The sequence below is a fragment of the Haliotis cracherodii genome, unplaced genomic scaffold, assembly GCF_022045235.1.
Source record: "Haliotis cracherodii isolate W230 unplaced genomic scaffold, xgHalCrac1.p SCAF_6, whole genome shotgun sequence".
Classification (NCBI taxonomy): domain Eukaryota; kingdom Metazoa; phylum Mollusca; class Gastropoda; order Lepetellida; family Haliotidae; genus Haliotis; species Haliotis cracherodii.
The window spans coordinates 8355307-8427395 of record NW_027266319.1 but is presented as its reverse complement, the minus strand read 5'-3'; the positions used below and the strand labels follow the sequence as shown (position 1 = coordinate 8427395).

General features: G+C 40.8%; 2 protein-coding genes across 4 annotated transcripts; one reads left to right on the top strand and one right to left on the bottom strand.

The window, feature by feature from the left end:
• Positions 1-8285: 8285 nt before the first annotated feature.
• Positions 8286-19124, top strand: LOC139445615 (uncharacterized). Of its 2 annotated transcripts, none has more exons than XM_071226781.1 (6): positions 8286-8597; positions 11825-12220; positions 13478-13575; positions 14878-15068; positions 17167-17284; positions 18210-19124. In XM_071226781.1, exons 1-6 carry the CDS (start codon positions 8483-8485, stop codon positions 18351-18353), a joined length of 1062 nt encoding a protein of 353 aa, XP_071082882.1. In that variant the 5' UTR covers positions 8286-8482; the 3' UTR covers positions 18354-19124. The 2 variants fall into 2 exon arrangements, with proteins under 2 accessions (XP_071082882.1, XP_071082880.1); XM_071226779.1 differs by having other exon boundaries at positions 8287-8597; positions 11822-12220.
• Positions 19125-23976: 4852 nt separating this feature from the next.
• LOC139445171 (elastase-1-like) lies at positions 23977-58957 on the bottom strand. Of its 2 annotated transcripts, none has more exons than XM_071226290.1 (8): positions 58796-58957; positions 39654-39806; positions 34227-34376; positions 32745-32922; positions 31332-31431; positions 29377-29656; positions 27952-28085; positions 23977-25997 (listed from the first exon to the last, which is right to left on the bottom strand). In XM_071226290.1, the coding sequence occupies exons 1-8, from the start codon at positions 58872-58874 to the stop codon at positions 25827-25829; spliced, it is 1245 nt and encodes a 414-aa protein (XP_071082391.1). In that variant the 5' UTR covers positions 58875-58957; the 3' UTR covers positions 23977-25826. The 2 variants fall into 2 exon arrangements, with proteins under 2 accessions (XP_071082391.1, XP_071082392.1); XM_071226291.1 differs by lacking the exon at positions 58796-58957 and adding an exon at positions 54577-54665.
• Positions 58958-72089: the final 13132 nt, after the last annotated feature.

The following is a 72089-nucleotide window of genomic DNA, read 5'->3' as shown; positions in this document are numbered from 1 at the left end:
GTTACGGAGCGGGCAATTATTTTACATATAACTATATGATATAGACCGCTGAGAAATCAATCGGAGCAAATGTAAGGTGACTTGCTTATCTCTCATAAGTATTGTCGAGTTTCCGAAATGAACCGATGTTTATCCAAATGCACTGAGAAAAGGAAATAAACTTGGTTCGTTTGTGTCGCCTGCCACGATGTTTTGCTAACTGGGTGTAACTGCGGACTCATATTTAGGACTAGAACATTAGAACTCGTCAACCGATACCTCGGGGCATATGGTGTGATGTACCCTGGCATATGGTGTGATGTACCCTGGCATATGGTATGTTTACTCTGGCATATGGTGTGACGTACCATGGCATATGGTGTGATGTACCCTGGCATGTGGTGTGATGTACCCTGGCATATGGTGTGTTGTACCCTGACATTTGGTATGATGTACCCTTGCATATGGTGTGATGTACCCTGGCAATGGTGTAATGTACCCTGGCATATGGTGTGATGTACCCTGGCATATGGTGTGATGTGCCCTGGCATACGGTGTGATGTACCCTGGCATATGGTGTGATGTACCCTGACATATGGTGTGATGTACCCTGCGTATGGTGTGATGTACCCTGGCATATGGTGTGATGTACCCTGGCATATGGTGTGACGTACCCTTGCATTTGGTTTGATGTACCCTGGCATATGGTGTGATGTACCCTTGCATATGGTTTGACGTACCCGGACATATGGTGTGATGTACCCTGGCATATGGTGTGATGTACCCTGGCATATGGTGTGACGTACCCTTGCATTTGGTTTGATGTACCCTGGCATATGGTGTGATGTACCCTTGCATATGGTTTGACGTACCCGGACATATGGTGTGATGAACCCTGGCATATGGTGTGATGTACCCTGGCATTTGGTGTGATGTACCCTGGCATATGGTGTGATGTACCCTGGCATATGGTGTGATGTACCCTGGCATATGGTGTGATGTACCCTGGCATATAGTGTGACGTACCGTGGCATATGGTGTGATGTACCCTGACATATGGTGTGATGTACCCTGACATATGGTGTGACGTACCCGGATATTTGGTTGTGTGCTGGTCATCATCTGCTGGGTAGACGATTGTTTTGTTTTGTTCTTTTAAGATATTCTTTGTAGGTTCGCAGCCATATGTTTCTTTGGTTTTCATATTTCGATACATCTTCTGCAACATGTGGAAGTGTGGTGTTGTTTCTGTGTTTTGATGTTCATGTGGGGGATGTTAGAGGCAGATGCTTAAAGGCCAGGACGGAGGATGAAGCCACAAAAGCCGGAAACTGACAATGCGGGTATGTACAAATAAAACTGAACAACTACTTTAAAGGATGAGTTTGGCTAAAAAGTAAAAGAAGAATGTTTCTCGGGCCACTGTGCTTCACTTCTTAACCTGCGCTACGGCAAATTTCATTCCCCTTTAAAAACGTATTTCAAAATCCCTGCGTCATTTGAAGCATATATGTGTTATCCATAGAATGACATGCTTGACAATTGACATCGATTGACAATAAAAACACCGATTTCAATGTTTGCCCAGTTGTGTTTGTTTATAGTCTTGGTGGAAAAACACACACACACACAAAACTTTTGTTTTCAATAAAAAAAATAGTAGTAGGTATGAAATCACAGGAAGAACTTGAGTAGCGCCAAATGTAAAGCTTTTAGCAACGATTTCTTGTGCCAATGGAGTGATTTATCACATGTGTTTACTGAATTGTCTACTACACTCCATTAATCGTTGTTCGTCTCGTTTTCTGTCTAAAATTTAAGCAACAATAACTTATAAAATTCGAGGACCCACAATAAAGACATTAAAGTCGGGTTTGTAAAAAAAGTTGAATTCAAAATAATTCGGATGAAATTCCAATGATTAAAGAATATCCTTGATTGTGAGGTTTTCCTTTTTCCTAGATCGTAGTAAATATGAGATACATATAAAGCATATTTACCACTTAAAAAAACCACTTATAAAAACCACTTATAAAAACAGTGAAACTCTGTAACTTTTCTTGTCATATTTCCGTACAAATTCAATATATATATTCACAAAATACATTTCATGAAAATAAACAAACTAAAGTCAAATATGACTGAAAACAGTTTGTCCAACAACGAGGACGACTGTGACGAAGAGTATCACGATGGTAGCCACGAGAGTCATGAAGAAAGTGACGAAGGTCTTGGTGATCATGACAGCCACGAAGGTCAAGATCAGCGTACATATCACGGGAACAAAAGATGTAGGGGGAGAAAACACCGCCAGCACCTTGCATCGGGGTGGAATTCTATGCTATTACCTTTTCACACTTAGCAGTTTTGTTCCGGTTTATGAGCTGGGCCATTCTGAAGCATCTAAAATGAATGTATCGGAGAGGGGCCAGGATATCCAAGAGTTAAATCAGCGTTACTACTACTACTACTACTACTACTACTACTACTACTACTACTACTTTGGTACAAACACAGTATCTTAAGCATGACAGAGTGGCGCGATTCTTTTTTTTTTACCGCCTTCGTCATATTTGTGGTTTTCACACAGAGGTCCATCCACGGTACGAACCAGAATATGAAGAAGGACCATGTGGAATTTGATAAAACCCAAATTTCTATCGAATAGGCCTGATCGTATCCTTTTTGAGAAATCCAATGAATGCATTTATATCATTGAATGCTCTGTCCCTTGTGACACAAATGTGATTGACAAGATTTAAAAAAACCCATGACAAATATGCTAACCTCGCTTTCGAAATGTCACACTTGCATCCCACGTACCAAGTTGCCCGACTCCCCATTGTTCTCGGTCTCAGGTTTCGTACATGTACCTCCCCAATGCAATCTGTTGACTGATAATGGGAGAGTACCCGGGTTTGCTGTCAGGAATACAATCTGACAATCTGGGTAATGCAGAAGGTTGCAGGATTCGACTTGGCAACGATACCTGGGAGAAGTCGCAATCGCTGTCTAGGCTTCGTGTAGAGGGGTCAAGGGCCCTGAGCTGATGATGAGCCTAACCAGCCTGATTATGCCAGGATCACCCCAACTGCTGCATTTATGTATTTTAATCTGTAAAATCTACTACTACTACTACTACTACTACTACTACTACTACTGCTACTACTGCTGCTGCTGCTGCTACTACTACAACTACTACTACTGCTGCTGCTGCTACTAGTATAATTATTGCTGCTGCAGCTACTACTACTTCTACAACTACAACTACAACTACTACTAATGCTGCTGCTACTACTACTACTACTATTACTATTACTACTACTGCTGCTGCTGCTACTACTACTACAACTACTACTACTACTACTGCTGCTGCTGCTGCTGCTACTACTACTACTGTCATTACTACTACTACTGCTGCTGATACTACTAATACTACTACAACTACTACTACTACTACTACAACTACTACTGCTGCTACTACTACTAATACTATTACAATGTACTACTACTGCTGCTGCTGCTACTACTACAAATACTACTACTACTACTACAACTACTACTGCTGCTGCCACTACTACTACTATCATTACTACTACTACTGCTGATACTACTACTACTACTACTACTACTACTACAACAACTACTACTACTACAACTACTGCTGCTACTACTACTACTACTATTACTACTACTACTACTGCTACTACTATTACTGCTACTGCCTTGTTCTGTGTTTGTATAACTCCTAGTTCTGTGTTTCTATATCTCCTCAATGCGGGTTAAACTTCATTCACTCAGTAAGACACTGATGCGCAGATTCAGATTCAGAGGGAGTTTTTACTTAACAATACTAGCTTTCATTTGTTTATTAGAAGTTGTGAAAAGAAAAACAAAACGAGTCGGTTGCTGTTATTTTTTAACGCACACAGCCACGTGTGTGAAATAACGAATCGTTTTCTGGATCAACCTTTCACAAAGTGTATAGTCAATTGTAAAAGTATGTGTACGAATATGTAAAACGTTTTGGAACTAGATGGTATAACAAGTTTAACATTTCCGTATCTGTCTAGAATGGATTGTACATGGAATCTTCGTGCGAAGTGTCTTCCGCGAAAAGACCCTGTATCTCCATGTATTCCACGTGCACGAATTTGGTGACAGCAACAACTGCATAGCAGTCAGCGGCCACTTCAACCCCGACGGTGTTGATCACGGGGGTCCCTATCAAGAAATAAGGTAGGTGACCGTCCTCCGTCCCCAGTGTGCCATCCTTGTAAAAAGAAACTGAAAAAGTGACAGTGCCCCGATTCCGTGTCATTATGTTCCGATTCCGTGTCACAGTGCCCCGATTCAGTATCACAGTGCCCCTTGCCACAGTGCCCCCAATTTCGTGTCACAGTGCCCCTTGTCACAGTTCCCCGATTCCGTGTCACAGTGCCCCTAGTCACAGTTCCCCGATTCCGTTTCACAATGCCCCTTGTCACAGTGCCCCTTGTCACAGTACCCCGATTCCGTGTCACACTGCCCCTAGTCACTGTTCCCCGATTCCGTTTCACACTGCCCCTAGTCACAGTGCCTCTTGTCACAGTTCCCCGATTCCGTGTCACATTGCCCCTAGTCACAGTGCCCCGATTCCGTTTCACATTGCCCCTTGTCACAGTGCCTCTTGTCACAGTTCCCCGATTCCGTGTCACATTGCCCCTAGTCACAGTTCCCCGATTCCGTGTCACAATGCCCTTTGTCACAGTGCCTCTTGTCACAGTTCCCCGATTCCGTGTCACACTGCCCCTTGTCACAGTGCCCCGATTCCGTGTCACAGTGCCCCTTGTCACAGTGCCCCGATTCCGTGTCACGGTGCCCCTTGTCACAGTGCCCCGATTCCGTGTCACAGTGCCCCGATTCTCTGTCACAGTGTCCTGACTTATTCGCATTTTCTACAATTTTTAACAAACGTGTTTGGACGTTGTGTTTTGCATTGATATCGTTTGAACTTGTGATTTAAAATTTTAGCAACTTCATTTTTAAAGTGGTAAAGTGTCTTTTGGCCGTAAGTTTACTATTATTATGCCTCAAACGGTATACGGCAACTAAAGACACCATAACTAATATTATTAACGTGTCCGCGGGCTAGTATGGAATATTGCAGACAGCATTCACTCTCATTTCTATTGAACACTTGTCCAGACGGTGCACGGGCGGCCCACTTGTCTAAGACGCAGCAATTCAATGTACAGTGTTGCGTCCCTGTGCGTGCAGGCACGTATGATGGGTGGTTCGAATCCCAGATTCGCCCTGGTTGTCAGCAACATAATCGTGCATGTGGGTTTCACCAAAGTGGACCGCCTCTGTGGTCTAGTGGTAGAGCGTCCGCCTGGAGAGCGGAAGGTCCGGGGTTCGATCCCCGGCCGCGTCATACAATAAAAGACGATAAAAGATAGTACTTGTTGTTATCCTGTCTGGCGCTCGGCATTAAAGGGCTAAAACGAGGACTGGTCGGCTCGGAGTCACTATACTGTGTCTGAGTGGGGTATCCATGTTAAACTGCGGCGTGATATTTCAGTGTGCTAGCATTATAAATCGGCATCAGTCCGGACTAGTACAAGCAGCCACACACACACATGCACGTCGCTATATAAGTGCAATAATCTTGGACGCGACGTTAAACCCAATTTCACCTTCAACAAAGTGGAAAAATCTGAAACTTACACCACTTCGGGCTTTCCTCCAAGGTAAAGCTGACACGCTGTGATATACCTGAAATAATGTTAAACCAACTTCAGGCATCAACGACAGTTTTGTTTGGTCCAGACTCGATTATTTGACATCCGTGAATATCTAGATCATTGAAGATTTGCGTTACACAACGTTAACTCACTCACTCACTCATTCACTTCTATTGGATGCTTCTACAGACATGCCGGTGATTGGGGAAACATTTCTTGTGATGACTCAGGGGAGGTACACATGAACATGACAGATAAGTACTGCGACCTCCACGGGCCTCGCTCCATCATCGGCAGAGGTCTTGTGGTAGGTATAGGTCTCCGGTGCATAAAATACCTTTCCTAGAGGCAGCGTTGGTCCCCGTCCCCAGAAAATCATACTTGGCGTAAGAAACACGTGAGGATCTGGTGGTCACAACATGTGACCTGTTAGACAGCATCATCGTGTGGCGATGGCCTGGAGCGTTGCTCATGCTATCTTCCATTGGTTTACTTTCTTCAGACTTTGGTAGTAACAGCACTTTGTGACATAGACGTAAGATATCTGATGAGGGTGCTTAATGATTTTGATGTATAATAGTACTTATACTTGCGTGTGTGTGTGTGTGTGTGTGTCAGCTTGTACTAGCGCGGACTAATGCCGATTTGATAGTGCGATACCACTGAGATACCATGCCACAATGTATATGTATATGTATATGTATACAGAGAGAGAGAGAGAGAGAGAGAGAGAGAGAGAGAGAGAGAGAGAGAGAGAGAGAGAGAGAGAGAGAGAGAGAGAGAGAGTCGTGTTACCGTTCTTGCAGCGCAACCGCGGGATCTTGTTTCATCGGGACACTGTGCTGTGTGGGATATGTAGTGGCGACACATGATGGTCAATAGTGTGTTTATCAGAGTTTAAAACACGTCATTTGATTATAATAAACATTATGACCTGTATTGCCTTAAAAGGTTTATGTAAGGTCTGGGTTGAAAATAATACTAGAATTTGTTGTCGGTGAATTAACTTGGGACGTACAACTTAAAATAACCAAGAGAAGCATCTATTAGTGGCCTGTCTTTATTCGGTGTATCTGATCAGTGATATTTCACCACCCCTGAAAATTGCGACTTAAAAAGTAGTTCCGCGTTTGCAAAATCTTAAAAAATAAAAAGCACTAAAATAATTTGAGGTCACTTAATTATTTTATCATACATATGATAATATACAAACTTAACTTAAAAAAAGATATTCTTGAAAGCTACGAGACCGCTGTTGGAAGCTAAGGAATACACGCTGGTCAAGTAACCAAAATGGCGCTTTGCGAAACGACCAGTCTCGATTGACGTGTTAAATGAGAAATTTACAGTTTATAACGAAACATTTTCAAGAGAATAACAAACGGTAAGAAGCGATATTAACTCCAAATATAACCATCATTTTGCCCTGTCAGTGTGAAACTAACGTAAAAAGGAAGTCAACAGTTTGTGTACATTATGATATGGTCGCATGTTCAATTGTCACTTATTTAAACAATGATTACCATGTTGCTAATTCACCGTGCTAACTATCTGAATTTAGAGATTACAGCTCAGTTTTGAAAGACATGAGTATGGAGAAATGATTAAGATTACATAACAGTTTTCTCGGAGAGCTTGTTATCATAGAGTAATATTTACTTGCCCCTCTGGACATGTTGTCTAAACGATTAGCAAATAACGCTTATCAAGTAAGACTTGGGAATGAAGACAGGCGTATATCAACACTGACTAACATAGACTTCGGACGGAAGATGCATGTAGTCTTAACGCTTAACACTTAGCGCTTATCAACATAAAACCTGGGAATGAATGCAGGCGACTGAGATATACTTTTAGTTCACAAATTATTAAGTAATATTCACAAAATAAGTTATTTGGCACTATCATCTAAAGTCAAAATTATTAAAATAAATAGAATAAAATGATGAGGTATTTTGGAACGATGATATAATTATACTATCGTAATACCAGACTTCAATGAACATGTGCTTTTTTATTAATATGAAAAACTGCTCGGTATATTTTTTTTATGATCTTCAGTATATTTAAAAATATAAATTTAAAAATAAATGAGCACCTTTCTATTTTGGAAAATAATAACTCATCTCCAAAACACTAAAGAACGATGCTGACATCAAACTTCAATTTAAAGATGCATGTGCTTTTAAACTCGATGAATTGTTATTAAGCTGAGTTGGTGTTGGGAACTTAAACGGCAGAAAAAAGCAGATATTAGAAGACGGGAAAAAAATATTCTTCGATATGAAGCATACTGCGAGGACATTTCTAGAAATTCGTTCATTTTTATCAAAGAGATTATATATACATTCAGCTGGGCGAGTTGTTGGCTATAAAAGGACATTTAAAAAAGACAATCTGCACGGGACGGTAACGATAAACACACACAATTATACAGATGACCATATTAGTTCAAAACAACAAGCGCAGTACATTACGAACAATGTCAAAACCATTTTATAATTTCTAATTGGCAGTAATCAATAGGGGCTTTATCTTAACAGCTGATAACAAGTATATAGGCATGGTATATTAGTTACAGTCACCAGACTCGGTGGTGGACGTTTGCTGACACGGGGTCTTTTGTTCTTCGTTTGACCTGACCATAAAGGCTAGCTAGTCAGTGTTATAGGTCAGTGTCGTGTGCTGACCAACGCATCTGGCACATAAACAGCTGTTTGGAGACATTCTTGATCGAGTTTTGGGTTTTGATTTTGGAAAATATTGTCTTGTGCAATATGTGGAAGTTGTGTGTTATTCTCGGTGTAGTGGTGTTCCTAGGGGTGATGATGGAGACTGATGCAAAGAAACCAAAAAGAAGGAAGACCCAGAAACCGGAATCTGGTGATGCAGGTATGTACAAGTGAAACTGAACAAGCATATTTAGGATGGATCATGACGGGGAGGTACACGTACTGTTTGTTTCAATGTAGAACTAGAACTAGAACTCTGGTGTGTCATGTTTTACACACATTATATCATTGTTCGGAAACGTTAAATCTCTATTCATACCCCGAAGACTCTAAATTGATCCCACAGTGGGTTTTTTCCATTCAACCCTGACAAAATGAGAAAAATTGTGTTATAACGGAAATGATGAGTAAATTGCATCGATTGAGGCATATGAATTTAGGGATCAATGATGATCGGTTTTATTCAGCATAGTTTCGCTTTCATATTCTCAAACCATGATGGGGGCGGTGGGGTAGCCTAGTTGTTAAAGCGTTCGCTCGTCACGCCGAGACCCGGGTTCGATTCCCCACATTGGTACAATGTGTGAAGCCCATTTCTGGTGTCCCCAGCCGCGATATTGCTGGAATATTGGTAAAAGCGGCGTGAAAACATACTCACTCAGTCACACAAACCATTATGACATTTTTTTTTACCAAAATACTTATCTTTGGTTTATGTGGGGCCATACAATTCCCCAGCGCGGATAACCTGTAAGCATTTTTCAAATGGTACTCCCAAGAGAATAAAACGCCCCCCTTGCAAATTTTTGTTCAAAAGTATGCTTAACTGTTACAAGAAAATTTTGATGCGAGGCACTAACACGGCGGCAAACTCTTTGTTCAAATTAAATTTACAATAAAATAAGGCATTTTAAAAACAATATGAACAATATTCATTTGTTTTTTATCATTTCACTGTTTTAATCTTACGCCATGTTTTGTCTACTAAGCGATTACTTCCCTCATATATATGTACCGAATTTGATTAACAATGGCTTTCAGCGGTAAATGATCGCAGTGTAGATTATTCAGGCTGCAACCAGTTCAAGCCGCATTCCGCTTGTGATGAACCGGCGCGTTGGCACTGATCATGACTCCCTCTATACCGTGTAAAATATGTGCAGGCGTTTTGAACAATAGAATCAGAAACTGGCTTGAGAAGAACAATATATTGTCTCAGGAACAAAATGGTTTCCGTTCTGACAGAAACTGTATCGACCATTTGTATACTTTATATAATGTGATAAATAATAGGAAATCTGCTGGACTATCAACCAATGTGTGTTTTATAGACTTAAAGAAAGTATTTGACCCTCTAGACCGCAATTGTCTATGGTATAAACTGTTGGAGTACAAGGGGAGATGTTGAAAGCTGTTCAAGCCCTATATCAAGATGTGAGATGTGCAGTGCGCGTGAATGACTATATCACAGATTCTTTAATGTTTCCAAGGGTGTTAGGCAAGGTTGCAAATTGTCACCAACTCTATTTTCTGTATCTGATCTAGCCACGGAGATAACGAACCTCAAATGGGGTGTAACACTGGATAACGAAATGTTATCCATTTTGTTATACGCTGATGATATTGCGTTGTTAGCTCCAAATGAAACATATCTCCAAACTATGTTAGATATTGTAAGTACAATGTACTTGGTGTTTAAAATGGCGTATTAGCATTAATGATGACAAAACCAAAATTGTCCATTTTCGAAAGAAATCTGTTGTAAGATTTTGTTATCAGTTTTCGTGTGGCAATATTCACATTTCTTATGACAGGGCTTACCGTTATCTAGGGTTGTGTTTAAACGAATATTTAGACATGCACAAGACCGTGAAAGAGCTCTTTGTAAGTCCGCTTGTAGAACGTTATCTGCTCTGTACACTAAGTATATTTATGCTGGTGGAATGTCATATGATGTTTTTACGAAGTCGTATAAATCGCTGGTTGAACCAGTTTTGTTTTATGGTGCCAGTATATGGGGCTTACATAGTGTTAAAGAAGTTGAGGTTGTGCAAAATAAGGCTGCCAGGATGTTTCTTGGTTTAAATAAATATGCTCCTGTTCTTGCAAGTAGAGGGGATATGGACTGGTGCTCAGTTTTGGTAACTCAGAAAATAGAATGTTTCAGATATATTTTCAGACTTAAATCTGTGCAGCAAGAGCGCCTGCCTAATATTATTCACCGATGGTCTGGATGTTTTACCACATCTTGGGATAGTAAAATAATGTTCAGAACCTTTTGAACAAGTATAATTGTACTCACTTACTGGAAATTTCTATGTTAAAAATATTTTGTATAGAGACCACCGCCGTATTTTAACCAAGTTAAGATGTGGAATTTTACCTTTGTTTGTTGAGACAGGCAGATATTCCAGGCCTCCTATACCACTATCGGAGAGGTTATGTAAATATTGGAATTGTGATTTGGTGGAAGACGAATGTCATTTTTTACTACAATGCAGTTTTTATGAAGATTAACGGCATGATTTATATTCTGCAGCTGAAGAAAACAACCGAAATTGTTATGTGATATGGGGAGAATTTACTCAATGAATTCAAACGATTTACAAAAATTGCTTGCCGCAACGATTTTTAAAAAAAAATGTTTAAGAGACGACAGTCGTCGCTATGATTATTAAGTTACCTCTCTCTCCACCTATCCTTTCTTTTTCTTTCGTTGTTGAGTCGAGGAGTTTGTTATTGTTTCCCGTGAGTCTTCTGATTCGTAGCTAAATTTCCCACCTCTCACATTATATATATTTATTATGTATATACTTTGTTTACATTGTATATAGTGTCTCATAAGCCAATCCATGCACCTTTTATCTTATGTGCATCGATTTTATATTGTACATGTTGTGCGTGTGACACTTTAATAAACATTTTACTACTACCACTACCACTACTACTACTACTACTACTACTACTACTACTTCTCCTACTACTACTCATTGACCACGACTGCCGTGGAATGACGTCATAAGTTTCTTCAGGCAAAAATGTCAATCATTGTGACGCAGTAGATATGACCTAACAGTTCGTGATCGAGCAAAGCCAAACAGAAATTTGTATTCCTGCTATCTCTTTGAAATCAATTCTTTTACTCCGATGCGAAAACTCTCTGCGCAACATCTTGCGACACCTCTGTAGAAGGATGGCCTATCTGAATGAATATGCGTGGGTATTTCAGTCAATCAGTTGTCATTTCTGTACCACCTTGATCCGACAATTTTCATCCCAACAAAAGAACAAATATGTCCTCGATATGCTAGTACACCATGCTATGGCGCTCAGAAACGAGAGGGTGTGTAAAATATAATTAAAAATATGCATTTGTAATTTTAGCAGCACTTCAGTCACTAAAGAAGAACATCTCCAGTCTGTGGACGGAAATGCACAAGAAACTGGAATCACGTGTCATGGTCCACGTGCACGGAATGGGGGATGACCATGCGGAAACTCATGCAGGTCAGGATGGGACGCACGTGCATATACACCTGCATATGGACGACCATCATGGTGGTCATGACGACCATTACGAGGACGACTGTGACGAGGAGTATCACCATGGTAGCCACGAAAGTCATGAAGAAAGCGACGAAAGTCATGTTCATAACGACAGCCACGAAGGTCATGGTAGCCATGAAGGTCATGAAGGTCATGAAGGTCATGGTCATCATGGTAGCCACGAAGGTCATGGTCATCGTGACCATCACAGGAGATGTCGGGGAAGAAAACGAGACGGTAAGTTTTTATCATTTTGAATGGTTCATCTATAGCCATACTACTATACGCCATCAGGTCTCGACAATGTAATACGTTAGAGTGTACCTTTTGTGTATCCTAACAATATGTTATGGTTTGGGGGTCGCCTCCGTGTTCTAATGGCAGAGCATCTACTCGGGGAGCGGAAGGTCTTGGGTTCAATTCCAGGCCGCGTCATAGGACTTTAAGGATGGTACTTGTTGTTACCCTGTCTGGTGCTCGGCTATAAGGGTCTAAAACAATGACTGGTCGGCTCGGAGTCACTATACTGTGTCTGAGTGGGGTATTCATGTTAAACTGCGGCATAGTATCTCAGTGGGCTAGCACTACAAATCGGCATCAGTCCGGACTAGTACAAGCAGCCACACACACAGGTGTTCATGCACGTCGCTATATAAGTGCAATAATCTTGGACGCGACGTTAAACCCCATCTCACCTCACCTAAACTTTGGGGTCATGGAATATTAGTTTTAAATCAATGATACTTAAAACGTTCGTAAAATCCCGATAACTAACACGCTGAACGACGATCGGACATAGGAAAAGAGACCTCTGAGGTGACTCGAAGCCGTCAGTCAACCGGGACATTCGTTACCACTCGCCTCGTTCCGTTACCTGCCGGAATATCACGAGTTGGTGTGTATGTAAACCGGGATTATATTTGACCCGTTGACATCAGAGTGACGTGATGTAAACATCCGAACTTGCAGCCGACAGCTATGAACAATTTTTGAGACGAAAATGCCGCATAAAAAAACTATTCTGGAAGTGGTAATTGATACGAATAGCAATATATCGCTACATTGCATGGTGTAAGTATGTGACAAAAGCGGCTGTTTGCATAAATAAGAGATCACACAAGTACAGGTACCCACAGTCATTTTGTCGGAACTATATTTTCAAAACATTGTTGTTTTATACAACTTGAAATATATTTTGATTAGATTTAGGATAAAAAAACCCCTTTTAAATAAGTAACCATCATTTTATAAAACAGATGAAAATTGAACACAGTTTACATGCAACAAAAGTGGATTCTCACTTGTTTAGGCGGAGGCCTCTTTTCTGTTTGGGAACAAGTTGCCATTTCGCAGCCGAATCATCCTTGCAGTTCTTTTCGGGGCGAGATGGCCGATTGACAAACTAACCGTTGACAATCATGACTGATATCTTCATTAACATATTTATCTGTAGGAAGTCCTACACGTGTGTCTTATGACGCCTTTGTATTTCAGCCTATATCTATGGTCGATGTAACATGGCTATGGACAATGAACCTTCTAAATCCGGGCCACGCAACAATATTACTGGCGCAATCTACTTAAGACAAAAGGTAAGTTAACTTTATTATTCGGAGTATGATATAACAGACACTTCAAGGTCGTAGACAATTGATGCTATTGCTCTATTATGACAGCCTGGGAAATAAATTGAGCTATTTTTACTATTTTGTAAGTAAGCGCGTAAGTGAATATTGTTAAACGCCGCATCAGCAACCTTCGAGGTATTCGTGGCTTTTTTGTTTCGAAAACAACCACGTGTGATAAATTTTGACTTAGTCGTGTTTTCAGGTTCATAACGTTTATGAAAATGTATTTTCAATGGGCGTAGCTGTAGGTAAATGGTTTGACATTAAGGGTGTAAAAACATTTATTAATTTACACTCTTGGTGGGACTTGTAAAGGCCTGTACAAAAATCAGCATCTGTCTCTGTCGGATCGTTACTGTGGGAGTGAGTGAGTTGGACTTATTGCCGCTTTAGACAGTTTACCAATTATATCACGTCGTGTCAGCTTAATGTGAAACGAAATCCCAAAGTGATGCAGGCCTCAGACGTTTACCGCATTGATGAAGACCGTAGCTGTATGAAGGATACGAGTTATGTATCACATAGCATTAGATTGTAAAAGCGACCATGTCGCGTGCTTGTCGTACGAACCAGTTGGTTACAGTTTGTTTTGTTGTTTAACGCACTTAACAATATTCTAGCTCTATGACAGTATCTGTAAATAATCCTGCTTGACCAGACAATCTAGTGATTGACATCATAAGCATCGATCCACGCATTAGGGATAGGATGACATGCATCAACCAAGTCAGCGAGCCTGACCACCCGATCCCCTTAGTCGCCTCTTACGACAGCATAGTCGCCTTTTACGGTAAGCATGATTGCTGAAGACCTATTCTAACCCGAATCTTCATGGGTAAGCTGGTTACAGTGCGTGATCTGTCTGTCTATATGTCTTCGTTGTCATGCTGTCAACCACTGGTTTGGCTGTCACAATTAGAAAAGATAATAAGTCGTATAACTGAAACACTTATCAATGCGGCGTTAAACTTCATCAAATCGATAAGACTCTGAAGCACACGGTTGGAGGACATTTCTCATATATAACAACTCAAGTTGTGAACCGGAAAACACGATCGTCTCTTACTATTTTAAGAACGTGTTAGAAATCGATCGAGTTTTCTGGTTTACAACTTTTGACAAAATGCATTTTCACCCATAATACTTATAGGTAAATAGTTTGGGCCCTCGGTGTTACAAATATGTTTATTGTGTCCATATAATGTGTTTATCAGTCTAGCTTATATTGTTGCAATGCTGCCAACCACTATTTGTTTTCTCCTGCAGGTTCGCGGGCCACTGGAGATACTGCTTGAACTGCGGGGATTCTACGTACCAAGCGGCCATTCTGACCATTCTGTTCATATGCATGGATTCCACGTGCATGAATTTGGCGACTTTAGCGCCGGCTGTACGTCATCCGGCGGCCACTACAACCCCGACGGTGGCGTTCACGGGGGTCACGATTCAGAAAAAAGGTAGGTGGCCGTTCTGCAGAATCTGCAGAAGAGGGTGACCCTAGGTTTAGAACATTTTACAGGAAACTTTGGGCATATACAATAACGAACACACCATTTTCAAGAATGTTCATGCAGTAATGTGCCTTAGTTAGCTTTGTGTTAGGGCAATGTTTTGTGAAAGCGATCTTGTTTAAATTCGAATTCATTATTCACCTCCTGTGGTCACAGGACAACCGAACTATTAATAATGTTGTTATACGGATCCGCCCATTCAGTATGTCACAAATGTGGAGTGAAAATGAAACGTTATGTATCAAAGAAGCTACGAGTATGGATCGAAAACGAGAAATACTCAAATATATACTGAAACGCAAAAGAAACGTCACCCCAAGTAACATTGCATGAAAGGTTGTCATTTAAATATCTAGGTAATTTTTGTCAAAGTTTCTAAAATTTAACTTTACCTTGTCCGGAACAATGAAATTTGATGATAAAAAACAAAGTAAATGATAATAAAACCGATCGCCCAAACGCATTTCTGCAATGGCCTTGGTAACCCGATGCACGTGAGGTCCGTGCATATTGAAATGCACATGCGTTCCCAATTTCTTGTCCTATAAAATCCACCCAGATCGGATAACATTCATTCGTTATTGAATTGCTATCACATGCCAAGATTGACAAGAACTCTGCGACACCAAACCCTAGGGCGATTGCAAGCTGGACAAACCGCCCGGCAAGTAGCCAAATCATTTCAAGTCCACGTAAGGACCATATACAGGTTCCAGCAATGGTACCAGACCACCAACATTACAGATGACCGACCACGTAGTAGAAGACCAAGGGTCACCACCCGACGTCAGGATCGTGAGATTATGCGACAGCATCTTCAAGATCGCTTTGTTACGCCTGCGGAAACTGCCCGACAGACCATGGGGACACACCAGCGACACATTAGTGCGGACACCATGCGTCGATGATTGACGATCAGACACCTCCACTGTCACGGGGCGCAGCGAGTACCCACTCTGACACCATGTCATCGCCGGGACTGTCTTCATTGGGCAACACAGCACCACCATTGGCGCCACATGCAGTGGAGAAGAGTCCTCTTCTCAGACGAGAGCCGTTACTGTATCTCAACAGCAGATGGCAGAGGGAGAGTCTGGCGACGCCGTGGGAAACGTTATTCGGATGCTTGTGTTGTTGACTCGTGGGGTGGTCCGAGCATCATGGTGTGGGGTGGAATTGGTCTTGCACAGGGGGTCAGCCCTGTGGTCTTCCAGAACATCGGTCCAGGGAGAGGCAATGGCGTTACAGCAGATCGGTACATTGATCAAGTCTTGAGACCACACGCCATACCTCATTTGGCACGTCGCCGCAACCACGAATTTCAGCATGATAACGCCCGTGTCCACACTGCGAGAGCAACAAGAGACTTCCCCCAGCAGAATGGCATCAGAACCATGCAGTGGCCTGCCCTCACTCCCGATTTAAATGCCATTAAGCACCTGCAGGACGAGATTCAAAGACGGCTGAATGACGTCCGACCAAGGCCGACAACTGCAGCTGAACTGCGTCCGGCGTTCCTCAGAGTGTGGGCTCAAGTCATCAATGCACATGGTGGACATACGAGATACTGACTTGTGATGCTATTTTCTCAGAGACTAATGTTGTGTTTCACTTTAAGAACATTTGACACTTTAATTTCAACCTATAAGATCAGTTTTGCCAAGTTTCATCTTTTTTAATATGTCTCAAAGTATGTTTACAGTGTTTGGACAAATATGTTTTCTCATATATCTATCCATGGTGACGTTTCTTTTGCGGTTCAGTATATTCTTGAAATTAAGTTTAGCACCGTCCCTTCTTTGTTGTCAACATTTGCGACCAACCATAAGATAAAGGACCTTGATGGTGAAAAATCACATTTTGACTTATTATATTTTAAAGCTACAGTATCTTAGGACCTCAAAAACATATTTTTTACGACTGGTTTGCCTGTTTGTCAGGCTCGATTATTTGACATCTGTGATTAACTAGGTTATTGGAAATTGGCGTTACCCAACGTTAACTGACTGACTGACTCACTCACTTCTATTGGATGCTTCTACAGACATGCCGGTGATTGGGGAAACATTTCTTGTGATGACGCAGGGGAGGTACACGTGAACATGACAGATAAGTACTGCGACCTCTACGGACCCCACTCCATCATCGGCAGAGGCCTTGTGGTAGGTATAGCTCTCTGGTTAGAATGTCATTGAATAATAATCAATAGGTGTAATTCCTAGGTAGAAATATCGCCAGTACCCTATCCTCAGTGTAAAAAATCGGGTGATGGACTGCATCATCGTTTCCCGAAAGCGTGGGTCGTTGCTCATGCTATCCTCCATTGGTTTACCTGTTCCAGATTTGAGCTTGATCACTTTTATCTGTATAATATTGATGTAGAGGGAGTAAAACATTATTTCCTCACCACGCCTTAAATAATGGCTCGTGATGTGCATGTTTAACATTATCTCACGTTTCATGCATAGAGTGAGTGAGTATGGTTTTACGCCGCTTTTAGCAATATTCCAGCAATATCATGGCGGGGGACACCAGACATGGGCTTCACACATTGTACACATGTCGGGAATCGAACCCGGGTCTTCGGCTTGACGAGCGAACGCTTTAACCACTAGGCTACCCGACCGCCCCTTCATGGATAGAAACACACCATACGTGCCCCATGTTTATATTTTTGCTCGGAGGCGCGAGTGGCCCAGTCGTCTAAGGTTCTACAATTCGCTCTGCATAGTGGCGTCCCTTAGGCCTGCCAGAATCTAATGATCCTGGTTCGAATTCCGCCTTGATAATGGTCCTTGTTTTATTACCAAAGTGGTAACGTTCCATTTGAAGCTGAAAAGTCGTGATATAACTTATTTTAATTATATACAGTATATACAGTAAACTACGGTTATAACGAACTTAAAGGGGCTGCTTATTTTAGTTCGTTATAACCGTAGTTCGTTATAAGCATATATACAGCATAACTACAGCAAATAGTTGGGACCAAAAAAGTAAGTTAGTTATATCCGTCAGGTCGTTATAAGCGTGTTCGTTATAACCGTAGTTAACTGTAATTGAATTTCAACTGATTCACCTGTCTCTCAGATCCATGAGACCGCTGACCACCTTGGGCGAGCACCAATGGGCACCAAAAAGATGAGCGGACACACTGGATATGGAAACGCATGCTGTACAATCGCGAGGACTGGCACGTTGGACTGGGAAATGCTGCTTAAACATAAGCACTAGGAGTAGAAGACCAAGGTCCATGTTTGACAGGCCTTGGACCTAGAATGACATCCCTGAAGACATATTTGCAGCGTCATTTTCGTTTATTAACTTGTAACCCTAATCCTGTTCTATACCATCTATTGAATAAATAGCTCGCTTTCCAAACATTTTCAAACTTTGCAAATAAGCCTTTTCAAAATTTAAATACCATATTTCAAAACCTTGGAATGACGATATTACCAAGTATTGAATTGTTTGGAAAGTTATTGAATTGTCTGAAGGGTTGTGGAAAGGCTTGAAGAGGCGAGCTATTTCTTGGGACACAGAGCGTAAAGGATTTCAGACCTCTACGTTCTGGACAGTTTTTCCACGTTCCCTCTAAGCTTGGAAATGTTGTTTTTCTTTCCAGGGTCTTGTGAATGTATGCCTGTTTACCTTATATACTAGTAAGTAGCATGACCAACTGCGATGACCTCTGTCATATTCCCTTCTTCCCGAGGCAAGGGAGTGAACTGACAATAAAAGTCCAGTTGCAACGTGGAAACTGTTCAGTTAACGCCCTTGCCTCGGGACGATGTCAAATTCCTTGGCTTGTGTTCATTACATTCATTACCAGTCGTACACTCGTGAATGGTTACAATGAACACACGAGGTGTTAGAGCTCTCCATACTTGTTTCCAGTGCATTTCGCGAAGGTTACGGCCTAGGTCAGAGACATTCTTTATTTCGCTTTCCATATAGTGTGCGCTTGTATGAAATCTATGAATAAAATTGTTTTGAAGAGCGGAAGATATTTTTAACTGTCAGACAACTCTCAAGACCTATGTGGCAGGGCGAGGAGTCATCGTATCCCAATTGCGTTGATCGATGCACATGATGTCAATCACTGGATTTTCTGGTCCAGACTCGATTATTTACAGACCGCCGCCATATAGCTGGGATATTGCGCTGTGTGCAACAACCAAACAACAATTGTGAATAATTGCTGGTCCAACTGATAATTACATTCAGAAGTAAGTCAATGGGGATTATTCTTGAGCTGTGGATAAATGAAACAGGCTCAACGAACAATCACAGTTACAGTTGAGAGCATCTTCCCGAAGCAACAGGAATTAACTGAATGGAAAATGGGCTTTTACAGTCAGTTAACTCCCTTGCCCCGGGAAGATGCCTTAAGAGAATGGTATTCACTAATATTCCCGCAATATCACGGCAGGCGACACCAGACACTACAGTCACAGGTTGATCCACTTTATTGTAATTGATAAAAAAATGTTTTTCTATCGAAGCCATTAATCTAATTATCATGGTAAGACATTATATACAATTACTACAAATATTTCTGAACTACATATTATTTTGAATAAACAATGCCTGGACAGCCATTAATCGAAACCAAACCAATCATTTTCATTACCTCGCACCATCTCGACTTTAACCTCAACTTAAGAAATGATAATATTCAACGTTATTTACCAGCTTAATAAAATGAAATTGAATTTCTCAAATAAGAAATACATTAAAGAATAAAAATAACTTCTGTTGCCATTAAACGATATAGTAAAGGATATGGTACTTTGATCGTGGTATTACTGGCGTGTCTGATCTAGACTTATGTTCTTTCGGACCACCTTGTGGCGAGGACATTGCTGACTGCGGCGTTTAACAACATTCACTCACTGTGATTCGTTCATGGTCCAGTTCACAAAAAAGGTCACATGACTTTTTTGGATTGAAACTTGGAGTACATATTAGAACGAGTAACCAAGCTGTTGTACACTATCTGACTTTATCTACAATTGGTTGACGTTAAAACACACAACTGGAAATCTCGACGAATACCAATATCATATCGATTTAGTAAAGATAACGTGTCTTGTCGATGACGTGTAACAATGTCCTGCTTACTCCCACTACACGCATCTAGGGTCTGTTACAGGAGCAACATCTCCAGTTAATGGAATTGAATGGTTTTTGACACTTCCGTTTATTGTTTTCACAAGACTGACATTTGTCTCGAAATCTTTGACAGTGTTCGGCAGCAAATGGGTTGATCTGAACTGGTCTCTTCGATTTTGTGGAATATGTTTACAAAGATAAACTTCACTGACGTATTGCGCCCGTAGGTTCGAATCCCAGATTCGCCCTGTAACCATTGTTACGTTCCGTGGATTGTCACTGTTAGCCCTTTTGTCCGAGTTTCGCCACGATTATGATCCTCGGATCCTCCTTGCTTTCATCAGAATGGTCAACATCTGCGACCTGCCACAAGTCAGACATTTCTCCTGCTGCCAAAAATAATCGAGTGTGGACCAGACAATGCAGTGATTGACGTCATGAGCGTCTACGCAATTGGGATAAGATGACATGCATCAACCAAGTCATCGAGCCTGAGCACCCGATCTCGTTAGTCGCCTCTTTAGAAGAAGAAGGTGAAATATATTCAGGTAGAATACTGTAAAGACGATTCTCGCGTTCTCGCATTCTCTCGCGATCCCCATCTTTGGAAATAAGCTAAATATGACAAAAATGCGAGAATGCAAGATCACGAAAAGGCATGGTTTGGCCCAAATCCTGCATTCGCGAACTGCTTATACGCGGTAACGATCGACGTCACTTCGCGCTTTCCTTCCACATTATGCTGACATGCCGGGGTATAACAGGAGAACTGTTCTGGCGTTAAACACAACTCACAACCTACTCACTCATCACACAGTAACAGATTTCTGATATGAAATGGGATGAAAGTGAAAGACATATTCTGTTCAACATAACTTAAAGCAATATGTCTCCAACAGTGTCTTTTTGATTAATACCCGCGCAACAAATTCTTCCGCAAACGCGATATATCAAATATGTTATGAACATCAATCATAATTACTTTAAAACCCAATTCCTTATGGACGGTAATATGCTGTCTTCATTCGGATCTCTTACACGTGACGTCACGTCGTCTTCTTATTGGCCTAGTTACATACACACCTCTTGCCTCCTGTCACTGATGAGATGGAGTGTGGTTCTCATTGTCGCGGATTTTGACGAATATAGCTTTATCCGACAATCTTTACCTGATGAAGGTTGTGTAACTGATAATTATAAGTGACTTATGGGGCCCATGCATTGTCACATCAGCGTTGATGGTAATAGCAACATACCTATTAGAATAAACATACCTCAGATATTGTTGTGCTACATCGATAGTCGTTGCATAGCTGGTTAATTTGCTCGTCAAATTTTGTTAGGCGGTTATATAATTGGTTGGAAATAAGACAATTATGGTTTTGTATCTTTGACGGAAATGACGTTTGTGTTGCGGGTGTGTCAAGGTCAAATTAGCCGTGACAATCTTTCTAGTTTAGTGAGTGAGTTGGGTTTAACGCCGCTTTGTACAGAAATACTGCTGGAATATTGCGGCGTAAAACAACAAACACTCATTGCAGATGACATGTGTCAGAAATCTGACAATGGTTTCTGTGGTTTCATGGAATCGATTCCATCGTTTCAAAGGAAACTACGTATTTGACCTTGACGTTTCAGAAAGTTCTTACGTCGGATGGCGGAAATTATATCGTGTCCCAATCGATGCTAACGATGTCAAGCACTGGATTGTCTGGTCTGGCCCTTAGTCGGGCTCAAAACCTTTGATCGAGGATTATGTGGACTTATTTACAAACCGCTTTCATATAGTTGGAATTCTTGAGTGTGCTTCGTAAAACAACAAACCAAACACAAACAAACATAATATTATATAAAAAAAGAAATCCAATCCTTCTGTGTCATTTCTAACGTTACCGGTTCACAGGGCCGGTTGGGTAGCCAAGTGGTTAAAGCGTTCGCTCGTCACGCCAAAGACCCGGATTCAAATCCCCATATGGGTCCAATGTGTGAAGCCTATTTCTGGTGTCCAAAGCCGTAATATGCTCTCGCTCATTCACTCCCGGCTCACGTGGATCTTAAGAACAGACATAATTATTTCTCCGCGTTATACCTTGATGCCTCTCTCTATTACAGGCTGGGCCAGGTGAGTCCTTTCACGTTTTGTTTGGGAAATATTAAACGTCATCGCCAGAGAATAGTCGGCTACGATTATCTGCCGAAACGGATTCCATTGGGAGTGAAAATAGTAGTTAAAGTTATATGAATGGATCACTGAAAGACAGGGTTGACACCGAGTGTTCGCGAAAGGGGTAAGCATGTCCTGCTGTACCGGTAGCACCCTCCACTCACAGCATTTACATTGAAAAGTACAGTACACTACGGTTATAACGAACTCAAAGGGACTACTAATTTTAGTTCGTTATAACCGTAGTTCGTTGTAAGTACATATACAGCATGACTACGGCAAGTAGTCGGGACCAAAAAGTCAGTTCGTTATATCCGTCAGTTCGTTATAAGCGTGTTCGTTATAACCGTAGTTTACTGTGTTTGTTTGTTGCCTGACAGCGGTACCCCTGCCATAAGTGAGTGAGTGAGTATGGTTTTACGCCGCTTTTAGCAATATTCCAGCAATATCACGGAGGGGGACACCAGAAATAGGCTTCACACAGTGTACACATGCCGGGAATCGAACCTGGGTCTTCGGCGCGACGAGCCAACGCTTTAACCACTAGGCTACCCGACCGCCCCTCCCTGCAATAAGACCGCAGTCTGTGAACCATGCCTACCAAAACCGGATAGGTCTTGCACTCGTCCTGCATCTTACCCACAACCGGTGAATAACAGATTGGAACTTCTGCAGCCGTCTTGCAACTAAGTCGTTTTGCAAGCAGCGAAAGCCTGAATCAACCTTTTATAGCCATGTGTATTGATTCACGGAAATCAAGAAAAGTGTGTTTTGTTGCATTGGGTGAACAATACTTTGCATATCGGCAACCAATTTATTCATATGTCCCCGTTTTAATTGAACAATTGACTTGCCTTTGCATGTGCTTGTGACGGGTGCAACCGATGGAATACTATTTTCGACATAGCACATTTCGTCTTGTCGGGAATGAACTTGAACTGCATGTACAGAAAGTGCCGGGCAAAAGAAGGTAATTACGTTTGTAATCTTTTACTCTTTTAGTCAAATCCATTTTTCAAGTGTATACTTTCTTTTGCCCAGTTTACATATCAATCCACTTTTCTCAATCGTCTTCGTCTCCTGAAGCAGAAGTAAGGATTTTCTGTAAATCATTCATATGACTTTCACCATTAATTTGTATTTTAGCCCAATGGAATCTGTTTCGGCGGAAAATTGAGACTTGTTATTCTCTGGCGTTGACGTTAAAAAATAATATATAACATTCAACGAACAAAAAACATTATTTTGGGAACAACATTGATATGTTAGGAATGCTTGCATTTGAGGCCACCCAAATCAATTTCTTGTGACACCGGTGAGGCAGGATACGGTTACTTTTTCGTGAACACCTGGTGTCATCACTATTTTATAATGAGTCATAAACACATGCTTTTAATTATGATATTGCTTATGGTTATGAAAAGGGTTTTGTCGCTGTTATATTTTCACTTGAATATCTTTTTAAATCTATTAGAATAAATAAAAACAAAACAAACTTGCAATGAGCATCGTTTTAATATATCTGGCGATATGATATTCTGTTTGTATTTTTGAAATATTAAAGTAAGGTACAGACAATTACATGCTTTCATTTTCATTTAATTTCTTATCAATATGCACCGGAAGTCTAGCCACGAACATGTACGTTACGTCCGTCCAATAAATAATTGCTAAATACCACAAGGTTTCACCCGTCTTTGCCTATTGGTAGAATACTGGAATGTTCACAAATACCACATCGTATTCTGGCTCTTGACGGCGTTCGTAGCCGCTGGGTCAATAAATTATCTCCTTCTTTAAAACTATATACACCATTGCAGAAAATGCATACCACCATTGTCACGAATCTGTAACGACGGGTGTGTATGTAAGTAATCTTCCATAAGGAATACATATCTCACGCTAATCAGCCACTTTCATACTCAGCGAGAGTTATATTTTAGGCCGCATGAAACATTATTTCAGTTACATCACGGCGTGTCAGCTTAATGTGTGAGGAAAGCCCGAGGTGATGCAGGTCTGAAACGTTTACCACTTCGGTGAAACGGGTATGGTGCTGACAAACCTAGAAACATAATCAGGGCGAACCGGGACTAGAACCCACGATCATAGGTTGCTGGCGTGCCTAAGGGACGCAACTGTACACAGCGGTCCCCGTGCCCCATTCAAATTTACAATGTTTCATAGAATAACTCCGAAAATGACAAACAAGATAACCTCGGTTTATATTTGTGTATACACAATCTTGAACATAATAACATAATCTAAATATGTATAATTTCCTTGCTCATCAAATGCTACATTATCCCCTTGTTAGCATGACGCGATTTTCGAGTGAGCCCAGTTGATTTTTGAACAGGAACCAAAAATATATACAAAATTATCATTTGTAAAACCGTTTATATACCCTAATAAAAAACATACTTCGGGAAGAGGAGAAAAACATACTTCAAGTAGAGGGTAAATTTATGTTTATCAAATTTACTTTTTTAAAAATACATTGTTTATTTTATACTGCTCCATTTGATGATGAATGTCTTAATCAGAATAAACCGACGTTTCGTGAATAATGTTTATTTGAAAGCGAATCATCGGTTATTGTGATGAATACATGGTGAGCTGGCAAAAGGCATATACCTCATACCTAAGATATCGTAGCATAAAGAAAACCATATAAAGCTATCTATGAGATCTTATACAAATCATTTTAAAGATTTTAACGTCTTTAAAATTGTCGTAGAAACAGTTGTATCCTTCGCATATATACTGAACAATAAGTTGGGGAACATAAATCTTTTTAAGGATATGTTCATGAAATTTTATGATCAGTCTTCACCACTGATATTTCCCAAAATAATTCATAATCCCTAACAGTTTTTGTTCTGTATATATCACAAAGATAACGAACATATTACATGAATATATCGCCCATGCATTATCAGCTTTGAAGCATTGTCAGGTACAGTTCCAACTCAGTCATATGCGAATATCGTACATGGGTATGCATTTCTCATGTTTTTTAATATTATACGATAACGAAAACAGTTAACACAAAGTATAGTTTTATACTTATAGACGTGTTGAACTTAAGCAAACATGTATTTTGCCCATGCAACTTAAAAATAATTAAAAATTTAAAATATAACGGCATTGCCAAATTAAACTCTCCCATCTGGCACTGAACTCAAGTATTCTGTCAAGTGATTTCCACGACAGTCCTACGTTTATATAATATATTTTTCGTTTGTAAAAATATTTTAACCCTGTGATGTTATTTTGCTGTAATGTGACTTTGTGTCCCATAGATGCCAATGAATCATTTGTAGAATATCCCAAACTCAAGCCGGTCTGAATTCTTCACGGAGACTTTCTTCATTATCTATGGTCGTGGTCTTCATGAACGCTGACACCGATGGCATTGGTGTCTTTCACCCACTGTTTTCTTCCATGACATTCTGGATCCAGTCGTGGTAGGCGTTGATACGCGTGAAGACGCTGGGGTAGCCGCTGACGTCACAGTTCTGCGTCCCCCAGGAGACGACCCCGGTCAGGTAGAACTTGCCATGGTACCGACAGGACAGAGGACCGCCAGAATCACCCTGTAAAACGGACATAATTCTAAACTGATATCGCCCTCGCATAAATCGATATGATTTGAGTATATGTTTTATTCCCCTTCAAAAGATCTTTGAGACCAAAATAAAGGCATTATCTTTCGGCATAATCGTACTGCCAACATTCACAACGTTTGTTGATGTTTGCGATCATTCCCAATGGCTTAAAGAAAAGAGTAGCATAAACTGTTAAGACATTTTATCCTTTAATCATTAAAGTGATTCATTTTTGCTTCATCACTTTGATTTCTATAAATATAATTTTCTTTTCATGGGATTCATACACTCCGGCGAAGTGGTTTAACAAAGACACAAAGGGCAGAGAAATAATTCTCTATTTTGGAAAGTAAAGGCGTTTGAAACGAACGTTTGCAATATAAATGACATGAATGGATGGAGAAGCGGTTAAGGTGAGAAGCAGTAGTCTTGTAAGTGTCTCAGAGGAACGCTGCAGCTTATTTCCAGATCCAGCGATATGGTCTAAACGGCCCCAAAAGATCATCTATCAGGAACAGCTTCATGTTGAAATACTGAAAACTGCTACCAACGAGTACGCGACACGATCAATAAACGGCTCACTTTCATTGAGAGCCGCTTAAAGGTCATCATTCATTTCCTAAGCCTACAGGGCAGTTTTAACGCTTCCTTCACAATAGAGTTGGAAATATTTCTAAGATCTCAGAGTATTTTTTCATCCCATTGAATAATTGAGTTATAAACTTCAATCACATGTTCTTCATGACAACAACAACCGAGATATTTACCACTCAGAGAGAGAGAGAGAGAGAGGTAGGGAAGGAGAGGGAATGTTGACTGCTGAGACCCCTAAGTGGGAATACCTGGTTGGGTGCAGATCCTACCAGAGAGAGAGAGAGAGAGAGAGAGAGAGAGAGAGAGAGAGAGAGAGAGGGGCGACAGGGAAGGACACAGTACTTATCTAAAACAGTCATAATTTAACACATTCGTTCTCTTGTTCCCAAAGCGTTTATGAATACTATACATGATAATACAATGGCTAATATCAAAATGTAATACTTATATTCTTATATATATTGAGACAGTACCAGAAACCCGATTTATAGAAGAAACATTTATGTACTTATGACATCATATGATAAATGGAGATTACTACACAGTGTCAGATACCATAATATGATTTATCTTTCAGCGAGTTGATTCCAAAAGGTACATGTATCTAACGAACGAAAGCGAGATGGATACCTTTTGAAACAACGATTTGTAAGATAAATGGTGTCTGACAGGCACGAATGCAGTAATCTGTTCCCTATACATCCTAAAATCGCACCTTTTTAGCATCGAATCGATACATATTTTGTCTGTTCTCGTGATCACTGTGGCTCATTAATACATAACACAACGGTCATTTGTGACGGCATCCGGCATTGCTTACTACCCCTACCTTGTGTGACCCTCCACAATAAAGGTTTCCGCCATATCTGTGGATTATCAAGGCGATGGTGATAATGCAAACTTAACAAGACCAAAGAACATTTATTAACACTCTAAAACATTTTCGACACAGACATAGGTGAATTCGACCGGAGCACCAGCAACTTGTCAATGAATTACGATCAGAAAAGTAGTCCCTCATAATTTGACCTTAGGTCATCACCATAGAGTAGCCAATCATGGACCTGGAATGCGATCTCACACAAAGGTTTCACACCGGTATGTGAGTGAGTGAGTTGTGTTAAACGCTGCTTTTAACACTATTCCAGTTATAATACGGCTTGTCAGCTTTATGTGGGAGGAAACTCTGAAGTGATGCAGGTCTCAGAAGTTTACCACTTCGGTGAAACCCACGAGCACGGGTATTCTGCTGACAAACCTAGAAACACAATCCGGGCAAGCCGGGATTCGAACCCCCGACCATAGGTATGTAAGAAGATTGTTCCTGTGTAATGTGTATGCGTCGTACCTGGCATGGACCGTGCACACCGTCTCCAAAACAGATCATATCATCATCCAGCTGTGTGTGCCACATCTCGCCACAATCTCGATGTCCAACGAGATCTGCATGGACCTGTCTCATCACCATGTCTCTGGATTCATCTGGGCATGGACAAAAATTACGTGTCAACACTTCTGAAGGTTCTGCAAGATCGATGAAACACACACATCTTAATTCACACGTACATGTTGAAATGTAATCTAACTTTCAGCACTGAAGCCTTTTCGAGAAAGCGATGCTAGCGCCAGGGTTGTCGTTTACTTTAACATACAGGTTGTGACGGGGTTCCAGTCGTCTGAAGCACCGCAATTCGTTGTGCAGAGTTGCGACCCTTGGACACGCCAGATCGTGGCCTCGTGTGTTAGCCCCGATGATGTTTCTAGGTTTGTCAGCACCATACCCTTGCTCGTGGGTTTCACCAAAGTGGTAAACGTCTGATACCTGCATTACTTCGGGCTTTCCTCCCACATTAATCTGACACGACGAGATGTAACTATAATACTGTTCAAACCGCGTTAAACCCAACTCACTCACTCACTTAAGGCACGGGAGTGCATTGTCGAACGACTTTCTGGTTGCAAAATGGCTATCGGTTCACGAGAATATACAAGTAAATATGTGACACTATTCCTAGTTGAGTGCATATTAGTTGATATGTGGGTTCATTATATGTAGGGATAACTGACAACCAATTGTTTATTTGTGAAAGAATAATGGATACTTGAGACGTGGGATTCTTATTTTGTGACGTGTTGGTTTTGTTGGTGTCGTCCTTCAAGACCCAATTACTCACTTTGAAGACGCACCTGATGACTATAACTATGGCATTTTCTGGGAAAACAATGAATGTTTTGTAAGAACCTAGAGTATCCTGACTACTTAAGATTCAGTTTAAAGCTCACGAGGCCACGAATAGTATCCATTAGGTAGACCAGCTGGTTCTAACTATATGAAGTGCTTTAAGGCACAAACGTTGTTTGGTGCATAAGGAAGGCAATGACTGTTGAGTGAGATATGGTGAACGCCACTTTGAACAGTATTCCAGTTATATCGCTTCGTGTCAGCATGAAGTGTGAAGAAAGCCCAAAGTGATGCAGGTCTCAGCAGTTTACCATTATGTTGAAACCCATGAGTGCGTGTATGGTACTGACAAACCTAGAAACATAATCGGGGCGAACCGGGATTCGAACCATCGTTTATAGGTTTCTGGCGTGCCTAAGAAACGCAACACTGCACAGGGAATTGCGACGCTTTAGTCGACTAGACCATCCGTGTCCCCTACAGTATGTGTGGAAAGCTTATTAGAACAGATAGCATCCTGACACAAAATCAACCATAAAGAACAAGCAATGCCGATATACAAAAGATAAATAAAATCCTCCTGTGCCGTACCATTTGTATATCCCCACCCGGTGACCCAACAATCGCCTCTCCTCTCAATTCTCCCCATAGTCAGGTACGGGTCAGCACCGGAACCAGCACTCGGACCGGAACCGGAATGGTTCTCATCCGGGTCCCCAACATCCGGTTGCGCGAGACATATGGGCATGGTATCGGTAATGTCGCTGAGCTTTACCAAGGCGATGTCGTGCTTGTAACGGACGTACTGGTTGGTGCTGTTGTCGTCGGTAGAGTTACTGCTGCGACTGCTGTTAAACTGATATTGTGGGTACTGGAAAAAAAACATGTGTTACGTTTTTAGTTGACGCTATATCACAAGACATGTTCCACAACAAGGGATCATGCCATCGGTATGACAGGACATGCTTACACCTAGTATCATTACTGATTTTCAGTCATCCAGTTTTATATTTTGCATCGTTATTTTGTCTTTTACGCCCAGTGGAATCTGTTTTGGCGCACATCGAATCTGGTTATTATCCGTTGTTGATGTTAAATTTAGCTGACATCGATCTATTATGTCCGATAATTAAGAAGGGTATTAAGTTTTTTAAAGGCATTTAGAAGTTATAGAAATAAGGAAACGAATTTATGGATGTCAACTTCTTTATTATTAGGAACACAAAGTTTCGGAATATATATTTACTCCTTCATCAGGTCCATCGTCACCTGATGAAGGAGTAAGCATATACTCCGAAACGTTGTGTTCCTCAAAAAAAAAGAAGTTGACTTGCATAACTTCTCTTCCTTCAGAAGGAAATTGCTTCAGTAAAGGTAAACTATTCAATCCAGTGATTGAGCATCGATCCACGCAATTAGGATCGATGACATCCCGAACCCGTTAGTCGCCTCTTACCACAAGCATGGGTTGCTGAAGACCAATTCTAACCCAGACAATAAAACTACAATATAGGGTTCGAATCGCCCTAAAAACGTTTCGTGGTTTGTCAGCATCATGTTCGTGGGTTTCTGCGTGACTTGGGGATTTCCTCCCACACACGGTGATGTAACTGATCATGAAATATTGTGCAACGCGGCGTTACACCCACATCATAATATATTACATTATGTGCAGAGTAATCGGATTATGGTAACGCATCTGAACGCTCTTACACAAATATCACTCACTTCAGTGTTAAATATATAATATAGGGTGACGTAAAACACCGGAACTACCGCTTTCTTGAAATTTCGGTGTGGAACGTCTACATTGATACAAAGAACGTTTCCTTAAACACTACATTGTTCATTCTGACAATTTCAATGGGAAGAAGAGCGCTCTGAATAACGGGATTTGACCTGTATTATTTTACCATTGCATCTTATAGACTGGGGAGGGCCTATAAGAGGTGGGTTCGTGTTGGGAGCCTATGTAACGTGTTGTGCGTTATTGTGATCAGTATGTGGAGAAATGTATTGCCTACAAAAGACAAAAAGTCACTCCAAGGTGCACAATTTTGGAACCGAATCCTGATTCCTTCGTGACAAAAAACTCATGAGTGAGTACCGTTTTACTCCGCTATTAGCAATATTCCAGCAATATAAATAGCATCGGAAACCAGAAAAGGGCTTCACTGTGTATACCTATGTTTGGAATCGGACCCGGGTCTTCGGCGTGAAGAGCGAACTGCTTAACCTCTAGGCCACCCCATCGCACTGATGAACGCATTTCCCATGCAATTACACAGTGCTAGTTGCAATGTATGTCTCTGTCTTGTGTCTTATATCCACTGTGAAAACATGAAAAACCCGTTTTGACATCACTGGCTGTTCAGTATGGAGATCACTCAGTGTTGCCATTCTTGTAACACTGATTATATAGTCGTGGGATGAAACAACACAGAGCACTGTGGCAGTTATCCCCTAGCCTGCTGAGAGTATGTTAAATCATCCGACTGACGGAAAATCAATACGATGCCAAATCAGAACTTAACATCGTTGCTTACCACAAAAATGTTGGCAATAGGAAGATCTGCCTCGCCTTCATCTATGCGTAACAGATGATATTCTCCAATTCTAACACGCCACATGTTTGGGGACAAAAATCTGAAACCATGAAATATATAGTTAATTGCGCGTTGTTTTCGGTTTAACTAAACTGCCGGGCAAAAGAAATTATATATTTGAAAATTAGACTTGCGGAATAATTTACACACGTTATCGAAACGTTACTTGGCTCAAAATACCGACTACAAACACAACTATGATACTCGTACCAGTTACATGGCCATCGATTGCCCACTTGATGCCTGAAAATGTTTTCATTTTGAAACCTGCGATTAAACTGTAGGTTCTAAATTATATTAATCTGAGAATGCTGATTTTTGTTATCCAACCGCCCTTAGTTTCACCATCTTCCCGAGACAAGAGAGTAAACTGACTATAAAAGTCCAGTTTCCACCCTTGCCGAACTAAGCTGGTATTATGGAGTTACATTCTGGCTGAACTAACGAGTCTGCGCATAGTCCAATCAAAATCGCGCAACGGAATCGAAATACGGTTCGTAAACTGTCGTGCAGATTTCGGTCGATTGCAGGATTTGTAAAGCATATGCACCGCCAACTCGTTGTCAACAGATATTTTCCAAAATTGAATCTTTTCATGTTTTTAATCAAGGTGCTCACGTGATTTGATGCACTTCGCGATGTAAGACCCGTTTTAACACAATATAGATACTGATTATCGATCAGATCGTCTTGACTGGGCGCCGCCATTTTGTTTGAAGCAAATGCAAGTGATACGAGGGGTGGCATCTAATTGGTCCATAGGAGAGGCTTTGAGGGGACATAAGTCGAAATAGGCCACAGGTCGAGACCAGGAATTCCAGCCTAGTTCGGTAAGGGTGGAAACTGGACTTTTATAGTCAGTTAACTCTCTTGCCTCGGGAAGATGTAGTTTCCCCAACGCATGAATGATCCAAAGTCAACTACAAAAGAAATGTTTGGGTCGGGACATTAACCCCTTACCCCACCCCACCCCTTCCTTCACCCCTCCCCACACCCCACCTCACTGTGTTGCAAAACGAACGTATTTCTTAAACGTCCTTCTTATAAGTAGCAGAATCTCTGCACTTGTACGTAATCAATACTAACATGTCATGGTGTTTTATCTCTAGGTTTATTGACACTCATGGGCATCCTTCTCGCGATCACCTTGTGTCGTTATTGTCGTTCTTTTTAGCTTTCGGATGGTTGTTTGTTTATTGTTTAACGCCGCACTCAGCAATATTTCAGCTATGTTTTAGCTTTTGGACATCCATACATTTAACATGACAAAATATCGTAAACTTTCTTCCACCGGGTGCACAAAATACATTCACATGTTTACTTTGAGAAATAAGTATATACATTGTCACTCACTGTCTGAAGCAGTGAGCAGCTGTGACAACCCATTGTTGACCAATCAGAGCACCGCCACACACGTGACCTCCCAGCGCAGACCTCAAGGCCACCAGCCAAGGCCACGCTCCCGGCTCGGCGACACTTCCGCCAACGATCCTCTTCCGGCGATGCATCGGGTTTGTCCGGCCGCATTCCGCTGTAAACATCAAATATTAGCAAATGACCTTCAATATTTTGTGTAATATTTCGCGAAAATTTAAATTGAATTTCGATTAAATCATGTCGATGCAAATTCGGTGCTTTTATCATATTGTGAGTAACCAACCTGTCAATGCGGACAAACGGAGTATGGTCTGATAACAGCGTCCATTATTACAGTGTAAGGAGCGCTTCCGTTCTGGCTGGGATAGAATGGGTTTGTTCCAATTCTGTTTCTACTGTTTCAGCAACAGCAACACCATGCCATGCACTAACGTAACCAACTCTGAAATACATTCAACAGGTTCGTCTTCTCGTTGGCCAATGTTCGACAACAGTCATTGTATGCATCCTTGTGACCGGGCGCCAGTGCCGTTATTTGTCCAATATTCACTTATTCTCTCAGTCATCCCACACATAATCTCTCTGTATATCACACTAATTCTCTCTGTTTATCACACTTATTCACTCCATATGTCACAATTATTTTCTCTGTAAATTACACTTTTTCTCTCTGTAAAATAAACTTATTTGATCTGGTTGTCCCACGCATTCACTGTGTACACCACACTTTTTCTTTCTATGTCTTAATTTTATTCACTCTGTATCTTAATTATTTTCTCAGTAAATTGCATTTATTATCTTTTATTTATCACACCTTTTCCCTCTGTATCTCACACTTATTCACTCTGTATCTCACACTTATTCACTCTGTATCTAACAATTATTCACTCTGTATCTCACACTTATTCACTCTGTATCTAACAATTTTTCACTCTGTATCTCAATGATTTTCTCTGTAAATTGCACTTATTCTCTTTGTTTATCACACTTTTCCCCTCTGCACCTCACACTTATTCAATCTGTATCTCACAATTATTCTCTCTGTACATCACGCTTATTCTCTCTGTAATGCAATTTGCAATTGTTCTCTCTGTATATCACACCTATTCTTTCTGTATATCACACTTATTCTCTTTCTATATCACACTTATTCACTCTGTATAACGCGATTATTTATTCTCTCTGCATATCACACTAATTTTCTCTGCATCCCACCCTTTTCTCTTTTTATATCACAATTATTTTCTCTTCATGTCACACTAATTCACTCTGTATAACACGATTATTTATTCTCCCTGCATCTCACACTAATTCTCTCCGTATGTCACAATTATTCTCTCTTCATGTCACACTTATATCACAATTATTCTCTCTGTGCACTATACTTATTCTGTGTAATTCACTCTTATTCCACCAGTACACCACACGCATTCTCTCAGTAAATCACCCTGCTCTTACCATTCTGCCCAGTGTTCAGCACAAATCCTCCAGTAGACTCCCCAGTGTCTAGCGACATCATTTTCGCTGTCGTTGTCGTTGTTGTAGGAACTGTTGTTGTCATTACTGTCGTTGATGTTGGCGTAGTGGTGTCATTGCTTGAATCGGCAACTGAAGAAACATCACAAATGTGATCACTTTCGTGACGATGATCAAAGTTATAGCGCGGATTACACAAGGATTAGATCTAATCCATCAAAATGAAACGTGAGCAGGCAAAGGTAAAAACTAAATAACTTTGGTATTTCTTGTTTTAAGGAAGATAAGTGGTCCTTTGTCAACCTGTCTTAACGTTTAATGTTGACTGTTCTGTTATGTCGTTGTTTTATAAAAGTGGCTTTCAGTCCGTGTTAATCTTCAGTATTCAGTACTGGTGTTGGCCGCTCTCACTACAGAACAACTAAAAAAAAGCCTAATTTGGAAGACAGATATAATAACCAAGTTTCAAGTTTAGCTGGCAGAATTTTAGATGATCCTTCTTCCTTTTCGTCGTGCGGACGTCGTTTACTTGTTCCCAGATCTAAAATGGCTCTCATTCCCGATAGGATTTCGTTGAAGAAACCGTTTTATGTTGTACAGCATCCGTTTTTAAAATTCCTATTTTTAACGTGTGCTGCTAAACTTAACTTTCATCTGTCACCTTGTCTTTATAACGAGTTTTTGTCCTTATTTACAATCTATTTGTACATCACTGATGTAAAAAGAATTCCCTAACGGGCAGTAAATCATTTAAAAAAGAAAATAAATGAGAGTTAACGGTTAGTACTATACGTGTATGTCACTATATACTAGTATTAGAGGTCATTGAGCACCATACCCAGCTTCATTTAAACATACAGTCAAATCTGGATATAACGCCAGGAAGATTTGGGCGTTATAACAAGGGAAACCATTCCAGATAGGATGTTGGTGTGATTCCAGTAATTGACAATGTTAGCAGGGGTGACACGATCCCCGCGTTTATTCACGTAGAGGATGACATCACTCAGCAGGGGCGATCGAGTAGCCTAGTGGTTAAAGCGCTCGCGCATCATGCCGAAGATCCAGTTTCGATTCCCCACATGGGTACAATGTGTGAAGCCCATTTCTCGTGTCCCCCGCCGTGATATTGCGGGAATATTGCTAAAAGCTGCGTAAAACCATACCCACTCACTATCACTCAGCAGAACAACGGGAGCTTGTTGATTGGCAATACACTCATCCTTTGTTTGAAGGACTGGATCATGGAGAGAGAAATTATTTATTTAAGTTTCACTTTCTGTACAGTAGCACGTGATCCCGCACGATCGTACTTAGACCTGTTCTCTCACTAACCCACGCACACACGCACATTTACGTATACAGTTTAAACTTATTTTACTCAAATTATCTTGAAAAAGATTGGTAAACAGACCTAACTGGTTTATGTAAATACCGCTCCCTGTTACATAATTATATTTATGTTAACATCAAAACTTAAAGGTCAAGAAACAATACATCTTATATAATAAGAAGGCACACATGTTGCCAAGACTACAGTGAGTGAGTGAGGTTCAAGCAATATCGCGGCGGGGGACACCAGAAATGGGCTTCGCACATTGTACCAATGTCGGGAATCGAACCCGGGTCTTCGGCGTGACGAGCGAACGCTTTAACAACTAGGCTACCAGATCGCCCCGCCAGCACTATGTGTGTAAGCTTAACATACATTTATACTTAAAGTGCAAAACTTGCACTTTTTTCTATAAAATCATGGACAGACATAAGTATATATATATGTCGATACATAGTTAAAGCGGTATTTCAAAGTTATTGATTTCATAGGTATTGCCTTGCGTATTTAAGAGGTGCATGAACGTTTCGACTGATGAAGAGTTGTTCAAAGATGGGATCATGTCATTCGACTTCATTTCAGTGAACAGTCTACAGCGTAAGTAACGCATTCTTTGAGGAAATGTATTTCATTTTCTACTCTGGCCAGAAAGGGCACATCCTCTATCCGGAGTCTGAAGATGGCTGGTTGTCGGCAGGACATGGACCTTGACATACGACACCTCCTTGGCCGATGGCTGACTTTTTATCATATGATGTTTTTGTTGTTGTTGCTTTAAGTGTTTAAGAGGTCGCTTTCTGCCTTAGCAATTCGGCACTCATGTGTGTGAGTAGGGTACACATATGCATTGGGAGCGTTTACACTCATTAAATTTCTGTTTTTTGCATTGACAATTAAATAAGATTTATATTGTCGTAAAAAAGATACGATTTCATTGTTTTAACTTTGGCTGCTCGGTTTATATGTGTTGTGGCTGTCAGTCCATCTGTTAATTTATAGAAGGCAATGCGTTTCCACTCAGTTTGAGGCACGCCAGTCAACTTGCAGTGATATGTCAAAAATCCTCAGTTTATAGAAGGCAATGAGTTTCCACTCAGTTTGAGGCACGCCAGTCATATGCAGTGATATGTCAAAAATCCTCTGTTTATAGAAGGCAATGAGTTTCCACTCAGTTTGAGGCATGCCAGTCATTTGCAGTGATATGTCAAAAATCCTCAGTTTATAAAAGGCAATGAGTTTCCACTCAGTTTGAGGCATGCCAGTCATATGCAGTGCTATCTCAGAAAACCTCGGTTTATGGAGAGCAGTGAATTTCCTTGTTTTAGTCAGGCAAATCATTTGTAAAAACATCACAAGTGAAACATGTAAAAATGATTAACTCTAAACCAGTTTAAGGAAGTAAGGATAAGATATATGGATGAACAACTTCTTTATTACAATTAGGAGCGACGTTTCGGTTGAGGACGAAATGGTAATTGTTTTCAAATGGGTAATTCAGTACACGGCTGTACCGCATCCATCAAACTTCCCACTTAAACCCGACACACCTTGATGTGAATAAAATTATGTTCACAGCAGCGTTAAACCCAACTCACTCACTCACGCACTATATCCACTAAAATGTAATACCAGGTCTGAATGGCACCGGGCGCACGTGTGGCCCAGTCGTCTGAGGAGTTACAACCTCTGTACAGATTCCTTTAGGCGTGCAAGAAACTTACGATGGTTGGATTGAATCCAATATTCGCCCCGATTATGTTTCTGCGTTTGACAGCACCAAACCTACATGTGCTCGTGGATTTCACCAAAGTGGTTAACGTCTGAGACACCCATCTCTTCTGGCGCAATGCATTATGCAGAGATGCATCTCTTCGGTACGTCAGGAATTTATGATTGTGGGTTCGATTCCCGATTCACCCTGACGCTGGTTCTGGGTTTGTCAGCACCAAAGCTGCATGTGGTCGTGGGTTTCACTAAAGTAGGACTTACGATCTCCTACGTAGGACTTACTATCTTCTACGTAGGACTTACTATCTTCTACGTAGGACTTACTATCTTATACGTAGGACTTACTATCGTCTACGTAGGACTTAGTATATTCTACGTAGGACTTACTATCTTCTACGAAGGACTTAGTATCTCCTACGTAGGAGATAGGAAGTCCTACGTAGGAGATACTAAGTCCTACGTAGGAGATACTTAGACAAAATAAATTTCACCGATGCCCTACTACGCTTCCGTATCATGGGACATCGTGTGAGTTATCGTCAGTAATTGTCTCAACGAATGACGCCTACTCAACCTCATAACACACATGATGTCATACTGGCCATGGGTGCCACCCATCATAGATTTACTCCATTTACGTGGACAAGTAAATCAGTTATTGTCCTGATCAATTGTACACAGTATATTAAATTTGTATGTGGAAATATAGCAGCTAACCCGATCTCCTTCTTTGTCAGAATGATCAATTAAACAGGTTACTTAACGTCCACTTGCACTGGAAACACTAATTAGGGACCAAGGTGAGAAAACCCCGTTAAAGCAATCGGAATTTTCGCCCAAGGTAACAATCTTGTAATCCAATTTGAAATGAATCATTTTCAATTATAGTCATATTTTTGACAGCTATCATCATTATCAGTTACATGGAGTTGGAAAAGGTTTCAATTGGACAAACGTTTTATCATTAAGCCGATGACGTCATCGTTAGGCGCCGATGCTGCGTTAGGGCAAGGGGCCGGAGTGATGATGATGAAGGGTCGGTGCTATGTCTAACTAGTGGACTGGATCTCTATGCTGGCGTGTCTTAACAATGACGGATTCTGCATGCAGCGTTAAAACATGGAAACGGGTGGCTGATAATAAGGTATGGAAATTATTTTGCAGTTTTCTTCAAACATAGAGACATTTCTTTCAAGGGGGAAGGGTTTTGTCACGTGATCCTTTATAGTATTTTGTTTGTTTGTTGTTTAACGCCGCAATATTCACCGATATGACGGCAGTCTGTAAATAATCAAGTCTGGACCAGACAATTCAGTGATTGGCATCATGAGCATCGATCCACGCAGTTGGGATACGATGACAAGCATCAACCAAGTCAGCGAGCCTGACCACCCTTCTTAAGACAAACGTAGTCACATTCTACGGCAAGCATGGGTTCCTGGTGACATATTCTACGGGCATCCTTTATAGTGTGTGAGTGTTTGTGTCTGTGTGTGTCTGTGTGTGTGTGTCTCTGTCTGTGTATGTGTGTGTGTGTCTGTGTGTGTCTGTGTGTGTGTGTGTCTCTGTCTGTGTATGTGTGTGTGTGTCTGTGTGTGTGTCTGTGTGTCTCTGTCTGTCTGTGTGTGTGTGTCTCTGTGTGTGTGTGTCTGTGTATGTGTTTGTCTGTGTGTGTGTGTGTGTGTGTGTGTGTTTGGTATAACTCCGCCTTGAACAGTATTTCAGTTATATCACGTGTCAGCTTAATGTGGGAGGAAAGTCCGACGTAACGCTGGCTTATACCACTGAAACACAAAACCATAGAAGGGATTCTAATATAACCAGGAATCAGCACCTGGGGGGGTCTGGTCTTCGAAGAACACAATCATCCTGTCATGCCAAAGGGACGCAACTCTGCACGGAACAAATGCGCTTTATGCGACATCATAGAAATGGGCCTAGTCAAACTTGTCAATGCTTCACATTTATTTTATTGTTTGTGTTTCGGTCTATCTATCCTACAGGGTCACAAACAGTCTAAATTAACCGGGGGCACGGGTGGCCCAGTCGTCTAAGGCGCCGCGATTCGCTGTGCAGAGTTGCGTCCCTTGGGCACGCCAGAAATCTATGATTGTGGCTTCGAATTCCGGTTCGCCCCGATTATGTTTCTAGGTTTGTACCCGGGTCCTTCTCGGTACCCACCCGACCCCAGTACCCGAATGACCCGTCCCAGCCCTAGTTGTGACGTAACAAGCAATTAACATAATTTTAATTACGTCATTGTATTATTTCAATCGATTTCAATGAGTTTTTATTTTTTATTAATAGTTTCTATCTTGAGACGCGTAATGATAAAACATATACCGTACCTTGTAAGGGCGGAACGCAGCATTTATAGTCCAAGTTCGGACAGAGCGGCACCCCCCATCGGTGTTGGTAGTACCGCGTACAGTTCGCTTCGCACGATCCTCTGAAATGCCGACACAGCTCCAAGGAGGCAAGGAATTCGTAGTCTAGCAAAGCTGTAGGGAACAAAATAATGACTGTATAGGTATAACAATAACGGTAACATTCACATTGAAGTTTTTATTTAATATTTTGAAGTGTTTTCTTGTTTTGTTTTGTTTTCTTACGGTGTTTTGTTGCAGTGAAGAATGTGATGTGTTAATTCATTGTTTTACATATACAATGCTTTTGGAACCGCCCCCGGGACTGCGGAAGATCGGTGGTTCGATCCAAGGGTGCGTCATACCAAAATGCGTATTACTAAAAAGATGTACTTGTTGTTACCATGCCTGGTGCTCGGCGTTATGGCATAAAACAAGGACTGGTCGGCTCGGGGTCAGGATGATGTGTCTGAGTAGGGTATCTATGTTAAACTGCAGCGTGGTATATATAGTTCTTCGTCTGAAAAAACCCCGCATCAGACCAACACACACAAGTGCATGCACGTCGCGATACAAGTGATATAGTCTAGAACGCGACGTTTAAGCCCATTTCATCTCAAATTATTTTGGGAACGAAACATCTACAAATAATAACCAGTCGCCATAAACAGCACTACTCCATTATAGACTAATATTTTTTTCCAGAAATAATGTTATCCTATTTTAAAGTATATATCTACAAAATAAAATAATAAATACAAATGGAGCCCAGAACAATGTGTAATTTCAGGCTCTAGACTTGCTTAATAATTCTAGACTTGGATTCACTTATATTATAAATGTATTCTCCATATTGCTACAACAGCCTAGTAGCCTAGTGGTTAAACCGTTCGCTCGTCACGCCGAAGACCCGGGTTCGATTTCCGACATGGGTTCAATGTGTGAAGCCCATTTCTGGTGTCCCCCGCCGTGATATTGCTGGAATATTGCTTAAAGCGGCGTAAAACCATACTCACTCACTCACTCATTGATCGAGTAAACGAAGGAAAATGCCTCCAAAAGTGTTCATGACAGGAAATGAAAAATTGGGCGAATAGGCATGATTGAAGCTGGCCAATCACAGAATGCAGGCGCTAGATACTTTGGTAACTCCTAAAGTGTGATATTCCGACTGATGTAACGATATAGGCAAACGGGTAGGGTTACGGTTATGGTGGTAGAGTAAGGCCTAGCTCCCAGGCAGGGTCGATATGTACGCATCACTGCTTTGAGGAACACATACATTTCTGCACCAGAACTGAGGGACAACTGCTGCCATAGGAATCCGACTTTCTACGTCAACGACAAGAAACAGGTTGAAGACTTCTGGTCTGAAATCAAGACGTCCTTCCAGAGGAATGCGTCTGGCTGTGACACACAAGCTCCACAGACAACAGTAGACATACCAGGGAGGTCGTCAACAGCGCCATAGGAGATACACCATGTTTTCTGATGAACGCTTTACAGACGAGTTTGGAGACGACGTTTGAGAGTGTGTGAGACTGTGTGATGCAGCCGACATCAGTGTTCCCAGCATTTGTACAGTTTGGGCAACCCTTACAAGAAGAATGTCGAAGATACCACGGGAGACAATCCAGCGGTTGATACCAGCATGTGTAGAAGATGTCGCGCCTGTTTCGATGCTCACGGAGCATGGATCAGATATTGACGTTACAAGGAAGATTGCATTCCATAACTTCATTTCTTTACATATCATATGTGAGTATTTTTGGAAGTCCTCTTAATATTGTTAATAGGAAAGTGAAAGCCTTTAAACCCTGTTTGTCTGTATTATTGAAGATAAACACGTTTGTCCTGCGTAACTCAACAACGCAGAAGCCATCAGAAGCAATCCAACAAATTTACGTTGGTCATTATGTTTCTCTGACTGAAAGTATTAAATATAGCGTTACATGCATTATAGAAATACGTCTGAAACCGCTCATCCAGATTGATACTTGGAATCTAAATGAGAATCCGTCTATCGATTGTTGTATATTTAGATTATTACATAAAATACGAATCCTTTTTGTATTTTGCTACCGTGTTTTCAAACGGAGGATTGTCAAATCCGTTTTAACTCCTTTGGGTTAATTCCTGAGGGTAGTGCGAGACAGCAGCCTTTTAATTAACAATTGATGATAAAGTGTCATTCAGTTTCTAGGCGTGACTACATTTCAAATCAATCCTTTACTTAAATAGACATTCAACATAACTGAAATAATACACAGTGGTTGTAAATACACTTTCACATCACGGAGTACTGGTCGCTGATTAATATGCCTTACCTTACTTTTAAATGAACACTTGGTATTATCACTAATTGTCAGTTATTCAAAAACTCATGCTCTTGATGTAGTCGGAAACGTTCAATGGACTCTACTTTAAGCAGATATTTATTATTATTGTGAAATGGGTATTGCCACTTTTATTTTTACCACCTGATTAAAACTGTCCAAACCCGATGAATAGCCGATGCTAAGAGCGAACGCCTGACAAATTAACCCACAGCCGCTGTCCCCAGTTTCCTCAACTAACAGACAGACAGACAGACAGACAGACAGATAATTTATTTGAGTCTCACCTCGTTACATTAATAATACATTGGAAATAAACTCTTTAAAAAATATCTTAGTAAAAACAGCATATAAAGTAACGCGCCACTCCCTACGGCGTTATGAGAGACTATGACATAGGTAAAAAAATGTATATTTTTCACATATATTACACCCGATAAAAAAGACTGTACCAAAAGAGACTAGTCTATAGTACTACACGGTGTAGAGCATCCGATCTAGTTGTTAAAATATTCTTGCAGGCCTTGGCAGTTGTAAAATCATTTCTGGGCTGGGCAGCATAAAACCTAACTTCCGTAAATCACTTATATGTAGTCTGTGAAATCGTTTATTACACAATACAATCTTCTCCTTAAATAGATAAAACAATTAATTTTCCCGATGCTGATTAAAGATGGCTGGAGCTGGTTAGACTTGCTTTTATATAAATCTAGATTGGTTTTGTTTTCATAAAATACATACACTCTAGTCATGTTTGAAGGACCACCATTTTGAAAATAACCCGAACAGCATTTAGTAACAACGAACTTAAATCCAATCGCGACACCAAAAACTTGTTTATAATTTATTCACATATTTAATTGATTTCTGACTACACTTAACATACGAAGCGATGTTGCAATTCCACCTTCATTTATCAACCAAGTATGTCTGAATATAAAGCGTTGAAAAAATAAATGTTATCCCTGCCTTTGTCACATATTCATTAAGACTCATTACGATATTGATAAACGTCAATGTCGTTGTATACCCCCTGATGGTGTGTGTGACGTTCCCGACAGGGCGTTACAAACAGCACCAATCTGTCCACGACAGAATCATTTTCCTTCGAGTAGAACCATCAGACCCCTGGTGATAGGGAAACCATTCCTTCCAATGACTGGATGAAGAATGTTCCCTTTATAGCCGCACCAAGCGCTCATCCTGACGAGAATACTCCCTGGAGGGCTATTTTAAGTAATACACAACAGAGACACGCTTCACTTCCGCAGGAAATCCGTTCTGATAGCAGGGACATTGGAAATGTATTCATAAAGCGATAGAGTTGACTGAGGTCAAACCAATTTAGATTCTGAAGTAGTTGGCTGAGGCGGTACAGCGGTCACGTAGACACAGTCCATCATCACTGACATGAACCAACTGACCCATAGCCGATGTTTACGTGTTGACGTAACGGTACATTTTAGACGGACTTTAAGAGATGTAATTATAAGAAGGTCAAACCAATCAACAAACTGGGGTAATTGGCTTGTGCGATACAGTGGTCACGTAGACACCGCCCATCTTCACAGACATAAAGTAACTGACCCAAAGCTTGTACTTTCGTGTAGAAATGAGTGAGTGAGGGATTTGGGTTTATCGCCGCTATGAACAGTATTACAGTTATATCACGGTATGTCAGCTTAATGTGGAAGGAAAGCCTGACGTGATGCAGGTTTGAGATTTTTACGACATAAGTGAAACCCATGAGCAAATGCAGGTAAGATGCTGACAAACCAAGAAACATAATCGGGGTGAACCGGGATTCGAACCCACCGTCATAAATTCCTGGCGTACCCAAGAGACGCAACTCTGCACAGCGCATTGTTGTACCAGAGAAGACCAGGTTATCTTTGTCCGCCATTACGTTATAGACGCAAGGGGGCGGTGGGTTATCCTTGTGGTTAAATCGTTGATCACGTCGATGTCCGTGGTTCGATTCCCAACATGAGTACAATGAGTGTAGCCCTGACATGTTGAAAAAAGCGGCGTAAAACCATACTCACTCACTCACCCTAGACGCATCAGCAGGGGATGCAATTTATTAGAAGGCAAAAAATAATATTCAGCCTGATATTTATGTAAAGTCCTATAAACGCAAACGTTTGTGTAGATAATATTGGGTGTATTTATATGTCGATAGAATTAGGGGACAATGTTGGCTTTACTTCCCACTATGTTGTAAGTGTGCTTTGTAGTGAGTGAGTATGGTTTTACACCGCTTATAGCAATATTCCAGCAATATCACGGCGGGGGACACCAGAATTAGGCTTCACAAATTGTATTCCTGTTTGGAATCGAACCCGGGTCAAATGTATGTTGTCTACACCAAGTTAGGCGTGCCTGACGGTGACGTGGAAGCGACGTTGGGAGTATCGCCTCCTCAAACCGGGAATTGTCCGAGCTGTCAATTCCGTTGATGCACCAGCTCAATGTAGTTATATATATAGACCCGTGAAGATCCGGGATAGAAATGGTCTTCAGCAACCCATGCTTGCCGTACAAGGCGACTATGCTTGTCTTATGAGGCGACTAACGTGATCAGTTGGTCAGACTCGCTGATTTGGTTGATGCATGTCATCGTGTCCCAAATGCGTGGGTCGATGCTCATGATGTCAATCACTGGTTTGTCTGGCCCAGACTCGATTATTTACAGACCGCCGTCATATAGCTGGAATATTGCTGAATGGGGCGTTAAACAACAAACAACAACAACTATTACTCATCACTAGGTTCACCTTTAAGAACCGAGGATGTCGTTACTTGTTTCTGAAATGCTGAAAGGCATAGATGCATTTCAAGAGGCGTTCGTTAATGGTAAGATCTGACTTCATAATGCGTGTTGGCATTATCTTCAGACACGAGCGGATCTGCTGCGCAATGTAGAAAAAGAAATCCTATAAATTTCAAGGATTCCTTTTTCCACAACAGAATAATTGACTTCGTTTCCTTAAAAACACGACTTGCAGGTTGCGAAAGATGTTTGCGAGGGTGGAAATTCTTTCGGAATACACATAGTGTGATACAAACTCGGACAGATGGATTTTGTGTTCTATAACGGTTGACCTGTGTTTTTACCTTCTCTTGTTTTTGTATTTGATTATAAATCTGCTCTCATTTTTTGAGACTGTAACATGAAGCTGATACTGAGACAGGGATTGCGTGGGATCATTTGAAACATGAAAACCTTGAAAACAAGGGTGTAATTTATTTACGTGCAGATGTCACTGGCCAATTATGTTACATGTATGCAATTGGATTATCTGGCTGTCTCGTATTTCACTAAACAGTCCATGTAACCATGATACTGTTAACATGGACTACGCGTATTGATCAGCAGTTATCTTCGTGATAAGCATCTTCATCCTCCATGTGTAAAGCACGCTGATGTAATAGATACAGCGGCAGAACATCGATGAAAGATATGACAATTTGTATTTAGAGTTACAATTGACTTTAACGCATTCGCCAAGACATCGTCAAGCAATTAACGTTTTAAGATAAGAGACCGTTCGAATTTAATGATATTATTAAATAATTCCGATACATCAGCTTCTTAAAGGTATATGCGTCTGAATTTTCTGATGCGGCGCGAAAGCAACTCACTTATTTGTTAGAATCCCGGTTCGGCCCGATTATGTTTCTATGTTTGTCAGCACCATCCCCGTGCTTGTGGGTTTCACCAAAGTCGTAGATGTCTGAGAACTGCATTAAACTGACACGCTGTGATAGAACTGAGCGTTAAACCCAACTCACTCACTCACTCAATCGTCTTGATGAGCGCACACAACACTGTCTTGCTCTGTGATGCGATTGTGGTCTTGTTTAGGCATTCTGTCAGAAACAGTGGTCAGTTATTTGATTGTTAAGACGGACGGTGGCTTGTGGTAACGCCGATCGCTAGTTCGATCCCCACGTGGGGTCCTCTTAAGGAATCCCTATTTGTGATACTACTAGAATACAGCTAAACGCGGTGTTAAATCATACTCACTCACTCACTCATTCATGTGTACGAGCGATTAACATAAAAAAATGAACTGTTTGACAGCTGAAGTAAGACGAGTTCTATGGATGAACAACTTCTTTATTACAATTAGTGCGACGTTTCGGTGTAGATCCTAACACCTTTATCAGCTGTTACGAGCAACCAGTCAAACTCAAATCTTTGTTACGACGGGGAGTATGGGTATGTTTTACTCGAATTCGGTGAGTGGTCTAGAAATAAAGAGTTACCATGCAATTCTAACACTATTTACAAGAACTATGACCTCATATTCACACAAAGCACAAGTGGCAAAGTCTAGACCGTGGCTATAAATACCACCAATGCTCAAACCCTTTTAAGAATGAGTGAAAATTGATGGCTAACGATAAGATAATTGATGAATAAAGTTCCCAAATATAACTACCTTAAACTGATAAAATCCTTTTGCAACATTGAACTGAAAGAAAGCCTATGTTTTAAAGCACCAGGAATACACCAAAGAGCAGCAGTTGTTTGTAGTTATTGAGGGTGTGATCGCTATAAAGGAAATGGTTAGTTCGCGGATTATCACGGAGAGAAGGGAGGGGTTGTGAGTCTACATCCTGAGAACAACGCAACGATTGACACACTGGACGCTGAAATCATCAGTATCTGACAATATTTACACAGATGAAAAGTTACAATCACAGAGGAGATATAACAGCTATATATAGCGCCGGGGGCACAACCTACGCCACAATGCTAGCTGTCTTTCATTCATACTTTCCCTCCCCTATCTAAGTATAACGTTATCGCAGGGCTCCCCTCATGTAGGGGTCAGCGGCGCTACTACGGATATGGAGTAGAGGGCTATTAAATGACTCGTCTTCATATTCCTGACTACCTTAACGAACACACCATCTGGGATAGTCGCTTTGCTAAAGATAGTATTTACCCAATGACTTTAAGACACTTTGCTCAGAAGATATTTTCTGAAATATTTCTTTGACATGTGTGAGATAGTGCAGATTGTTTTACGTGGCTCTCAGCAATATTTCAGCAATATCACATCGTAGGGGGGCGGGGGCACAAAAGGTTTTCATATAGAATGGGGAATCGAACCTCGACGGTCGGCGTGACGAGTGACGCCTTAACCTTTGGGCTACTCTACCTCCTAATTTTTCTTATGTATAGATAATGTATATCTAAGTGTATAAAATGGCTTTACGGCGATTTTCAATATCCACAAGTGCAAGACAATAAGATGGGGCTTCACTTATTGTGACCCATTCTTCGGCGAAACGAGCGAACACTTTAAGCAACTAGGCTATCTTCCAGGCAAAGACCAAGGTGATGAATGTTGGTGATGGACGTTGAAGGGGTTGGTTTTAGTCCTGCATATTTTTTATCAAGATGCCGATCCAAAACCTGTTGCGATTTCCACACATTTAGTAAGGCTTTCGTCGGGAATAATGCATGTTTTGATCCATGTTTTGATCACGAGACATTGGTCGTGATATCCACATATTTCTAAGGGGGCACGGGTGGCCCAGTCGTCTAAGGCGCCGCGATTTGCTGTGCAGAAGTGCGTCCCTTGGGCACGCCAGAAACCTATGATTGTGGGTTCGAATCCCGGTTCGCCCCGATTATGTTTCTAGGTTTGTCAGCACCATACCCGTGCTCGTGGGTTTCACCGAAGTGGTAAACGTCTGAGACCTGCATCACTTTGGGCTTTCCTCCCACATTAAGCTGACACGCCGCGATGTAACTGGAATATTGTTAAAAGCGGCGTTAAACCCAACTCACTCACTCACTCACATATTTCTTACTACATTCGTCAGACAAAACACAGAAGCTTCAAGGTACGCATGAGTAGGTCAAGTAGGTCTTGCAGAATACAGACTAACTGTCTATCTACTACAATACAGCTTGTAAAATACTTATCAACGCTCCTTATATTTCATATATCCCAAAACCTTTGTAATTGAAATACTTTCACATATGACATTTATCTAACTTCAATAAAAACGACAAAACCATTTCATAATCATAAGAAATATCTACTAAAAGCAGAGTCCATTGTACTATTCCGAATATATTATGAGTATGTAGTTATTAAGCACTATCAAATACATGTAGTTATAATTCCAGGTATTCGGAAAAAAATTCCTCAATAAAATTAACTGTAATTTAAATGCTAAAAGAAATTTTACCTTTTTCGCTTTATTATATTTTTATTTAGTTTTGCTCCTTATAACTTCAAGCTTAAATAATCACCAACAAACAAAATATCACCAACACATCTTTCCGCTATCAGTTATCAAAAAAAATAATTATGTTTTGTTAATGATACCAGGTGTCGTATCCTGCCTCGCTGGTGGTAAATGTCTGAGATTCCGCCAATACCTAATGAAATATTGAAGGGACAGTGTGTTCTCCTCGGTAGACACAAGTCCTGGTTCACATCGTGTGTTATGATGAAGCAGTGGGATCAGGTGAAACGGTGATCAAAGAACTGTTGCCGTGAATCAGTCACACAGCACGAGTACATAACCGATTTCGGTGTCTGTATAACAATGTCATGTGTGTCGCCAGAAAATTTAAACAGGACACGATTTTGATAATTTAATGTATTAAAAAGATAGGTTGGGAATTTGTAATTTTCCTGAAAACAGCAATAACTAGTGGAAAGTTGGTATTGGGAATATGACTGTCCAGGAACAGGTACCAAAAAACACCTCACCCGAACGCGCCACCTTTGACGACGCTCGTGCGGTGACAAAAGAAATGATGATACAGGTTTCACGCCTATGGCATAAACTGCACGTGCATGTTATCTGTAAAATGCGTTCGTCTGCAGGGTATAACCACACGTGATGAAAGCACACAAAGGAAATGCCACGACTGTCACAGGAGCAGAGAGAGAGAGCCATCGGTATGGCCGAAATGGGGGCAACACAGGTCCAAATTGCCAGAAGGTTTGGTTTTACACCATTGACAGTAGCCAGGCTGATTCAACGGTACAGGCAGACAGGGAGGGCACAGGGCAGGCCTAGAACCGGACGACCCCGAGTGACAACACCACTGGAAGACGGTCAGATCGGGCTCATTCACCTGTGAAACAGATTCGTAACGGCGACGGCGACGGCGACGGCAGCAAAGTACTACGACGACTTTGTGCTGCTGGAATCCGAGCGTATCATCCTTTCCGAGGAATGGTACTGACTGCTCAACATCGACGCCTGAGACTGCGATAGGCGAGGCAGGTTCGAGGCTGGCAAGTGAGAAATTGGCGTCGAGTGCTGTTTACTGATGAAAGTCGGTTTAACTTGTTTCGAAATGACGGCAGAGAACGAGTTTATCGACACAGAGGGGAACGTTTGGCCCCGGCGTGTATTCGAGAGGTCCATCCATTCGGCGGGGAAGGTGTCATGGTGTGGGGCGGTATTTGTGGATATCAGAAGACTGATTTGGTGATTATACAGGGAAACCTGAACGCTGTGCAGTACAGAGACCACGTGTTGCAGCCAGTTGTGCTTGCGTTCTTACAAAACGAACAGCAGGGGACATTGTTTCAACATGATAATGCCAGGCCCCATACTGCAAGACTGACCTGGAACTTTCTAAACCAACAGAACGTTGACGTTTTGCCCTGGCCTGCTCACTCACCCGATATGAATCCTATTGAACATCTGTGGGACCATCTTGACAGACAGATTAGAGCACGCCATCAGCAGGCCCTGAGAGACGAGTGGAAACGGACTCCAGTCCACGTCATCAGAAGACTGACGTCATCGTTAAGGCGGCGTATCACAGCATGCATTGAGGCAGCTGGAGGTCATACACGTTATTGAAGGCAACTGTGTCGACAATTTCAGACAACTTTTGAAAATGAAATTTCTTACCACACCATTGTTTACCTTGAGCTTACATTACCTGTGATTGCACAATTTCATTCAAACTGTGGTTGATCAATTATTTGTTACCCCTCCCTAGATTCTATTATAATTCACAACAAAACCTCTTCTTGTTATTTTTTTATCGATCATGGAACTGGACCTATACTTTCTTTTGCCGCCCAGTTTATATATATATCAATAAATATTGGTGCTTAACTTTGTACAATGTGTATAAACCTATTGAACAATAAGGCTTCTTGATATTGGGTAACTCTTTGCTGCATTACACGTTATAAAATATAAGAGTGCCTTCAATAATATTCGCTCCAACTCGACCTACCATCTCAAATTACAGTTGTGGTATGAAGTATGGTTTTAGTAGTATTCCACACATTGTACCCATGTGGAGAAACGACCCCGGGCATTTGGCGTGACGAGCGATCGCTTCAACCATTAGGCTACCCCATCTTAGCTCGTTCTTTAGTCGTCAACAGCGAGGTTTATACAAATGGCAAGTACACGAAACCAGATTACCAAGACCATCTGAGAATTATATGCCAACGAGTGAGTGAGTATGGTTTTACGCCGCTTTTAGCAATGATCTAGCAATATCACGGCGGGGGACACCAGAAATGGGCTTCACACATTGTACCCATGTCGGGAATCGAACCCGATATTTATCTATATATATATATATTCTTATTTTTACTTGAATCATAACATAATGCATAGTATGCGTCAGTGGACTCACGTCTTCAATTATGCATGCTGAAACCATGTTTACAAGTTCACAAAGCCAACTATGTGCCTCAACTTTGCGTTACGGACGAAACTGCCCTTCCCAGTGTCTTTCAAATTAACAAGGCCTTAAAAGTCTTCCACAAACACTTCTTTAGGCCTTTTCATCCTTACAAGTGCTCACGGGGTTCTCTCGTTCCTTGTCCCAGAACAGCTGACAGTATGAATATCACGCCACAATTGACACAAAAACACGCATTCCCTCTCTAACGTTAGTTTAATAAATATTGATGTGTTGTGATTCGTGCGTATAAGGATCAAATCAACTTAACGTGACTTTTATTTGTATTCGCATCCAATTTCAGCATTTCATGTTTCCACCAACAACTCTCCGTGGCCAAAATAGTTCATTAAAGTCCGACTATATCAGAGGCATGATCCCTCGCCTCTTCTCTGAGTGTGTGAGTGAGTTGGGTTTACCGCCACCTTAAACAGTATTTAAATATTATCACCGCGTGGACTTTTAAAACTTGAGGAAAGCCCGAATAATGAAGGTTTGACAAACCAATCAAGTTGTATATGGGATCGAAAGCCACGTTATAGAATCCTAGCACACCTAAGGGCCGTAAGTCTGTATTGCGAATTGCAGAACATTACACGAATGGGGCACCAGGGTCACCCTTCTTCGCTGTCCCGAAGAAACCTCCACACATATTAACCTGACATGTACGTCCGTCCTCTACCACGCAATTCATATCCTAATAGTTGAATCCCCTCTCCTTTTTCAATAAATGTGATTTCATTGCTTGTCAAGACACAACTGAAGTGACAGATTCATTTAGTTATGTTGTTTGAATACTAACCGAATGATAAATATTTCCCACACCCTAATGCCAGCAATGCAGAGAGATTAAAATGCACTTATTTTGCATCAAATTGATAAAAAAATGATATATTTTTATTACACAGGTTTTAACCCATAGAGAAGCAAATGATTAACTACCGGGGCACTCACAAATGTTTAATTAAATCTTTAAATTTGGCCAAAATTGCATTTATATTCAGAGCATACATCATTTGCATTGATCTTCTGTTATAACATAAACAAAGTACTCCTAGGACGGCTTAAAGATCAGATGTTAAGGATGGTTATATTTTTCACACACATGACAAATGAGAGACCTGCTGTAATAGATTGAAGGAATGATATTTCTAAGATGACCTGTAACAGATCATGTTTCAGACAGTTATTGTGTTACAAGCATTAAACATGGAAAAAATGAAACTATATCGAGACTAAACAGCTACATTTCAGCAAAATATGTAACTTATAGCCTCAAACTGACAATTTGGACAGGAGTGATTGAGTCCTGTGCCAATCTTGGAATCTGCCACCAATCATATGTAGAAATAAAAGTTACCAAAAGTTACCAAAAACATCACATCAGTGTGTATTTTTCATTCCTTGCACGCATATGTGTGCATAAAGATAATTTTGTGACATGCACCCCTTTGCCTAACGTCACGTAAAATAGTATTTGAGTATTTGTCATTGAGTATACGTAATTTCTAAGATATCTACAGTTATCGTTAAGATATTATATTGTCTGCTTGGTGTCCACATATAGTCATCATTAAAAAATCAAGTAAAGCTTCAAAATGAATATTTTGTGACTTGATACAAACATATTAAAAACATCGAACTATTGGCTGGCTATAACCCTGGCATATAAATGGAGAGTAGTATAGAGTACGGCACTGATATTACTGCTGTCGACTTCCTAAAAATATTGAAGAAAAGCGACAAAAAACATTTCCCATTGATAAGAAATCGCTACTGAAAGTAGAGACCACTGCACGATTCCGACAATATCATAAGCAGGTGTATATGAATCACATCACTATTAAATAGTGGTGACACCAGATGTTCGCGAAAAGGTGAACGTATGCTGCCCCACCGGTGGCACGAGTCACAAACACATTCAAAGGCAAGTCAACTGTACACTTGAATGCACACGGAAACATGGTACAAGTCAAAACAGGAAATTTGGAAATATCCTCATGCCTACCATAAACATTTCAAAGGCTTCACTGAGGTCTGGTCTTCTTGTAACTGATCAAACAACGTTTGAGAAAGAGTTGTACTGTGGTTCGACTTGGAGGTAAAGTTGACAATTGGAAATATAATCCCTCTTGTCATGCAGTTTGGTTTAGAGTATTCAATATATGGCATACATAAACACCTTGATAACGGGAATGTGCATGTTAATTGACGACAAGAGAAATCTTATGAAATAACGTATTATCTTCACGGGCTTCACGAAATTGCATTTATGCAGATAGAAAGCACCGCTGGGGATCCAGTGGCACATTGTTGCCTTCTCCATTTCAAGCAACAACCCACCTTACACGTAATTACATCATAAGGTTGCGATTGTGTTTTGTGTTTTCGTTGTTTGTATCCTTATCCTGGAGATACACGGAGTCTTCCTTGCTTCTTTCCTTCTTTAACGCCGATCCCAGCAATATTCCAGCTATGTGACGTCGGTCTGTAAACAATCGAGTCTGGACCAGACAATCCAGTGATTGACAGCATGATCAAGGATCTGGTCAACTTGGATACAGACAGCAATAAGACAATTTGTCTTCGTAACAGGCCACCGGCCCATAATACTTAAATATAGCATGATAAATCACGCACGCTGAAACATTGGACATTTATATAACAATTTAAAGGTATTAGGTTTTTCATTCATTGTAGGCTTTTGCTAATGCGGATACGATGACTTGCATAAACAAAGCGAGCCTGGTCCGGATCTTCACGATGAATACACGTAGTCAAAATAGATCTGCTTCAAACAACTGTTATAGTTATCCAAGACCCAAATGAAATAAGTTGTTCCTATTTCTGTATGTACCTAGTTTTCAATGTTATTTGATTTCTCCCATGGGAAACTTGAAGTTTTAAGAACATGTACAAGAAATATCCTTGTACGTGCACAAGAAGGCTTGTGGTCATGTAGTTAATCGAAATGATCAGAGAACGTGGTTGGTTCTTTTATGGAAGACACAGAGTCTGAAAAACCGTTTATTGTTTCCTCTGTTAGAACGATAATCAAATCAGGAGGTTCAAATTGACATAGGAATGGAAACATTTAATTTATTATCTCTGCTCCTGACACGATCATTTTTTAAATATACTCTTAGGATCTAAAGTTGCTGTCTTGCACTGAACATTTGCGCTTGTAGAAAATATTTGAAAGTTACATTCCCTAGATAACATGAAATTTTAAAATTTATTCTAGAAAATTCTATGCACTGTTATATTTCAATGAAATTTGTCAATACGTGTCTATAAATCAACAATATAACACACACACACACACACACACACACACACACACACACATAGAATTCATTATTTCTCATTTCTAAAAGTCAGTAATAAACTCAATACGACTTTGTACTTCAACATGAGGTGAGGTGAAATGGAGTTTAACGTCGCGTCCAAGATTATTGCACGTATATAGCGACGTGCATGTACGTGTGTGTGTTTGTGTGGCTGCTTGTACTAGTCCGGACTGATGCCGATTTATAGTGCTAGCCCACTGATATACCATGCCGCAGTTTAACATGAATACCCCACTCAGACACAGTATACTGACTCCGAGCCGACCAGTCCCTTGTTTTAGCCCCTTAATGCCGAGCGCCAGACAGGGTATCAACAAGTACCATCTTTTAACGTCTTTTGGTATGACGCGGCCGGGGATCGAACCCCGGACCTTCCGCTCTCCGGGCGGACGCTCTACCACTAGACCACGGAGGCGGTCTCGTCAACATGAAAAAGAATGTAACATTTCAAAACAAATCAAATCCATACAATGTACCAAGAATATGGCGCATATACGACTAAAACAACTTTAACTGACCTGGATCAAAGTCAGGTTGGCTCCTGACGAGTCCCGTCAACACGCAGAACAAAAGCAAGCGCTTGTTACAATCCATGTCGTGTCGCGATGTCCTCTGACGGGAATTGACATGTACTTCCAGTTCAATACACTGGTTAAATATTCATAACTGCTTTTAGCTAATCACTTATTAGCCAGCTAGCCTCCAAGGAGCCACTGAGTCAGCTTAAGGGTCCCTCGTTGGTTGGACACGAGTGGTACGAGCAGTAATGGTAATCTGTTGCTTCAGGCGGTGGGAAAACTCATCACAACCATGCCATCAGGGTATTGTTTTAAGATTGGTGGAGTATACCGTTTCTCCGTTAATATTCTTTCCATGTACAAATTAAGCATTTCAACACAACTGTACATTAAACCTAAGAGGCCCCACAGCAACAAGGCCACTTGAGTATTTGAAACTATATTTTTTGCACGTTTTGTTGAATGCTGCTTTCAAAGACAATATTTAGTGACATCTGTTTGTTACAAACCAGAATGATACTATCAGACAGGAATTAATACAATTACGATGAGAAATACCAAATTTTACAATGAAGTTTACAATGCCATTAAAGTTCATTGTCTAATTCTGAACCATTCATTAATGATCCACCATTTCCGAAGAACATCGATATATGAAGGTTGTACGTATTATGTCGATAGAAATTATGTTTGAAAATTTTGAAAGAGTACATGTTGCGTGTAAATTTAAATTTATATTGGTCTATTGGGGAGTGTGTGTGTGGGGGTGGGGGGGGGGGGGGGGGGGGTGGGGGGGGGGGGGGGGGGTAGAGGTCAGAGCGTTCACTATTACCCATCTGGGAATAATGCGTGACGGTCATTCCGGTGTCAACAGACGTGTTAAGACTGGAAAATTGCACACAAAAACGGCGTGAAACCAAACTTATTTGATAATTTTAACCAACTGAAAAGACCCGCGTAGATCCGGGTAAGTCTTGGTCTTCAGCAACCCATGCTTATCGTAAGAGGCGACTAAAAGGATGCTCGCTAACATAGTTGCATGTCATCGTATCGCAATATTGCGTAGAATGATGCTCATGATGTCAGTCACTGGATTGTTTGTTCCAGACTCGATTATTTACAGACCGCCGTCAGGTAGCTGGGATATTGCTGAGTGCGGCGTTAAACAAAAAAACAAACAAAACAAACTGGAAAAACTACTGTTTGGCACTTTCAGTCAATAAACACCACTCTGGTAATTTACTAAGAAGAGAAATGTATCCCTATTAACATGGACAATTCGGACCGTACTATACCTCGCATACATTGTACAAAGCCATGTCTCGTTACGGCGTAAATATTTCAGGAATGTTTCCGAAAATCAGTATGATGTTATTTAAATTTCTGAAAAAAACACCCATCAATCACGCAATAGCACAATCTAATATATCTAATGATAATCTTAGACAACCGTTATTTCCTTTTAAAGGTTGATTGCAATAAGTTATTGTTAGTTTGTGTGACACGTAGAGACGATTGTCTTTTAAAGGACAGGCATTTCCTCTTTTCTGTTACCGGATGGCAACACTGTTTGACAAATCATAGCGTTGTGTCTCCCCGACGGAAATGCGTGTGGGTGATCTCACCAAATTATTGTCACCAATGCCACAAAATAGATGTGCAATGTAAGTGTAGGGATAGAGGAACCAGTTGCAGTCAAGAACCAATTATCTCTCGAAGCGTTTCCTGACTGTTTCGAATCTATCAATTATGTAACTGCTCACATCCATCGGTTTCAACACGCAGAGGAAGACAGGAGGAATAGTGCCCATTAATAGGTATTGTTGAAGCTTTCGAAACACCTGACAACGTTTGTGTGAAATTGTGTGACACATACGACTGGAATAGCAATCATCATCTCGATAAAATGTGTCCCAGTTGACACATGACTTGTATTCTTTTGATGGTAACAGTGAGTGAGTGAGTATGGTTTTACGCCGCTTTTAGCTATATTCCAGCAAAATCACGGCGGTGGACACCAGAAATGGGCTTCGCACATTGTACCCATGTCGGGAATCGAACCCGGGTCTTGCGCGTGACGAGCGAACGCTTTAACCACTAGGCTACCCGATTGTCCCCGATGGCAGCAGAAAAAAAGGGATGGGAAGTGCATTATATATACAAACGCGTTACCGACGTTATGTACAATATTTCGCAAACACCAGGTGTCTTCATTGTGAGTTTCGTTTTCAATGCATTTACCGTTCCCAGTTTGTTTTTAACCACTAGGCTACCCGACCGCCCCGGCATGTTTAAGTGAGTGAGTGAGTATGATTTTACGCCGCTTTTAGCAATATTCCAGCAAGATCACGGCGGTGGACACCAGAAATGGGCTTCGCACATTGTACCCATGTCGGGAATCGAACCCGGGTCTTCGGCTTGACGAGCGAACGCTTTAACCACTAGGCTATCCGACCGGCCTGTATGTTATAGAAATAAGGTCAAACAAGCCGTGTTTTAACTTGAAGACTGTCCAAAGTGGTGTTTAAGCCAACTCGCTCAACGTTGTACAACATTCAGTTTTGGCGTATATCGATGATCTGATATCGTTCAATAACAATCAAATAACCGATTCCCTTCCACTGATTTACCCACCTGAACTAGAAATAAAGGATACCAGTGAGACCGCCCCATCTGTTTCATATTCAGATCTATGCATAAAAATCCAGAGTGACAAAACACTCGCCACAAGACTGTATGACAAGAGGGATGACTTCAACTTTCCTATAGTCAACTTTCCCTTCATGTCGAGCAATATTCCAGCAGCTCCAGCCTTTGGTATTTACATTTCGCAACGTTTAAGATACAACCGAGCATGCTCTTTCTACCAAGATTACAAAGAGCGCCATACGACCCTTGTTCAGAAGTTGTTTGATCAAGGTTACAACAATCAAGGCCTAAGTAAATCTTTCAAAACGTTTTATGGTAGACACGTGTACGACATTTCCAAATTTGACGCATCAGTGACAAAAATGATGTAATTCCCTATTTGTACTTATACCATATGTTCCCATGCTTTTTCAGGTGAACAATTGACTTGCCTTTGCATGTGTTTGTGACGGGTGGCACCGGTGGGATAGGATACGCTCATATTTTCGCGAACACCTGGTATCATCACTATTTGATAGTGATTCATAAACACATGCTCATGATATAGTCGGAATTGTACAATCGGTTCTACTTTTTGCAGAGATTTCTAATGGATATGGAAAGGGTCCTGTCGCTTTATTAGACATGAAATAAGCCAGACCCTGAAGTGATGATCAGCTCGGTACTCTGTGTGATAATAATGCCTTGTACGGCATGAACCTTAATATGAATATGAATGTATCGTTGTATTGATGATTAATTTTTAGAGCGCAGTCCATATACCCATTCGAACAGGGTTGGCGTTACAAGGTACTGCAGGGCACAGTAAAAAGTTACTAAGCAACCCTTTGATTAGATGTAAGGATTCCGCCGTTAGAAACGCAATGAAATTAAACATCCAGTGTGACAAAGAACAAACTCAAGATATCTTTCTCGCTATAGAAGGCAATTTAACCTTTGTGAATGGCACAGCGGAATGGTGCCTTTCCGATGTAATCGTTAAAATTCCTGTTTTGGTGAAATCTGGACGTATCAGATGATATTTTCTGGATTAACATATGAGTTTTTCTTGAATTGGAATACGGCATATTGCAATCGATAGACGAAGAAAGGGTCGTAGACTTTGTAATGGCAAAGAATTGTTATGTGAAATATTTTTGTATTGAAAGTCGTGGTATTTGTTTTGATAAACCCACGGTTATCGATAAATTTCCTCAAATTAATATGCTGATAGTTTCTGATATTGAAATGAAGGCTGTTAATGATTTCTTTAATTCTTTGACAAAAAGGCATTTGTAGTTTCAAGGAAAATGTGCTTATTGTTTGTCTATTGTCAAGATTTGAGAATCAACTTTAAAAGACAGCATGTAAGTTAAACGCCTTCACCGAAAATCACTTCAAAATGCAAACAACTTTATAATGCATATTTCCTATTCGTGAACGTCTGAAGTCTTACACAACGTTCTCATTATGAAGCACAACTAAAACATGCGACGTAAGCCGATATTGCTCATAATCACATGTACGACTCCAATATCACTTGTAATCAAATCACTCAGTGCAACCATGCACAGACAATTAATGTACTCACGGTTCGCTGAAATAATAGCCGAGATGACAGTGATGATGATGATGGAGTATGACATGGATGCTGCTGACAGGTCTTTCATTGTCGATGAAGTCGTGCAGATTCCTGTCACTGAATGTTGTTAAGAAGCTGCCTACCTGACAAGACGCTGCTGACTATTGAGCAACAGGCCCCTCGTCAGACTGCCTTTACCAACACCCCTCCGGCCCTCCCATCACCCACGCGCTCCCTCCCCGCCCCCTCCCTGACGCGCACGTGACCAATCATTTGTCCGTCTTCTTCATCCTGTAACGCGAGCCGCCATCATTGGTTCTATATTAGAAGCGTCGTTTGAGGACCTCGCAGACATCCACCAGTCATCCAGTTGTCTGCCAGATAGGATGTTGGAGAAGTATACATAGAAGTAGATAAATCAGTAGCTGATCAACGATGCTTTTTAAGCATTTGATTCTAAAAATTCCATATTCTCAAGAGACATTGTGTACATTGTTATTTGGAACCTATACACTACATTAAATTGTGGTGGAGCTGTTTATTTATAGTGTTGCGAGGGAATATTTCAATAAGAGTGAGTGAGTGAGTGAGTGAGTGAGTGAGTGAGTGAGTGAGTGAGTATGGTTTAGTACTATCACGGCGGGGGACACGAGAAATGGGTTTCACACACTGTACCCATGTTTCAATAAGAAATAAGAAAATAGTTTTATTTTCGATATTACAGTACAAAATGTGTTGAAATGGAGCCTGTCGCGCTGTATATATGAGCTTTCATTTAAATTTTCAATCAAAGTGATCATGACTCGGAATATTTACGCTTCTATTCATGGAAGTTTAACACATACCTTCTTTTATCATATAATGTGTGACTTTCTCGGCAGGATAAAGCCAGCGAATATACACTGAATCTGTTGGGGTTATTTACGGATAAATATATAAATATAAAGGTCAGGTAGGTAGTACTTTCAGTGTTTACAAACATCGTGTCGCTCTTGTACGTCCGCTTAAGAGTCAGAATTGAGTATCGAGAATCTAGACAAATAACTTGGGTAATTGTTATCATTATCCAAATAATAGTCTTAGATACGAAAATCAGTATCTAGCCTGGGCGTAATTGAGGACGTTCACAAACGTAGACAACATTGGATATATAAACGGAGTAATTTAGCGAGGATGGTAGACACATCAATTACGCGTGGAGACCTCTGCGGCATTGGGGTCTTTTCCCCAATTTAATATTGTTGGATTTGGCCAAAATAAGTTGGGGAATATTACATTGTCTTCTGTTGTCGATGTGTGGGATATCTGACTGCATTTACGTAACGTTATGACAATATAATATGACCAGGCTGACTCTAAACTAGGATGACGTCACACAGACTAAAGCAGCTTACATGGCAATAACTCCAGCGGGCAGACATGTGGGATGCGCTGAAAGATTATTGATGCAGGTCTTAGGCGTTTACCACTTCGGTGAAACCCACGAGCACAGGTATGGCGCTGACAAACCTAGATACATAATCGGGGCGAACCGGGATTCGAACCCACAATCATAGGTTTCTGTCGTGTCCAAGGAACTCAACTCTGCACAGCGAACCGCGGCGCTTTAGACGACTAGGCCAACCATGACAAAAAGGGGAAAATAGTGATGAAATATATATGAAGGGATCGCTGAAGATCAGTGATGACACCAGATGTTCCTGGAAAGGGTAAACACGACCCGCTATTCAAACAGATTTCATTAAAATAGTATATAGTAGTAAGAAATGAAATGTGAAAAGGTCACAGCGTCAGGGTGACAGTAGACATTACTGTTTCCAAAAAGTGAGTTGCTTCTGGAGGATATTCTGTTGATTCAATTTGGTATCGATGTGCAAAGGTGTGTACCTGATGCCTGCTAGAAACCTGTGGCCGTTGGTTAGAATCCCCGTTCCCCCAGATTACAGTATAGGTTTGTCAGCACCCTACCCGTGCTCTTGGGTTTCACTAAAATGGTAAACGTCTAACCTGCATCACTGCGGGCTTACGGGCGGGTGCTATCGGCAGGGCAGGACATGCTTACCCTTTTCGCGAACACCTGGTGTCATCATTGATTTTCAGTGGTCCATTCATATAATTTCCACAGCTATTTTGCCTTTTCCCGTCAAATGGAATCTGTTTTGTTGGAAAATCGAGACTGGATATTCTCCAGCATTGGCGTTCCATATTTCTGTTGGAATGCAATTATCATATTTAAACGTGACCATTGTCTGACAATGCAGGGTTGAAAATTTGATTTTACCAACAAATTACAAACGTTATTAAACCGTCACTAGGCGGTTGACAAAACACAACTATTATAACCGTATCAAACACATCACCATTCTTGTTTGTTTCATTATAAGCCACCATCAAACTTGGGTGTATACTTTCTTTTGCACGGCAGTGTATGGTACTCTTACTGGCAGAATCATGGTCATCCTATCAGAGAATTGTAACTGGGTTTTGTGTGTGTGTGTGTGTGTATGTGGTGTGTGTGTGTGTGTGTGTGTGTGTGTGTGTGTGTGTGTGTGTGTGTGTGTGTGTGTGTGTGTGTGTGTGTGTGTGTGTGTGCGTGCGCACGCAGCAATCTGATTGGTTTAAAAACGTTTTTGAACGAATGTATCCCTGAAAAATATCATTAAATCTCAGTCTCAAAGCGTGAGATAGAATAACTACCTTTTTGTCCCACTGGAAATTTCAAATGTGAAAACTTTGAAATTTTGGTTAGAACATTATTATATTCAAAATAATGTCTGACGTCATGTTTTCAGCAGATATAACCTTTGAGGTGCAATTGAGCATGGTCTCTGAACGAAGATTTCAAAGAGCATCATTCAACTATTGCTATAAAGTTGTTGGATCAGGGTTGCAGAATTCAAGGCCTTACTCAAGATGTCGGAAAGGTTTTATGGTAGACAACTGCAGGCCATTTGCAAATTTGACACATCTGGTCGGTGCAATACCCTATTTGACTTATGTTCCATATGTTCCCGTGTTTGTTCAGTTGAACATTTGACTTGCCTTTGCATGTGTTTGTGATGGGTGCTACCGTTGGGGCAGGATACACTAACCTTTTCGCGAACTTTAGGTATCATCACTATTTGATTCATAATCACATTGCGTCATACACGTGTTGAGATGAAGAGGAAATCTCATCCATTATCGAATTTCAATGCTCATTTCTGAAATTATGCTGATCCCGTGGGTCACAAAAAGCCCTTTCCCTTCATTGTCCTGTGCCAAAACGTGAATGGATACCTCATTAACTATATGTTATGTTCGAACAATATGTATCATAACATCTTCAATTTAGTTGTTTTTCTCCACATTTTCCTAACCACGTGGGCTGAGTTGCCACGGAATCATTTGACATCATACACCGTGTCATGTCGTCATAACTTAACTTTCCACATTTGGAACCTCTGAGTAACGCTGCCTTTTCCAAATATATTGTCCAGGTGTGGAAAAGTCAGTATCAGTATTCACTAAATGTATATAATATAAAAAATTGTTCAACTGATATCCAATACTTCAAACTTTACCTTTAATAACAGGTGAGGTGAAATGGGGTTTAACATCGCGTCCAAGATTATTGCACGTATATAGCAACGTGCATGCACGTGTGTGTGTGTGTGTGGGGGGGGGGGGGGGGGGGGGGTGTGGCTGCTTGTACGAGCACATTAAGATACCATGCCGCAGTTTAACATGAATACCCCACTCAGACACGGTATACTGACTACGAGCAGACCAGTCCTTGTTTTAGCCCCTTAATGCCGAGCGCCAGACAGGATAACAACAAGTACCATCTTTTAACGTATTTTGGTTTGACGCGGCTGGGAATCAAACCCCGAACCTTCCGCTCTCCAGGTGGACGCTCTACCATTAGTCCACGGAGGCGGTCACCTTTAACAATAAGAGAATTTGCTGTGTTATATAAAAAACTTTTATAAGTAAAATTATGTATTATAATTTGAGTTGAGTGTTTGCATTATTCCAGCTTTTAATTGCTAATATTCATGTAGGCTTCATGCATTATATAAGGTGGTGTTCGTCGTCATACTATAGAACCACTAGACCACACCACTTGTAATGGACTTTCAAGGAATACATTTCCTGTTTTGCCCCTTATTGAGTGCTCGAAAATTGTTTAAACAAGGAACGGTATTTGCCTGCGGAAGGGAATCCAACATCAATCTTGATACACATTCAGTGCGTTCACTTACAACACTACGCTGCTGTGGCAGGTAATACCGACTATGAAGGCCCTACTCAGATGGTCGCTGCGTCATGACTACAGATGGACATGTCAGAAACACTACCACCATCCCTCTGGCAAGTCTGCCATGACAACGATGAACTTTAACAAGCAATAATGACACACATTTCCTGTACGTAAGACGACGATCGTGTTTCTGGCGGTAAAGTTAATAACAAATAATATATCCCGTAGGTAGTATTCCTTTTGGCATGATTTGCAGGAAGTTCTGCATGAAATCAATGCGTCATGATCCTTAGGTGAAAATTAACGTGAAACATACTGCTAACAAAATAGTAAACACGCAAAGCAACTTGAAATGGCCTGCAATCAGAAGAGACAACTATCGCAGCTGAATGAAACTCTGGAAGCTGAAAATTAACAATTTTGTGATATGAAATGTCAACACCCACACTTTCCACAAGGCGTCGAATCCACAGAGGGTGTTTGAGATTCTTACTAATTGAATCTGATGTTGATCAGGCTGCTACTTTGATCGATTACTGTTCATTATCGTAACAATCATCCTGCCTGGTCGATGTACGGGACACGCCAGTCCAGCTGATTGATAGCGGCGACGCCTAGGTTAGCATCCTTGACGAAAACGAAAAGGGGGATAACTCTCATGTGACAGTGACACATTGCTGGGGCACATATGTGATCTTAAGTGAAATGTCCTCCATAAAAATACACCGTTGACGTATTCCAGTAGAAGATAATTCATTGTTACATTTTAGATATATCATACTAACTTCTTATACAGCCTCAAGGAGAGAACCGCTTACGTGATGTAGAGGATTGAGCGTCAGCCCGGAGAGCAGAAGGTCGGTGGTTCGATCCCTGACCGCAACATACCAAAAGACGTTAAATGATGCTACTTGTTATTTCCCTGCTGACGCCCGGCATTAAGGGATAAAACAAGAACAGGTCGTCCGGGAGTCAGGTACTGAGTGGCGTATTCAAACTGTACGGCCTAAGTGGGCTGGAACTATAAAAAACGGCATTAGTCACGGCTAATACAAGCAGCCACACAAACACACACGCATACACATACACACACACGTGCGTGCACACCGCTATATAAGTGCAATAATTTTGAACTTGACAAAGCGACAAAACCCTTTCCATATTCTAAAGAAATCTCTGCTAAAAGGAGCGTCGATAATGCGATTCCGACTTAATCATATGAAAGGGTGATGATACCAGTTGTTCGAGAAGAGGTAAGACTGTCCTGCCCCGCCGCTGGTACCCGTCACAAACACATGCAAAGGCAAGTCAATTGTTCAACTAAAAAAACATGGGAACATATGGTACAAGTAAAAATAGGGAATTACATCATTTTTATCACTGATGCGTCAAATTTGGAAATGTCATACACATGTCTACCATAACACGTTTTGAAAGATTGACTGAGGCCTTCAAAGGCCTTGATCGAACAACCTTTCAGCAAGAGTCGTATGACGATCTTTGAAGTCTTGGTGGAAAGAGCATGCTCGATTGTACCTAAAAAATGGTGAAATGTAAACACCAAAGACTGGAGTTGCTGTAATTTTGCTCAACACAAAGGGGAAGTTGACTCCTGGAAAGTTGGAAAGTCATCCATCTTGTCATAGTCATCGATTGTTATTCTGAAATCCCATTCCACCTCACCTTAAGAAGAATGTGTCAATGTTTCAAACTGCTATTACCTGTTGTGTCTATGATTTGTGTCCGCTTAGTAGTTGCATTTAAGTCCGTGAATCCCCCTGATAACGACCCTTGGTCTGTATTACCAAACTGATCCAACTTGACTTTTACTTGTGGTTTTCCCATCCCATGAGCCGACACGCAACTTACAACATATCGAAAGGAAGAGTAAATATCATTTGGGAGCCTCATAATACCAATTTTGAGGTCATGAGTGATTGGGGACATATTGTTCTTAGCCGCAGTAACAGGTCCATACCACATTAGCCTTGGAGACATTGTGCCTGGAAAGACACATTATGTAGCGGGGAATGTCCGAGTAACTCTCCATTCCTGCGGGGCCTCTGCTCCATTATTTTTAAGGAATTATGGAGGGTTAGAGGATATTCCCCTACTTAAAACACATTCCTACTGTTACACTTTTTGCACTTTGTCAATACATGCTGACGGGAATAATAGGAAATATAGAGCCAAAAAATATATATATCTATATTACCTGATTTGTTTTTTTCTCGTCAAAGGTTTACCTAATTGCTATAAATGTGAACATTATTGTAGGTAACCTTCTCTAACACAAAATATATACATATTATTTTGAGCTTTTTAGCATTCTGCAAAATTATGAAAATATTTAATAGTTAATTTCACACAATACCCCTCAAGTGCCGCCGTAGATGAGGTTGACAATTACAGGTTCACAAATCAAACGATGCGGGTTCGAACCCCGCTGGCGACACATGTTTTCGGAAAATATGAAACTATTCACTTGTCAATAAATGTAAAAAAATAGTTCCGTCTATTCCGAGTGGAAATTCAAATGTTGGTTAAAGATAATGTTTAATTGACAAACAACTCTTCATTCCTGAAAAATAATGGAGCGTTCAAACAATAGAATGACGTCACAGATGTGTTTTAAGTTAGTTGATAGTGTGATCGATGGTCAGCTGGGATTCACTCCCTGTACCAGATGGTATGAAAGAGCGCCATATGACCCTTGCCTAAAAGCTGTTGGATTAGGATAACAACATTGCAGGCCTTACAGAAAGTTTACCTATCATCTAGATGAATTAATATCAATATGTTGTAAATTGTACTTCGTTCGTGTACAACCGTTGGTGGTCTTTGAGAATTAATAAAGTAAAGTGAAGTGAATATGTGACCAACGATCCACACCTTCGGGGTACGATGACACACCGAGCCTAACCAGCCGATCGATTTGGTCACCTCTTACGACCAGCACAGGTTGCTGCAGCTGGTGACCGAGTCTGACCCAGAATCACCATTTAGTTATAGATGTCCCGCAAACTGATACTTCTTTATAATAGGTGACTAACCATGAGTGAGTGAGTGAGTGAGTGAGTGAGTGTGGTTTTACGCCTCTTGTAGCAATATTCTAGCAATATCATGGCGGGGGACACCAGAAAGGGGCTTCACACCTTGTACCCTGCGGGAATGTGACCAACCCTGAGGTGAGGGACCTTCTCATCATATTTTAAAAACAGATATTAGAAACACAAAAACACAATTCACAAGCTTCAGTTTATATTTCAAAAGAGATACATGGCATAAAAAATTTGGACTCGTTTCCTGCCAAGTCCAATTTTCAGACTTATAACTGCTAATGTAATAATTGCAGTTTTTTTTAGATATAATGACTGATTGATTGAACGTAGACATGTGTGCTGAAATGTTTTGAAATAATGTTTTTATAACATTACGAACTTACGATAGATGAATAAGTTTTGTACATAATTGTTAGAGTCCGCACACATGGCCATTATTTTTCGAAAGTAAGTTGACGTCAAACGTCCTTCTTTATGACTTCACAGCACAATTGTTTCCTAGCACCCACAAGGCCCTTTTTCTTCTGGTGCTTCACATATAAAACCCCCCATTGTTTTGAATAACAACTTTCAGCTATTTTGTCCCCAATGTTTAAAAGTTAAAGACTTTCTTTTCAATTTAGATTACATTGGATATTCCATCTAGGCCTGGGCTTCATACTATAAAATCACATGGCATTAACTTGTTGGCGTTAACTAATTAGATGTGTCACGCGGTGGTCTCCCTGGTAGATTTCAACTCTTATATATGTCATCGTCATCCGTAATCTCATTACCCATGATTCTTCACCGACGTTGGCTTAGTGCAAACCATTTCACAAACTGACAAGCTCAAAGTAGAAAATCCGCACATTAGTTGAACGTTGGGGCAACTGGCCATGACATGTAACCAATCTTTGTTACCACCATTTTGCTGCGAATGTGTCATCATCAACATCATCATCATCATCATCATCATCATTCAGTAATATAACAGGCTTTTTTCGAAAATATACTGTTTTATTACTTGACTGTACAGGCGATATGAGACAACGAAATAATTGAATAAGAATTTGTTTTATTGGGAGACAAGTGAACATCGTATTGCGATATAAAATACACCTCGTTGATTTGCACCTCCAACTGTGTAGTGCTTGACAAAGATGGGTTGTATATATTTGTGCCTCTATAGTAACCTAAACGCGTATGTAATTGATATTTATAGACGACGGGAGTAGTAGTCAACATGGCGACCGATCTCGATTCCGCCCATGCTTTGTGTATTTGATCATCATTTATCAATTTCCCACTAATTACTCACTCACCCATTTCCTCATTTACAACATTTAACACCGATCCGAGCAACCCACAACCAGTACACGAATAAACAACCCGACCAAAAAACATCTACTAATTTTGCTATCATAACCAACAACAACCATCCGACCAACAAACCAACCATATCGCCCACCCACCTAGCCAAACAACCAGTCTATCATACCCCTCGCTCTTACTCACTTCCTTGTGTCCACAAACTCACATTTTTATGATTTTCATAGAACTGTATGTGTACAAAGGATAACATGCTTAAAACTCATATTATCCAGATGTAGGTCAAGAGCCTCGTATGTTCTTTCGAAGAGGATGGTCTTGGGAGTAGAACGGAAGCTCTTGAAATCCTCAGATCTGATTACAAGCAGTTGCAGCTAATTTCATAGAACAGAGTCAGCTCTGCTGATGGTTCTGTTTCAGAAGTTGTGTATGTTTTGTTTGTTTGTTTGTTGTTTAGTCGCCTCTTACGACAATCATAGTCACCTTTTACCCATGCATGGGTTGCTGAAGACCTATTCTACCGATCTTCACGTTTAAATTGTGAATGTTGTACACTTTGTGAAGGTTTCTGCATATGTATTCTTTTCATATTGTAAGTTGTCAGATCACGTCATACCATCGATGGTACTCATGCCTCATACACTAGACATATGGCATACTCTTCGTTGGTAAATCGATGTAAACTGCAAATTGTGTGCTTACTGGCAACATTGGTCAGGGTTGCGGGGGCTTAACGTCGGTGACATTTGCAACACGACAAGCAAACATCTCTGTGTTTCATTGAAGTGACAAGCTACATGTCATTTTGACTGGCGTTTAATGGTGATATATACATTTATATATATATTTGGTGTGATAAATGTATGTACAGTTACTTTGATATCGCCTTATTGCTGTCCTCCAAAGGTAAATGCTCACAAATACAGTTTTGCGAAGATCAATAAAAGCGACAAAACAACTTTCATCAATAACCCTAATAATAAAAGCGATAAAACCATCAAAGATGAGTTTCCATATTCATAAGTAATCTCTGACAAAAGCAGAGTCGATAAAATACGATTCCGGCTATATCATGAATATGTCTGTGAATCATTATCCAAAGATTTGTTTATTATAGCCGGTTTTAAATTGATCTGGCGGCAATTTGCGTAGAAAATCTAACGTGAATGAGCGGTGTGACGTTGCATGTTATGTGTCACTTCCTCAATAGTGAACTGAAACGCGTCAACAACGATATGTTTGTTGTTTAACGCCGCACTCAGCAACATTCTAGATATATGACGGCGGTCTGTAAATAATCGAAATTTGACCAGACAATCCAGTGATTGACAACATGTGCATCGATCTACGTAATTGAGAAACGATGACATGCATCAACCAAATCAACGAGCCTGTCCACCCGATCCCGTTAGACGCCTCCAACAAGCATGGGTTGCTGAAAACCTCTTCTAACCCGGATACTTTGGAATAGTGATGATGCCTGGCATTTGGGAAAAGGTGACACCTGTCACAAACAGACTTTAAGGCAAGCCAATTGCTTACCTAAATAAACTCAGGAACATATGGTACAGCTCAAAATATAACAAGGCGTCAAACAAGAATCCTACAATCGACTATGTTTTTGGCAGACGTTTTATTATGAATATGTAAAGTCATCTCCTTTCACGGAATTTTATCCCGTTTCATTAACTCTATTTTGTTCTTCACGTGTAATTACTTGATAGTTACAATGCCACTTAAAAAAGCAAATCCTTGTTTTAACTTCGTATCATCATGATCTTTGGCAGAAATGACGTAATGGCTGTGTGTTAATGGTATGATACGTACAGATCTAATCCAATAAAGGATAGTGTCGATGTCACTGTGTTGGCATTAATCGTGAAGAAGATACAGGGATACAATTAAGTGAAATGACCTTTAGAAAAATCAGCCTCAAGACAATTACAACGGTATCACTTTCATCTTGTTAATGGAACCGTATAAATGACATGTAATTTGGGTTTACGTCACTGATGGATGAGATCGCCGCCATAACATGATGTACGGATCCAAAATGTATTCGTACAGGCAATGTAGCAGCTGTAATTGTTTTAATGTTGTCTTTCGCAGTCAGCAGCATTAAACTATTGGCGGCCGGCTTGTAAATCATCTGTGTCAAGCAAACCAGTGGGTGATAGCATAAGCACCGATTGACACCAACCAGGTATTCAGGTCACTCATTCCAGCTACCCGTTCCACCCACGGTGCCCAGAACCTATTCTGCCACTCCACTCCAACGCCACATTTTTACCTGGTTAGCGGTCCTGCGCAATGCGTCTCATTTATATATTTAAATTGGCAGATAAAAAAAGTATACACCATGTTTAATGGTGGCAAAAGTAAAACAAACAATTAATGGTTATTCGATGGTGATGTATTTGATACGGGTATCACAGTTGTGTTTTGAACCTTACGTTTTCAGTGATTCGGCGAGTGTTCAACCTAGTTATGATTTGGACATCCATTTCTAAAGTGTATACTTTCATTTAAGGAAGAGACTTTATGGATGTCAACTTCTTTATCATAAGGAACACAACGTTTCGGAGTATATGCTTACTCCTTCATCAGGTGAATGAATGCCATGAGGCAGGGAGCATATATATGTACATGTAAGGACAACAAAATTAATTAGAATTTCCTTCTTTTGGCCTTCAGGTTATTTTTTCTAGCTGTGATCATGGTTATTTATAGGAGGAGGAATTAACAAAACGGTCTAAGTATTTACGGTATTTGCAGGACCTATACAGCAATGTGGAAGGTGTGGCTGATGTATAACGTACAACATTTTAATGTGCATCACTTAGCTGTGCCAGCATTCACCAGATCTGGGTTCGAAGATATTTGTAGGTCACGATTTAGACAAAGTTAAACAACGTTGGTCGCGGACAAGAAATAGTTAGGTGACTAGCAGCTTGACTTCTGAGAGTCTCCATATTGCTTCGACCCTGCTCCACGTGGAATATTAAACGGCAATGCCAGAGAATTATCAGCTTCCAGGGACACAGATTCCAGTGGGCGTAAATGGGAAAATAGCGCTGGAAAATTATATTAACTGATCACTGAAAATCAGTGATGAAACAGGTATTCCCAAAAAGAGTAAACATCTCCCACGGGAACTCGATGATAGCGTGTAGATCATGATATACTAGTATTAACACAGGAATTACATCCCTCTATACAAATAGACTATTTGAAAAGAGGGGTGTGATGATGTCTGTACAAATATATTATATCGGCACTCACACAATATACAAAAGAAAGTATGTGTTTGTAACACAGTTCAACTCACCTTTTTCTATAACATGCACAAAGATTTACTGTATTGTGGCAATATATATTCTTTCCATGGATAGGTTGAAGGATATACACTCGAAATGTTTTTTTTATAAAGGAGCAAATGTCCCCCCAGTGGGCATGTCTGAGATTACGTTGTTTGCAGTCGTATGTCTGCCAAAGGACACAATTAGAAGTTTTCTGTCACACGAGCCTTGTAATCTTGTTTGTGTGTCTTCAAATAACATAGCCAGATGGATTGGAAATAATGGACTTTCCCTGCGCATGAAGCACATTTTACGTAATTTGTATGACAGTGGATTGTTAATGCTTGGAGCGTTATGGTTACAGGTGGCAAATACTAGTATATAGGTTTGTTGGAAAATATGTAGTGGAAAAACATAACAATGGTCATGCATGTCAAAATGTCCAACATAAACGCATAAACAAGTGGTACGCATAAACAAGTGTTTGAGAACGTGAGCATTGATAGACAGTCGTAGGATGATTAGGGTCAGGTCGGCCAGGTCAAAGCCTTGGTGAGACTAAGGCATAGCTAATATTTCTAGGCGTTCACCATGCGGGTACAATCAATCAAAGGTGAGCTACGGGTGGTCCAGTCACCAAAGGTGCTGTAATGTACGTCCCTTTGAGGGAGTTCCGTATAATAAGGGGTTCGAATCCCAGTTCGCTCTGATTGTGTTTCTAGGTTTGCAAGCACCATACCCCTGCTTGTCAGTTTCACCTAAGTGGTAAACATCTAAGACCTACATCTCATTTGTATTGGGAGGCACGGGTGGCCCAGTCGTCTTAGGCGCCGCGATTCGCTGGGCAGAGTTGCGTCCCTTAGGCACGCCAGAAATCTATGATTGTGGGTTCGCCCCGATTATGTTTCTAGGTTTGTCAGTACCATACCCGTGCTCGTGGTTTTCGGGGGGGATTCTCGTTGATGTGGGATGGAGAATTATGGAGGCCAATATTGTGTAGTGGTAGTATGTTTACTTATCGGACGTTATATATCTAGCATGTGGACCTGTAGTTTTAACAGGACCACAAGAACTTGCTTCACGGTTCTCGTTTGACCTCAGTGGTCGAGGCCTCGGGTTTCTATAGTGGTTGAATCGTTCGTGCACGCTACCGATAACCCGGTCAGATTGCCCAAAATGTGTGATTGTTGCTGTCTAAAACTGCTGTTATATTAGTAAAACATTACATAATTCAGTATAAATACTAGTCCCCTGGACCAAGTTGCGCTATCATTTATGTATTAAGAAATAAATTGCAAGTAATTCCGTGACATTTGATTGGTATTTCCACAGAAAACGAGACAAAAAAATGTCCGTGGCATTTGACTGGCATTTCTATTAAAAATTAT

What these genes read in the sequence shown, in the direction of transcription:
- LOC139445615 (XM_071226779.1), top strand. Translation starts at nt 8,483, where the DNA reads ATGTGGAAGTTGTGTGTTATTCTCGGTGTAGTGGTGTTCCTAGGGGTG. An exon ending in ACCGGAATCTGGTGATGCAG is followed by an intron (nt 8,598 to 11,821) that starts GTATGTACAAGT and finishes TTGTAATTTTAG; the next exon opens with CAGCACTTCAGTCACTAAAG. An exon ending in TCGGGGAAGAAAACGAGACG is followed by an intron (nt 12,221 to 13,477) that starts GTAAGTTTTTAT and finishes TTTGTATTTCAG; the next exon opens with CCTATATCTATGGTCGATGT.
- LOC139445171 (XM_071226290.1), bottom strand. Translation starts at nt 58,874, where the DNA reads ATGAAAGACCTGTCAGCAGCATCCATGTCATACTCCATCATCATCATC. An exon ending in GGCTATTATTTCAGCGAACC is followed by an intron (nt 39,807 to 58,795) that starts GTGAGTACATTA and finishes TGTTCCCTACAG; the next exon opens with CTTTGCTAGACTACGAATTC. An exon ending in CTATTGCCAACATTTTTGTG is followed by an intron (nt 29,657 to 31,331) that starts GTAAGCAACGAT and finishes TTTTTTTTCCAG; the next exon opens with TACCCACAATATCAGTTTAA.